The sequence below is a fragment of the Bacillus rossius genome, chromosome 3, assembly GCF_032445375.1.
Source record: "Bacillus rossius redtenbacheri isolate Brsri chromosome 3, Brsri_v3, whole genome shotgun sequence".
Lineage (NCBI taxonomy): Eukaryota > Metazoa > Arthropoda > Insecta > Phasmatodea > Bacillidae > Bacillus > Bacillus rossius.
The window spans coordinates 9624743-9696831 of record NC_086332.1 but is presented as its reverse complement, the minus strand read 5'-3'; the positions used below and the strand labels follow the sequence as shown (position 1 = coordinate 9696831).

At 41.1% G+C, this 72089-nt stretch overlaps 1 protein-coding gene and 1 long non-coding RNA gene across 4 annotated transcripts; one reads left to right on the top strand and one right to left on the bottom strand.

The window, feature by feature from the left end:
- The first annotated feature begins 19623 nt into the window (after nucleotides 1-19623).
- On the top strand, nucleotides 19624-26158 carry LOC134530191 (uncharacterized). Its single transcript, XR_010074789.1, has 4 exons — nucleotides 19624-19741; nucleotides 22232-22332; nucleotides 23441-23539; nucleotides 24966-26158. It is a non-coding gene; the product is annotated as an uncharacterized LOC134530191 (long non-coding RNA).
- A 1020-nt stretch (nucleotides 26159-27178) lies between these two features.
- On the bottom strand, nucleotides 27179-70318 carry LOC134530190 (ionotropic receptor 93a-like). Of its 3 annotated transcripts, XM_063364845.1 has the most exons (11): nucleotides 70155-70318; nucleotides 54468-54574; nucleotides 50135-50210; nucleotides 49219-49296; nucleotides 47756-47911; nucleotides 44976-45138; nucleotides 42393-42613; nucleotides 41282-41462; nucleotides 40409-40487; nucleotides 31079-31264; nucleotides 27462-27544 (listed from the first exon to the last, which is right to left on the bottom strand). In XM_063364845.1, exons 1-10 carry the CDS (start codon nucleotides 70224-70226, stop codon nucleotides 31096-31098), a joined length of 1302 nt encoding a protein of 433 aa, XP_063220915.1. In that variant the 5' UTR covers nucleotides 70227-70318; the 3' UTR covers nucleotides 27462-27544; nucleotides 31079-31095. The 3 variants fall into 3 exon arrangements, with proteins under 3 accessions (XP_063220916.1, XP_063220915.1, XP_063220917.1); XM_063364846.1 differs by lacking the exon at nucleotides 47756-47911 and having other exon boundaries at nucleotides 27179-27544; nucleotides 31104-31264; XM_063364847.1 differs by lacking the exons at nucleotides 27462-27544; nucleotides 40409-40487 and having other exon boundaries at nucleotides 31140-31264.
- Nucleotides 70319-72089: the final 1771 nt, after the last annotated feature.

The following is a 72089-nucleotide window of genomic DNA, read 5'->3' as shown; positions in this document are numbered from 1 at the left end:
AAAAAACATTTTTTTTCTCTTTTAAAAAAAGGGGGGGGGGGGGGGCGCATCATGACTTCTAGCAACGGGGCCCATAGAATGATGTGGGGGGTCTGCGATCCCGCATCGCTCGCGACCAGAGTGACAACACGTGTTTACTCTCCGCGTATCTACACACACAACAAACGCCCATATCAAACGCGCGACTCAAACGACGACTCTCAGACGTAGAAGACAAGAACGTCTGCCATCGGGGTAGGCTTGAACAAAGCAAGAACTACTGTGTTTGGCATATAAAGTATGTAATTAAGATATGCTAAGTATGACAAACTGAAACATTTGAGTAGTTGTCAACTCGGACACCGTTTAAAAAAAATGAAATGATTTACATAACTTTGTTTGCTGTTGACGTAACTGGGCGCTCACCACCCTGAATCGAAGTCAAAGATTTTTTAAGACTTCAATATCGTTCAGAATCGTACGAATGCATTAATCTGAACCTTTCCCACCACCGTCGTTTGTAGAAAGAGGTAAAATATTTGAGTGTTGAAATGCATAAATACGGGTGTTCTGACGTAGCATGCAACGGCTCGAAAACTTGTTTGCTATCGAAAGGTCTGAGTTCTTATAATCATGTAAGTTATGCATTTGTGACTCATTAAACTTTTTTTTCTCACTCTAGTATTTATTTAAACATGTTCATTTATTTTAACATGCCTACCATACATAGTTAATACTTGCGTAGTTCGGATTTTTTGTTGAAAAAAAAAAAATAAATGCATTCAACAAATAAATATTATGAAGCTAATATTGTAAGATTTTGGCACGTAGAAACTTTGCAGACATTTGGAGGTTATAATTTCATTCGTCCGCCCGTCCGTCAAAATTATGACGTTACCAAACTTTTGACAAACGGACGGATTACATTTCTTGAGCCCTCTTATTGGCTGCGGGTCACGTGATTGACGAATGGAGGCGACGGACTATCTTAATCCCGGCTTGTTACGATGGGAATTCTTATTACTCTCTCTGTGTTTAAACTGCTTTTATTTGGTCCTAACACCTGTTCGACAGGATGGCCACTAGAAACGGTAGCACAGGACAATTGATCAGTGGCGTAGCCAGGAATTGTGTATGGGGGGTGTTAAGAAGCATGCCCCCCCCCCCCCCAGGAAAATTTGGATTTTAAGGTGTAAAATAGTGCTATTTTAGCAGTTTTCGGTACTTAAATTTAAATATTGTAATGATAAAATTTTTATTAATTTTAATTTGAAATTTGTTTGAGTGATGAATAAGAAATTAATTAAAGATTTGGTGCTAAGGGGGGGGGGGTTGAACCCCTAAACCCCCCCCCCCCTGGCTACGCCCCTGCAATTGATAGGAAAGGCGACGACGGCGGCGACGGAGTAAGTCGACACCTCGCAACAGCCACGAGCGGCGTCAGCGACCCCAACAAGGGGCGGTGATGCGCGCGCCTCGGCACGAGATGTAGACGGATGCTGCTAGCAGCTGGGTTGTCCCACCTGCCGCACCATCGCAGTGTGGGTGGGACTGGGTGCAGGCAAGCTTCCTGAGCCTATTGGAAAGAGGGCTTTAATGCGAGGTGTAACAGCCTCGAGTTTGTAGGTAGGTACTGGCGAACTTTAATGTTGAGGTACGACTCCTGAACATGTTCTTGCGTGGGCCTTTTGTCTATCGTGGGCTTAGTGGAAAAAGTCGGCAAGTCCAATTTCTGGAAAAAAGACTGTTAGTTCACTTACCAAGTTTTGCTTGCCTAGAATAGCGTTATAATGGACTTGCCGAAATAAAGCTAGAAGAAAACGTCCACAATCATTCATTATTTGGACTTCCAAACGTTTTCTTGGCGAAAGATATTGCCCTTACAACTTCATCTGTGAAGTTAACTCATTTTCACAAAAAGTGGACTTACCAACTTTTTCCACTAAGCCCACGATATAGTTGTGTTAAGGTCTGAGGCTAGATTGTATGTAAATTTTTTTGTATTGATAAATGTTTTAAAATTTATTTTCTTTAAATACTTTCTACAAGGTATTTGTTAAAACCTACATTCTCGAAGAATAAAAGTTACGTGAAAGAATGAGTAAAATATATTCTCGGATAAGAGAAAAATGTAAATATATAGGTACACAAACATTAAACTTTCGGCTTCCATGCAAATTTTAAACACGCATGCGCAAACATGTTTCTGCTTAGAAGATATATTAATAAAATAATACTTGTGAGTGAGGACTCTGAACAATTTCTAGTTATTTTGTATAAGCTGCTGTAACATCAAGGTCGGTGGCATAAAATACATAAATTTGTTTGAAGAAAAGTTCTAAAGTTGCTAAATGTTAAAAAATTAAAAATATTATTATTTAAAAATAAATGTAAACATCGAATCCGCAACGATGGGGCCATTAATTTGATATAACATATCTCTGAGTATACATATATAAATATATATTATATATTTAAGAAAAAAGGAATGTCTTTAAGATAAAATGGAATTACTTTAAGACAAAAATGGCGGCCACAACCATTAACATAAACGAAATTGCTGAGGATTTTGAAAACTTTCATGATTTTTAAAATTTGTAGATATTTTTGGTCTCGTAAGGTAGGAAATAGAAAATAAACCTTACATGCACGAGGAAGATACTAATGTACTTTAGGAACCAACACCAGAAACAAAGATGGCGACATCCATCAAATGAAATCAAGATGGTGGTCTCCAGCAGATGAAAACAATATGGCTGCCGGCAGGAGGCGAAATCAATGTTGTGTGACACTAACGAAAAATGCAATGCATAGGAGTGGGTCGCTGATATCGCAGCGAAAATTGCAACATACAGGAGGGTGTTCGATGATGTCATCGTAACAAAAATTGTAACATACAGGAGTGGGGTGCTCGATGATGTCATAACGAAAATAAAATACAGGAGTAGTGCTCGATCATCATAACGAAAAGTGCAATGCACTGAAATATGCCGTTCGATTATGAAATTGGCAGGAAACTACAGAAAACAAAACGGACATGATGTCATAATTCAAATGGTGGAATCCAAGATGGCAGCTGGGGTCAAATTTCAGGGTCATCCAAGATGGCTTGAGGAAAAATTAATCCAAGATGGCCGCTGGAAAGTATGTAATCCAAAATGGCCACCAATCCCCAGCCAACTGCCATTGACCCAGGATATACTTTATCTACCTACTCATGTCGTATCGCCGTTTCGTTAAAGGTTCTATCGGAAATTATGATAATGGGCCTCGAGTTCGAGCATTATTCGGTTTTTCAAAAAAAACTATCAGACGACTTTGACTGCGCAAAATCTCACGTGCCAATTACGAACCATCGGACACTTCCAGGATAGGTTAATATTTTAAGAAAAATATTAATACTTTACATATTTAGTGGAAACAATCTAAACTAATATAATCTAAATATAATCTAATCAGTGTTACTCCTGTTATTATTATATACAGTAAATAAATTATAGTTTAACATTTCTAATTTTTCAGTTATTTAAAGGATTGTATATTTTACACATCAAATTACACATTTGTCACCATTATACATTTGTTATTCCACTAGTTGCTTCGTTAATTATTACATACATGAAAAATATGCGTGACTGCTTCCCGATTAGTTTTCAACCCTATCACAAATATGAGAAATCTATACTGCACTAAGTCCTGAAATTATGTAGTTTATCCTCAATCTGTATATTTATGCCCAGGTGTTTAATGATATTTTACTCTACCATGGATATTGGAATAGGCGTTAAGAACAAATGATCAAGTCATAATTATTGCAGTTCTTGAGAATTAAAAATACAAAAACAAATCTAGACAATATTTGGCTTGAAAAAAATCTTATAAAAATCATCCGTGAAGGAATTTAGATAAAATCCAACAATAATAATTATTTTAACACCCGATACCAATAGTGAATTTTTGTATGTATATATTTTGAAGACGTACATATAGTTTCTGTGAGCCTTGTGAATATACACGGACCACAAAGCAAGGCAGTACCGGTAACGGAAATTCTGCTGCATGGTGCAAGAGAACCAGTTTATTTGCTTGTTAACGCTAAAATTTTGTATGGATTTCAATTTTTCAAAATGCGATTGTTAAGAGGGTAAGTTTGGGTTTATAATAATAAAAAGAAATCCACTTCAGCACTTCTTACAGGAGTAGGTAGATTTAGAATCACCTATTTCTTCTGGAAATATTGTGGCAACTTCAATAAATTTCTAGAACATTTTAAGAACTTAATGTACATACAATATTTATGTTCTCCAATATTACAAAATGATCTTTTAAATATTTGCTCCTTTTCCATGCAGCGAAAATATTACGACTATTCTTAACTCAATGTATCCACCATTGAATAACTTAGAATGAATTTTGTAGGCCTATTATATGCCAAATAACCTTTAACCTTCAACCACTATTTGTCATCCCTTGCACTAATACTTTGGTCGTATAAAAATTTGCATTGCACCAAGGTTTAAGTTAAAATTAAGATGGTTTAAAATAAATTAGAATGAATTTTATACTAAGAAATATTGAATTTTTTTATTTCAAACCCTGTTTTTACGGTTTTAATTCATTTAATCAAAAATTGTTTCAGCCAAAGTTTTAGATGAAGTTTATGATGTATACAAGTATACACAAAATTATAACGGATTTTATGGTAAATCTATTTTTAAAAAAGTATTGTTAATTACACAGGCCTGCGATGAAAAAATTGTTTGGAATTTAAAGGGTGATTCTTAAGTATTTTAGTGTGCTCAATTCAGGAAAAATATTTTAAAAAGTCCATCACGTACAGTTTTTTTACAAAATATACTTACCGTACAATTGTTATATTACAATTTTCCCCTCAGGAGTAAATGCATACACTAATGTTTTCTGATTTTGTATATTTATAATTATAATTGCGGGGTCTAATTAGTTTTAATTGTTTTAAAGATTTCTGGTATAAAAGCATTAAAGTTCAAGAGCAGGTGATAAAGATGACTTTCGGTAGAGGAATGAGAGCAGCCAGGGTGAAGAGGTTCTTGGCCGCCAGACAGCCAAGAACATGTTCAATCAGGTTCTAACAGGATTTTTCATGTTCTGTCCTTCTCGTTCATAGCACTTCTTACTTTCCTTCTATCATTCTTCCCTTGGTGTGCCGACCTCCGTAGCGTAGTCGGATGCACACCGGCTTACGGTGCGAGGGGTTCTGGGTTCGAGTCCCGGGTAAGGCATGGGTGTTATTTACAAGCTACAAATTGATTGATTAGGGCATGATAATGATTCGAATATGGACGAATTGTACAGAGATTTTATTGATAAGATATGATAAAAGAAAAAAAAGCTTCGTATAAGGACACGCTCATTTCTGGCTGAACGGGTACCCCCCAAGGCCATAACTATCAAGGTAGAAGAAGAAGGTTCCCTTGGTGTTGATACAGTTAACGTGGTCATACAGTCGTATAAAATCTAATTTGCTCTTGGTTTTGTTTGTGTGTGTTTTTTGTTTTTTTTGACCACTGACTTATTTATTTATTTATAAAATGACCTCCAGAGGATGTCGTGTTTCTCCTGATAAGTTTTGTTATATTTGTGGAAGTTTTATTGTGAAAAAACAACAGAGAAATATTACTGATTTTGTGAAAACAGCGTATTTTGCCTATTTTGGTATGAAGCTAGGGGACCAAGACAAATCGTGGGCACCACATAAAGTGTGTTCTATTTGTGTAGAAGAACTTCGTCAGTGGACCCAAGGTAAGAAAAAATCTTTTCGATTTGGAATCCCCATGATCTGGAGAGAGCCTCGTAATCATTCAGATGATTGCTATTTTTGTTCTTGCGATATTCAAGGTTACAATTTGATTAATAAGAAACAGATTTTTTATCCAAATATTCAGAGTGCTATGCGTCCTGTTCCCCATGGTCCAGATATTCCAGTTCCCGTTGCTCCAAAGTCATTAGATGATATATCACTACCAAAAACATCTGAAGAAGAAATCACTGTTTCAGGTGATGAAGAATTCTATATACCTCAAAGTGAACCTCAACTGTTTTCCCAATGTGAATTGAACGATTTGATCAGGGATTTAAGTTTATCTAAAGAATCTGCTGAGTTGCTATCTTCTCGACTGAAAGAAAAAAATTTATTAGCTCCAGGTACTTCTTTCTACTGGTACAGAAACCGTGAAAAACATTTCACTCCATTCTTCACTCAGCATGAGGAACTGGTTTACTGCCATAATATAACAGCGTTAATGGGTATGTTTAATATTGAGTATAATAGCAATGAATGGCGTCTTTTCCTTGACTCGTCAAAGAGAAGTTTTAAAGGCGTACTTCTGCACAATGGTAATAAGTATGCATCAGTACCAGTAGCCCACTCTGTTTACTTGAAAGAGCGTTATGAAAATTTAGAAATGATATTGTCAAAGATTAATTATAATGAACATATGTGGACGATTTGTGGAGATTTAAAAGTGATCTCGATGTTACTGGGACAGCAGGGAGGGTACACAAAATTCCCATGCTTTATATGTGAATGGGACAGTAGAGACAAAAGTTCACATTGGATTAGAAAGGAGTGGCCAAGAAGAGAAGCATTAGTACCAGGAGTTAAAAACGTGTTAAGAGAAAATCTTGTCGAACCAGAGAAAGTTCTTCTGCCCCCACTCCACATTAAATTGGGTATTATGAAGCAATTCGTCAAAGCATTGCCAAAAGATGGCCCGTGTTTCAAATACTTGGGAGAAAAGTTTCCAGGATTGTCTGAGGCGAAATTGAAAGAGGGCATTTTTGTCGGCCCTGATATTCGTAAGTTGATGAAAGATGATGTGTTTGAGACGAAAATGAATATAACAGAAAAAGAGGCTTGGCTTTCTTTGAAAGAGGTAATAACCAAGTTTCTAGGAAATTATAAGGACCCTAACTACATGTTCATTGTAGAGAATATGCTGACTAAACTGAAAAATCTGGGTTGTTCGATGAGTTTAAAACTTCACTTCCTGAATTCCCATCTTGACTACTTCCCACAAAACCTAGGAGCTGTGAGTGAGGAACAGGGTGAAAGATTTCACCAAGACGTGAAAGAAATGGAAAGGAGGTATCAAGGTCGATGGAACATTACTATGATTGCTGACTACTGTTGGATGCTGAAGAGGGACTTACCGGACAAAGTCTACAAACGAGAAAGCCATAAAAGGAGCTTCAAAAAGAAGAGAATGAGGCATAATGAAGACGAATAAACATACAAATTGGTCATATCATACAGTAAATGGTGTTAAAAGCGCTCTAAGTGATTTATGAACAATAAATTTTATGATAAATAAAAATAAAGTGAAGTTTCTTGATCATTTATAAAATTGTATTATTTCTCCTAATTTTTATTTGCATTTTGTAGGAAAACCTTACGTGATGGAAAAAAACCATGGTCATATTTGGATTCAGCACACTTAAAAATATAAAGTTCAGCCACCAAATGTGAGACAATTTTCGAAAAATGCAGGCCTGTGTTATTTTATTACTTTCAAACCTTGTTATTTTCACCCACTGCAGTAATGGTTGGGTATACAAACATTCTTTTAAGAATAGTTTGAGTCAATATTTAGAAAGTTAAACAAAAATAAGAATGGATTCGGTAGTGTACATGATAGAGAAGTGTTATTTATTTTCTTATTTCAACCCCAGGTTTTTTCAACCCCTTGCAATAATGGTTTGTTTTATATAAAAAAAGTTACAGACAAAAGTTTTAGATAAAAATTATAAGATTTACAAACATATTGAACGGATTTGATAGTTTGCCTATAAGGGAGTTATGAATTTGTTGTCATTAAACTCCCGTTTATTCCATCCCTTGCAGTCATTGTAGGTCATATAAACATTATTTCAGACAAAAGTTGTAGATAATAATTAAAGGGTTTACAACAAGTTAGAACGATTTTGTTAGTGTACATGGTAAGGAAATTATGAATATTTTTAAAATTTTACCCTTCTTTTTCAACCCCTTGCAACATTGGCTCGTCTTATCAAAAACTGCTTCAGATAACATTTTTAGATAAAAATTGTAAGATTTACAAATAATTACGGGAGTTATGCATTTTTTTTTGTCGTCCAACCATTGTTTTTATCCACCCCTTGCAGTTGTGATTGGTTGTATAAAAATTGTTTCAGACAAAAGTTTTAGATTATATCCATATGGTTTGCAAACAATTAGAACGGATTTAATAGTGTGCATATTAAGGGAGTTATGATTCGACCTCTGTTATTTTCCACCCATTGCAGTAATGGTTGGTCATATAAAAAAAATATATTTTCGGACTAAAGATGTAGTAATATTTTTATGTTTTATAATAAAAAGAAATGGATTTAATAGTGTGGAAGATATACAGGTTATGAATGTTTTGTTATTTGAAACTTTTTTTTCAACCCCTTGCAGCAAAAATTGTTTCAGACAAAAGTTTTAGATAAACATTATAAAATTCACAAACACTTTGAACGAATTCAATGTTGTATTTATGAATAAAGTTATGATTTCTTTTTCCCTCCAACCCTTGTTTTTTCCACCCCTTGCAGCTATGGTTGTTCGTATCAAAAAGAATGTTTTTAGACAAAGGTTTTTGGTATTACTCCTACGAGTTATAATACGTTGAAACTGATGTGATATTGTCCGTATAATCGGAGTTACAGCAATTTTTATATTTTTCAAAAAACCTTTCCCATTTCTACCCCTTTGATCGGAAATTGCCCATTAACGAAATCGACTGAGATTTTCCTCAATTAGATTTTATGTATCAGTTTGGAAGAGATTTGTGAAATGTTTCTGCAGTTATTGTGTCCAAAAAATTGTAATATATAAATTAGTACATTAATTTGTGATTTTTTGGAATTGTTTTATTTTTTTTTACCTTTGACCTCGACCTTCAAAATTTGCTAAAAATAACTCCAAACTCCTCAAACATTTGTCCACAATTCGCCAAAATTCCCCATTTTTAAGGGGGAAAATCCACCAAAAAACCTCAAAAAATAATTTTAAAAAATACCCTATTTTTCAGGAAACAGTCTTATTTTGCGGAAAATATCCTGTTTCAGCCCTCAAAAATGTTAAAGGCTTGTCAATTCCCCAAAGTGGCTTAAAATCCCCATGAATAAGCCACACTAAGCCGCCGAGGTAATGACCTCAACCATTAGGATGTCATGGCAGCCATTTTAAGTTATACCGCCACTGTTGCACTTTTCGTTACGTCCGCCAGATATTCAGGAAAAACTTTAATTAAATAAAAAATAATTTAAATACAATTTAAATAAAATATTAATTTAAAAACGCACTTACGTAATCAAATCAACTTAGATTCCTAGTCTACCACCTTCCAGATTGACGGTTATGACATATTGGCCACCATATTGGAAATCCATAATATTTGACCCAGAAATTCAGGAAAAAAAATCCAAAAACAAAAAAAAATCATTAATGTACTAATTTAGTCGATCGATATCCTTCCTCGGTTCAATCCTAGGACAATGCAAAAAATACAAATTTTATTAAATATCATTTTTTATTTACCATAAAATAACAGGTTCAAAAATCAAAACAACAAAATTACAAACAAAAAAATTATTACATAAATCCTACACAACAACACGAACACATGCTAAAGTTAGCACTCTAATAAACATTTAGTTCTGCACTGACTTGAACAGACAAATTCTTAGCTCCAAGCGGTTTCCTGAAGAAAGAGACCAGCCAGGTCCTTTACCTACATAGTCTTTTTCTTCCCGACAGAGTTTCTTGATACTGTGTCTAACAGACTGCTTCACATCGTTGGAATTATAAATGGGAGTATTCACTGTCTTGAATGCACACTTATTCACTTTGTCCTCGAACGGATACGGTTTATCATGTACACAGTCCAACCACAAGATATATTTTAAAGATCTGTACGTTGCTACTTCATCTATAAGCTGATTGATTATGTTCCGCTTGATAATCATCAAGAAAAGTTAACATGTCTTTGGACTCACTGAATGTGTTTAGATAATAGTAGTCTTTCAATGTTCACGTAGAGCAGGAAAAAAAAAATTCAGGAGATGTCCGTCAAACCTTCGCCAAACGTTAGGCGCCAAAGTTTCGTGTCGTCTTCATTTGTGTACAGACCAAAATACAGGCTTCCTCCAGTAAGTGCAGTGCACCGGACACTGTTCCAGAAGATTGCGGGGAGAGTCCAGTGTGTTTGGGAGCGGACTGTCCTGCCTGCCCACAGCTGGAACAGCTCGACTCTCTCTGTGTTCCAGACTCGCTCGCTGGAAGTCAGCCACATGATCTGGTCAGGTCAGTTTGCCGCTTTCGGAACACGCATCTGCGGCTCGAAAGCTCCCTCGAGATGTCTACTTTACCCCAGAGTAACTCTGGAACAAAAGGGAACGTGACATCACATATAGGCCACGTGCGTTCGACATATAGCCTACATAGCGTATGGATCTAGACACTACGTCTGGAAATTGAGAATCCATTATGTTCACGGTTACATCTCCTACGAACTGGTTTCTAATAAACATGTTGAGCTAACACGGTTATTTTTAAACTTCTTGCTTGCACGGTTAGGTACGTGAGATCCAAACGTATGATACTCATTTTCGAGTACCTACTAACTTCTGGTAAAGCTGCTTAGTAAATTAACCTATTTGCTGCACCTGCTCACAATTACCGCCACAGTGTGTTTTAAATCACGCCATATTGTATTCGTAAGTTGAGAATTATCTTTTTGTGATTAAAAATAATCAAGCAATTTGGCTTAGATCGCGTGTATCCGCAAGAACGGACGTAAACATATTCTACTGAAGTGGTTCGTGTAGCTACATGTAGCCGTGGTCCGTAACATTGCTCGAATACCCATGGCAATTGCTACAACTATTCTATAATGTACTAAGATTTACTTTATGGAGACTTAAGCAAGACTTAATTCACACCTTATCGTGTAGCTACACACTATAACGATAATATGTTTGAATAAACGTTTGTTACTATGTGTTGTATTTTAAGAAGGTAGACGGGTTTTATATCCCGGAGTGTTCAACTCCGTGTGGGTCTACGATGTAAAATGTATCAATATGCATTTAAAACGTATAATTTAATAAACACTGAAAACACGCATGGCGTCACCGAGGAGAGTCACAAGTCAATGCTATAAATAGGGAATTTAAATCATTGTGGACACACGCCATTGTTAGTTTGCACCGTATGTCATAGATACAGACCTGCAAAATTCTCGGATTCATTCGGTGATAGGCTATAATTCAAACACATATACCTCTTAGATAATTTTGCTATTGGCTTACTGTTCATATGGACGAATCTCAACCAGTTATAGACCCTCAACCAAAGAAGGATAGAATCACAGACAAACCAGCTGAGACGACTTACAAGTCGGCAGCCAATGAACTTGCGTTATTTGCCCGAGTGTACAGGGGTATGTGCAGTCTATCCTGAAGGTCATCGAAACCGCGCATTTTGCAGGTCTCTAGTCATGGAGTAAACCCAAGAACAGAAAAATAAAGATGAATACACAAACGTACGGAAAACAAGACAAAATCAACCCATGTCAATTGTTAAATGTGTTGACATCCCACTACGTTCGTCTGTAATGTGATATTGTTCTGACTGATTCCTTTCACGGAATTCTCTGTTCTGTCCATACATTTATACATTTGACATAGGCTGATTTCGGCTTGTTTTCTGTGTGTGTTTGTGAATTCATCTTTTTTTTTTTTTTTTTTTTGGCCATTCTTCGGGTCGTCTCTGTGACATACAGGGTAAAACACCAATAGCGTATGTCCAAAACAATTATTCAAATCAATCTCACCCAGTGCAAGAAACGTTCGAAGAACGTGTGGTTGGGGAAGTCTCTCAGGCGGCAGGAATGACCACGCAGCACTGTGGGTAGTAATTAATTTCATGGACCCAAATAGTAGTGCACGTATTTGTGTGTATAGGGTGTGATTATTGACGTGCTTTATATCTCGGGATGTTAGACTCTGTGTTGGATCTACGATGTAGCATCAAGTCCCCATGCAGCTGCAAGGCAGCAAGTCCTTCCAATATCAGTTTCAACTTAAAGTTATTTTGTGATAATTTAAAGATGTTACCCCACCTCGAGGGCAATGAACCGAGGACTCATCTAAACTTTTTGATAGCTCCAGGGCGTACTGCGAGCTTAAGGATCGCGAGGAAGGGAGGGAGAATTTTTGAAATCCCCGCTAAGCCTATGTATGCGGCGACCCTTAGTCGCAGCTGTTAACTGATGTTATCCCTCCTGATAATACTTTCGTTCAGGTTAGAAAACTTATTTTGCAGGTTACATGTGTGGCACGCGCGTTCGAAACATGCAATCGAGATCCTGTGTTTCGTTTCCAGAGCCCTAATGAGTCCACCCTTCAGTTTATAAATTCTGTTGCCGCTTATGTCGATGTTCTGGAATTAAGCTTTCATGAGTCGGAGTTGGTTCAAGTCATTTTGAGTAATACATCTCCCTTTGTGCTGAAAAATAGCGCTATGTTAGCACTGCCTGTCAATTAGAAGCAACCCAGAAGTGGAGTGGGGACATCAAAAACTACCAACAGTTGGTTTAGAAATAGCACAAGGATTTCGTTAGGCCTGTAACTCGAAGCGCGATATGAATCCCCCAGGTAGGGACCCTCGACGTTTTAGTTCCAAGCAATGAATTTGTCGCTTCAAATGCAAACAGTTTGGTAGTTCAACCTCAGCAACGTGAGCCCGTCATAATCCGGCTGGCCACCAACATCATTTTCAATAATTTTGTCTACGTGTCTATATATACGGCCATTTATTTGCTGCCTTGGTTTATTCTGGTGCCACACGCTCGTTGATCGGTCAAGATGCTGTCTGAAAGATTGTGTAAGAAATGTCGTTTTGTGTCTCATCAGGAAGTGTCTGGCACGAACATAAATATTTGTGTGGCGAATGGAATCACATACTGACTAAGTTGACTGGATTCTCTTGGAATTGGCGCTTTAGTATAGTTCCGCGTCTCTCGCACGAACTTGTTTTGGGCCTGGATTATCTCGGTGCGTGGTCGACGTTGATAACCACGAAATTTGTTCTGGTTTCAGACCCACTGTAAAAATTAATCTGACTCACTAGTTAGTATCCCCCATTGTAATATTAAATATAGGTGGGATTAGGAAGTCCTTTAAATCAGTGTTTAGTTAACCACGAAACTATGTTTGTGAGCGTTTAGAACTAAGGTAACATTACGTACGAATTTATTTTCCAAGGTTCATCCACAAGATCACAAACACAAAACAATGATTACGTATTTAAAAGTTATAATCTTAACAAAACAATTTTTTAAAATTTTTTCAATTGGTAGTTTATTCTTAATATATATATATATATAGTGGGATACGTATATACCTATTTGTATATATACACAAACATACACATATATACTTGCCAGGACCCTTGGCATGTATGTATGCAGAGCCCTACCACCTTCAAGATCTCTGTTGATTCTCAAACCTGAAGATGGCTGCTGCAATTCAGAGCGAAACGTTGGGAAAATCCATCACTGCGGCTCCACCTCGAAAGCCAAGATAATTTACTCGACAATAGCTGCGAAACCCTGCATTATAACAACAACAACAACGACGACGACGGCGGCGGCTATGCAGGGTAAACCTAAGGGCGGGGTGTCATCCACGTGACGATGTTCCTTAACAAGGGCCCGTCCACCGTCCCAGACCCTAGAGGATGTCCGGAAGGACCAGGTGGAATTAAAAAAAAAAAGACCATTACTCAGTCAAATAATATACCATGAGACGTCTGTGAAGCACTAACATACAAGACGAACTTCCTTCTCCTTGGTGTCTAGCGGAGCCACCCTTTTTTGCGATCGTTAGTGAGCATCCCGCATCCCACATAAAAAGAACTAAATAAATTATGACTCAACACAACACGTGGCGAACATCTCGTGCTAATAATCGGGACTACTTGTAACGAGTTCTTTTGTATGAGGTAACTTCATTCTCGCTGATGAAATATGAAAAAAAAAATTCTATTTACGTAATGGATCTAATTTAAAACACTCAGTTTTGCATCTGGCATTAGTCTGAGTAACTAATATGAATCCAGCAGTGGAAAGGGGCTGGAGGAATGGCATTTCTCCGAGGAAACCCACCGGCCACCAACACGCGTCACGTTTCCCACAAGGCGAAGCGGGAGTGAAACGAGTTGTCTGACCAGTACTGTGCAGACCAGGTGTCCCCGAAAAACGTGCACACAACTGTAAATGTCAACAAACGAATTCATGAACAAATAAGTGACTTATCCATTTTTTGAATTCGAAAGACTGTGGGTAGTGAATAGTAAACTTTAAAACACATATCGGGGGGATTACTGGTGAAAAGTTAGTAGGTCTAGTAACTTGAAATCTGGTGTTCTGAAACATCCAAGGTAAAGAAAATTGTTTCGGTAGGTACCTGGAAGAACTAAGGAAAGCAGAGCTTATTCCTTATGAATATTTTAGACACTAAACAATTTGAAAAGTACAGTTTTGTATCGTTGCTGACTGCAAAATATTTGTAGCCTTCTTAGTTATGTTTGTCATTTAATCACTGATGCAATCCTTGAGTCAGGTATAGCGCATTTGCAAAGTGACATACCGCCGCTGGCGCACAAGCAGGGCTGCAGCGACAGGGGAACCACACATAACTTAGAAAGTCACAACTTAGAACTTTCATAACTTAGAAAACTTGGAAAAATCCACGTAACTTAGAAACACACAACTTAGAAAGATCATAACTTAAAAACACACAACGCAGAACCACACAACTTAAAAACTTCATAACGTAGAAATTCACAACTTAGAACTATACCAAGTTAGAAACACAACTTAGAACTGTTATAACTTATAAACACGTAACTTAGAAACACGCAACGCAGAACCACACAACTTAGAAACGTCATAACGTAGAAAGTCACAACTTAGAACTATCACAACTTAGAAACACACAACTTAGAACTGCCATAACTTAGAAACACGTAACTTAGAAACATGCAACGCAGAAACACACAACTTATAAACGGCGTACCGTAGAAAGTCATAACTTAGAACTGTCATAATTTAGAACTATCATAATTTAGAACTGTCATAACTTAGAAAATTCTAAGTTGTGTGTTTCTAAGTTATGACAGCACCCCCAGCGACACTACGGCCCGTTGCACACACAGCGGATTTATCCGAGCGGACACCCCACCATCGCTTATGGTCGGATGTTTTACCGTCGCTAATGGTCGGATATTTCACCGCCGGCAATGGACGGAAAAATTTACGTCGGTACCAGCAGTTGTAGTGCTGGCATAGGCGTGCCTACAAAGGGGGAGGGGGGGGGGCAGGTGGGCCATGGCCCCTAATGTAATCACTCAAATCGGCATTTTCTCAAATTCGTTCGTTAATATTCGTATATTCCTGGCACTGTGACACTCAAACTGTTTTTCAGTGTTGCAGCATGCTAATTAACAATAGTTTTAAACATTTTAACGTTCTGGAAATACAGCCGCCTTAGTTTATTTTAAACATGAGGTCCCTTAAAATGGCCAAGCAAAAAAAAAATATATATTTTAAGAGGTTAGTTAAAGTTCTGTTGTCTGAATTGCTGTGTTTGCATTCACTAAAAAGAAGTTCATTTGAAGGTAGATCTGCACCAAGCTATTAGAAATTTGAGGGGGGAAAATGTGTAAGTACCCTTTAAACATTGTCTATGGAAAAAAACAACATATTTTCAAGATTGTTAAAATTATACGGATATAAATATTAACTAGTATCTCGTTGATACTGGACAAAAATATAAACAAGTCAATGAGTGAATGTATTTAGGCTATTTAACATTCTAAATTCAGCTTCTGATTTAAAAATTCAGCAGGGCCCCCCCTAATGGAAATGTCTGGGCACACATATGAGTGCTGGAACCAATTTCAGTTCAGTTGTGTAGTCTTAAATGAACCAAGAGCAGCTCCTAGCATTGTGGTTATTCCGTCGTCGAACGAGAAGATGAAGAAAGTGCGTGCAGGAGAGTTCAAATCATAACTGCCCAAAACAAGAGCGGTAAAATTCGCTGTGTGTGCAACGGGCCCAACAGTTGATCGTTCTGGCACCGTGTAAGCGAGATCCGTCATTTTAAACTAAATAAACTAAAAACTTATAACCTGTTGTGAGCAGAAAGACACATGAAATCCCGGCAATATTGCGTCTGGAACAGCACCTACTTAATACCAATTGAAAATTTGGCGCATAAACGGCAGTAATTTACAGTCTGTTAGGATGTAAAGACACAATAAGTGCCACATCAAAAGGCTTCAGGAATAAACTCCATGAGGATCGGGAACAGCGTGAAACGCATGCAACTTCTTGTACACATGCGCACTGACTGTTTACAATACCGGAGCTGCGGTTCCAATTTTCATTACAAAATCAAAATATAATCCGTTAACGACGGTTGCAACAGATAATATCAATACTTGCATATCAATACTTACACTCTGTTCAAGATACATGGAGACTTTGTTGATACATGATTATCTACTGTTGTGCTATACGTAGAGACCTGCAAAATTCGCGGATTCATTCGGTGATAGGCTAGAATTAAAACACATATACCTCTTAGATAATTTTGCTATTGGCTTACTGTTCATCTGTACGAATCTCAACCAGTTATAAACCCTTAACCAAAGAAGGATCGAATCACAGACAAACCAGCTGAGACGACTTACAAGTCGGCAGCCAATGAACTTGCGTTATTTATACAGGGGTATGTGCAATCTATCCTGAAGGCCATCGAAACCGCGAATTTTGCAGGTCTCTAGCTATACGAATATTTTTTTTTATTGCGTCACACTCTGTATTCAGCTGTCAAAGTCTAAATGATCTTTGAAGTTAAAAACAAAATTCTCAACTTATCTTGAACAGAGTGTACGTGCGCCTTTACACCCACATTCACATACATAAGATGATCCACCGATACTTCAAACTAATGCCACATGATTCTATTGGCATGTGTAAGTCGGATAGTTATCTTAATATGTATATGTAAATCCAGTGTCCTGTTGTTTGTTTCCAGTGAACTCTTTACCAAGTCAACCGATTTCGATGAAATTTGGCATTTATGTGTAATTTTTTCCAACTTGAGAGATAGGATAGTTTTTATTTCGATTAATGGTCTTAATCTGATAATTTTAGAGTTTTCTTATGTTATGTATGTATGAATTGGCAGAAAATCACCATGGTAACGGCTGTAGCATTGTTGATGCTTCATTCGTCTCCATGGCAACGACTATTTCATTGTTAGTGTAGTGCTTGCAGACTGCCGAAGCGAAGTACGGGTACACCAGTTGTACGTTGCGTGCTCGAGAGTCAGGAAACCATCTCTGCTACTCGTTTTCTCTCCGATACATTAAAAAACGTAATAAATTAATTGCAATTATATTTAATTTATTATTACTGTAAATGGGATATTTGGTCTTCTTTTCCCTTTAGTATAGCCGTGCGAAGCCGGGTCGGTCAGCTAGTGAACTATGTGTGTCAAACGTAATTCTAGTATGGTTTCCATTTAACATTTTTATACAACTATGAGCAAAAAACGACATTTATATTATTCTCGTCCATTTATTCCTTTTAAGCCGTTAAACGAAGGTTGCAACCACCCTTTGTCTGGGTATTATGAGTGGGCGTGTCCCGGAAACGCAAACTGACCAGAATGCTGCCACCGCTGTCACCGACGACGTTTCCAAGATGGCGCAGTATTAACGGTCATTAGTGTTTAAAAAGAGTTTCAATTCTGCAATTGAGGCCATAACGTTGGAGTGAACGCGCCGCAACTGAATCACGATTTCCTAACAAGCTAACATTTGACAGATAGAAAAATAACTGTTTGTTTGATCTGGACCGACGTCATTTTAAAAACCAAACATATTGTCTACCTAGTAGTACAAAATAAGAAATTCGTTTTGATTTTGACTGATCACAATTCAACTATAGAACATTCCATCTTGTCCGAACTAACTTAGTCCAGACTTTTTATTAACAATCATGCGTTCACATAGCTGTAGTGTAGTAAATTCATCTTACACATAGGTAGCCTGGCTTACGCATATTCTTGTTGACGATGTACTGGAACACGTAATTTCGTATGTAAACGTCGTATTGACTGAGCCCTAAACTAAACATCCTCAGTTACACCTCCGAAAAATCCGCGTTAGTTCAGCTTCGGAATATTAGTTCCGGGGGTGGATAAAAATTATGTTGCGGTACCAATGTGGCTTATCGAAACCTACCAATCCTTCAATTTAGTTAGGCCTATAAGCATCTGCAGTTGCGGCGCTAGATTTTTCGGAGCCCTGGGTCGTTTCATTTGCTTTATTGCTTTTTAGAGGCCATAATATTAGGAGATGTGGCTTATAGAGGGGTTGGGGGGGGGGGGGGGGTTGGAATAGTTCCCTAAACAAAATAAACTCTATAAAACAACATTTTTAAGCCAATCAGTAAGTTAAATATCGACTATGGTTTTGAATATTGATTGAGATGTTAAAAATACAACTCATAAATAATGAGAAAAATATGATTTTTAGCGTTATTAAAATTCGGATGAATGACGTGTATGTTATACAACTCTTTGTTTTGTGTTGACTGTAACTGCTTGCAGGTGGTGCCTTGTAGGTGGTGCCTTGTAGGTGGTGCCCACCTTTTTGCAATGCTGTCTCACTTGCGGTGACTATATCTCTTGTGTATTTGTACATTAGTTTTTAATTCTTGTCTTTTGTTTTGAATTTTTTTTCGTGCCCACCATAACTGTGGGCATGTCAAAAATCTTAATAAATAAAAAATTAATATATTCTGCAATTGAATAACTAACACTTGAGCTCCAGTGGTGTCTGCAGGTCTGCCACCCTTGGCAAAAGTCACATTTGCCGCCCCTACCATAACTAAGGTGACCACCTTTGCGAAGTCAAATCACCGGACGCTGTAGATAAGAAGGGGGGAAAAAAAGTCACTCTCTCTCATACAAATTCATACCCTCATTTTTCGAACTGAGCACTTGGACGTGACAAAAAAATATATCCGAAATAACCAAATTTGAGCGTGTAACCTGGGTGTTGAGTGCTGCAGCCGGGTCGTTACCACAACGCCGAAATACCACAACGCCGAACGTACAATAACGCCGAATACCATAACGCCGAATACCAAATTGACCGCAACGCCGACAGCTAGAAAACTGCTGTGTACCACAACGCCGAATTACAGTAATGCCGAAAAATGTTGCTGCGGGAAGGGGGGGGGGGGGGGCCACAGGAGCAAAATGAAAAACAACTGAATGAATTTGTGTACCTAACCTAACCTAGGCTAGCCTAACCTAGCCGGACCTAACCTAACCTTACCTAACCTAACCTTTGTGGCAGTCCTGCAATGACATTATTCGGCGTTAATGTATTTCGGCGTTGTGGTGCGTCGCCGCTGCAGCCGCTGCAGAGTCCCCGGCCCGGGCCCCTCGGCACACGTGACCTGGCGGCCCCCCCTCCACCAGGCGCGGGGGCGCTGCTATATACCGCGGGCACCTGGCCTCGCCTCGCTAGTCCGTCTCCAGCCCCGCCGCCCAGCGTCCAGCTCCAGCCCGCGACCCTCGTCCATGTGTTAATGTGTCCGCCTTGCCGAGCCAAGAGTCTGCCGGCCGTCAGGTAACTACTCTCCTCCTCCTCCTCCTCCTCTTCTTCTACTTCTTCTTCACAGACGTGCGGCTGCTCGGCGAACCCACACTTCCACAAACTGACTTGATGTAAGCTTTTGCACACACGCCATTGCTGAGCACTTTTTCTGTACAAGAAAACTAAAAAATACCCAAAAGACAAAAAAAAAACAACACAAATTAAGCAAGTCAACAGTCAATTTTTTTGCTTAATTTGTGTTTTTTTTGTCTTTTGGGTATTTTTTTTAGTTTTCTTCTACAGAAAAAAAAGTGCTCAGCAATGGCGTGTGTCCAAAAGCTTACATCAAGTCATGCACTCCCATTGCAAAAATCTTTCAAAGATAACACTACACAAAGTGTTTTCGGCACACACCCGAATGTACGTTCATGTAACTTGGGGTTTTCATTTGATGCGTCCCTACTGTGCTTTGCAAACAGCTTGCTACAGTAATGACCTTGAAAATCAGATAATGTGACGGCTTTTCCCCCTCTCTCTCTCTGTTTACCTAAATTTAAAACATCAAGGTTTCAATTTTAAATTCCATTTATCAAATAGGTATATATTTTACTTGGTTGGATGTTTTATGTTGAATAAGTAATTGTGAAGGGGGAAAAAAAACTTTTCAAAAATAAAATATTCAAAAATGTTAGTATGTTACCATTTTATGGTTACGTGTAAATATTAAACTTATGTGATATCGTGAGACTAAAAGTCTTTGTGAGTAGTAGGCTTCCCCTGATGCACACCATACCACTAACAGCCAACCTTGTGACTAACAATGTACTTAAATATTAGTTCAATTTAAAAATAATAATAATCTAAGATTATTTTCTTGAAAAGGGGTAGTTGCGGGAGATGAATAATGTGGGTATTTTTCCTTCCAGGATTGAAATATTTCCAATGTCAATTTTGTTCATCATAACAATAAGTAAATATGTTGTATAAGTTATATCCATAACATAAATTGATACAAATTCAATAGTGATTATATAATTTCAGACATTTAGTTCCCACAAGTAAAAATTCGTTAATATTATTTACTAAAAGTCTCTCCCAGGGTATAACAAGGATGATGGGGAGGGAGATGAGGGGAGAATTGGAATGCAGATGGTACAGTTGTAACACAGGTTAAATAATTTACACATGTTGACGAGAAAGACTGTTAAAAGTCAATTCCAAAATGTTCAGATAAGCTGTGTCATGAATTGTCGTTAAGAACCAACTATTTGGCGAGGTCCCGTTGTGTCGTCATAAAGCATTTCCATCACTGAGACAACCACATTACATTTATTAGGTGACTGTTAAAGCAGGTAGCACTATCCCATCATTCGAAATTAGAATAAACAACCTTAATACGTAATAGTGATATTCAATGCATGCTTATATTACTAGTAATGTATTCTAACGTTGGCTTTTCAATACTTATGCTCTACAAATAAAGAGTTTTTAAATGTGAGTTTGTTCTCTCCGAACCTCAAAAGTCGCGCCATCCAATGATTTCCGCTGATTAATGCGGTAAAATCGTGGCTTTAAACTTGGTGGTTGTGCATGGTCTGTGCCTGTATAATTAGGCATCAAGTTATGTTGCCATCGCAAGTGCGTTAAATGTATTGAAGAGAGTTAATATTAGACCTTTGAATGAGTTATCGCAATGGTAATGGTTGTGTTTAGATACACACCATTTACCCTAGCCTCATTGTTGTGTAAAGCTACCAAGGGCACTTCATATGAATTTTACGCCTCTTGATAATTGAATGATTAGATTTTGTGAACAATAAAATGCAGCCAAAACTAGGTCTATACACCACAAGGTGCAATAAGGTCTTCAGAGACGTACATACACACATAATCTCCAATCGGGGATATTGGGAAAGCTATTGGCCACTGTGCATTGAAGGCTATCATAGAAAAACCATGGAAAATCAAAATCTGGATTGCCGGACTGGAATTCTAACCCCGACCCTCAGGAATTCGAGTCCAACCTTGCTCAGTTCTTATGAGAAAGATTTATTACAGTTTCCCTTGTACAGTATTCACAGTTTGTGAACTTGGTGTGTGACTGCATTTTTAGTTCTTAGGCCATCCTCGGTCATTGCAAGCCCAGCTTAATAATTCTAGGCTAGCAGGAAAAAAAAAGAGCATAACAGCATAAGTCAGGTTTTGACGTTGATTACTACTTTTCCCAATGGGGGTTGAAAAATTATGATATATCGTACAAACGGTTTACTGCTGCTGTGTGCTACTGAGATCATACGAGCAAACTCTTCATGTTAGCAAATGGTTGACGTAATACCATTCGGTCAATTTTGTGACTATACTCCTTTTACCCAACAGCCTAGAATTATGAGCTGGATTCCTCAACTGAGAGAAAACACTTTTAGCTTCAAGTAGTTTTCGATAACGTTGTTCTAGTGGAATCAGGTACAGAGCTTTGTTCAGTCACGGCTTCGAACTGACACGGAGGTGTGACTATTGTTGCAGGCTATACAGGAACCTGTGCACCAGCAAAGGAAGCAGGTTGGGTAACTCTGGCAATCCGCTAGAACTGCAGGTGCTCACCCAGCTCCATCACGTGCCATAGAGTAAGTAGTCACGTTCTCTTCCCTGCTCTGAGTATCAAAGATATTTGATAATACTGCTAACAAAGCTGCAATTGCCATGTAAAGTCCAGCAAAATCCTATTGTTTGTGCTACTATGTATATCACAAACTTCTAACCCGTATAATGGGATGACGGAAAAAAGTGGAAATTTTAACAGATTTAATGAATGGCTGGTTTATTTACTTATACATGAAACTGGAAAATAATATTTCAATAAAATCGTACATTTCAAGGCGTCCGTAGTGCCACAATTCAAAGGGTTATGCACATTTCTGGTAAGATTATGGTGTGACCTCAAACCAATAAATTACTGACTTACGTGGTCACAAATTTGAGTCATGATGGTAATTTGGAATCAAACATGTCACCCACCCACATTTAAATCTTTGAGTGTTTATTGTAAATTAAAGTCTCCATAAACATTTTAAGAACAAAAAATTGCTTATGTATTATTTAATTTTAAATAAAAATAATAAAAACAGAACCAATGTATCCGAGCATTGTTTCACATGTGAAGTCTCATCGCTGGCCTAGTACACTTCGCGATGGTCCAGTACCCACTCTTAAAGTACCAACATCGATGGCAAAAACAAAAGAACATGAATGGAGCAATAATCCTCACAATCAAAATTTTTTCTCTAGCGTTAAGCATATGAGAGAACAATTTTAATGACAAGGTAAATTAAACGTGCTAATACAATTTTCCGACAGGCACTACTTAAAGTATGTTTATGTATTTTGCAACCACAGTTAACCAATTACGGGGCAATCTCTGATTCAGTTATAAGCCTCAAACTGTAAAGGAATTTGGTTGATTCTTTGCTTCTTGTTTTTGAAGCATCGCTTGGTTCAAGGCTGCGAGCTCTGTCAAGTGGACGCACGACTCAATATGCTTGCCACAAAATGTTTCAACATCAAGTTACAATGAAAAGCTTAGCATGATTAACTTTATTAACTTCCAGTGTGAATGTGAAGGAGATAACAGCTGAACCCATTAGCAGAAGGTTGATTGAATGTTGATGGAACAGAAAAATAGAATAAAATACTGTTAACTTGTTATTTTTATTTTGTACTTATTTTTGTTTTCAGGTGGTGTTAGGGCCATAACGAGATTGACCTCTTGTGTACCATGGTTCAAGGAGAGAAGAGTTGTGTAGGCTCGACCATCATGCCGCCAGAGAACATCAGGTACTTGTCGCAAATTCTGTCTTTATTTGATGCTCAAAGTAAAGTTTAATGTAACAAAACCCAGAGAGGGTTAGTTGCATGGGTGAAACGAACCATCTAAAATTTTGTACAAGGTTCAGTCTTAAAAGAAAATGTTTTTTGTAAATAGCATATCAGACTAAATGAACATACATTAATGATATTTTAGCAAATAATTTAATTTCATCTTTATTGATTTTTATTATCTGAAATTTGCAATATGAATGTTTTATTGAGCTGCTTCCTGCGTTCTTTGAAAACACCTTTATAGTACAGTGTTTCCTGTATCCTTGCCAGTTACATTACACATTTTTCAGGTACATTCTCATAATGAATTTCACAGAAAACCAACGCTCATCTGTATTGTTCTATGTATAGAACAGGTTATTTGAACTTGTTTGGATACCGATTTCCTGTATATTGAAAGAACTTTCACTTTACGTATTAGGTTTTTATTTCCGATGCGATAAGCTTCAAGGACTCAGACAGAATTGTAATGAAAACTGAAATAAACGAAAGGAAGCAAAACAATAATGTAAAGACCCTCCCCCCTTTTTTTTAGTTTTGGCTCTCATGGTTAAATATAAGTTTGCTAGTATTTTAGGATACTTTCGATTATTTAACAGTGCTATCAAATACATAAAATGTTGAAGGAAAGTAATTTCACTTTTCATAATGTTCGTGTGTTGGTAGCTCGTTAAAATGTAGGCAAATATCGTAGTAGGACAATATTGGAAAGTCATTGAAAACCCGTGAGACAAGTGATGACAGCGTTCCTGGCGGCATGAGCTGTACTTAGCGTTGTAAACTGTTTTTAGTACGAAATTTTAGAGGTTTTATTTCAATTTCATTGCTATCTAATGCGTAAATGAGTTGTAAACAAATAATTCGTTCTTTTTGGCTTCTACTACAATATTTGGTGAAGTGTAGGCTTCCCGAATTCCAACTGACAATCCATAGAGGCCGCACTGGGTAGAAGCATATGTTAAACAAATTTAAATTTGGCACGCATGCTTACAGCTCACGCCACTAGGATCTCTGTAATAATGTCTCTCGTGCCTCGCCCATGTTAATGGGCCTGAATATCCTATATTGTCTCCTACAATATTTGACGTAAGTGACCATGAAATTTGCTGTTCCATCTTTTGCGCTTTGTGGTAACACTTATTCAAATGAAGAATAAAATATAAAGATCATTTATTACGAACTAAAGTGAACTTACTTTGAAAATGGCTCACATAAAATTTAAAATAGTAGTCATTTAATTTCAAAGTCTGATAATATTTGAGAAATTTTGATTTCAAAGTCTGAAAATATTTGAGAAATTTTGATTTCATTGTGTTGACTGTCATTCGTGTAAATAGCCTAAGTGGCCCTACTAAGAAGGTTGCATTTCCCGTTGTCGCAGGAAAGCCAGTTACGAGGTCACCGTGAAGAAGACAATGGGAACATCGGAGCCCAAAACGGAGCAGAACAAGAAGTACGGGGCGTGGGGGCCCGTGTACCAGAGCAGGCAGAAGTTCCTGGAAATGCACATCTGCTAGCCACATCTCTGTGCGTGTGGTGATGATACGAACATTCCAGCGTGGCAACACTCAACCACCATCACATGCCGATGAGAACATTCCATTTGGCGAAATGAACTTCTGCAGTTGCGAAGCAGTACAAATTAATTTTTCCTAGTTCCATGAAAGCATATATATCTTTAGATGCCCCATATGATTAAATCGTACAGTGCGTGTGCGTTGCTGTCAAATGTCAGCATGGATAAATTAACATCAACGTGAATGAATGTACTCTATGCAAGGTCATAAAGTGACGTGTCAAATGTAATAATTGTTGCATTTTCCACACTTCCTAACCCAATATTTCTGATTTCTTCTTCTTGCTTAGTGCTAGAAATAATAACCTCAACGGATATCTTAGTAATATGTCCTTTGGACATATTTAGTTATTCTGCGTCTAAAATGGCACATTAAAAAAATTAGCCAACTGAAGGATTTTCTAACAGCAAACAGTAACAATTTACAAGTCTAAAATGGTACATCTGCTTCATGACCATGCCCTTTGAAGTCCACAAATCCCAGGCTTCAGACCGGAGTCGATGGGTAGGACTTTAAGGTATGTAAATTCTCGAAGGAAATTTTTTCACGATTGTACCTTAAGAACCGACCAACTCCAGGAGGATATACGAAAGTATTCTCAGATGCATACCTTATCAGCCGTAACCTGTAGGTCTACTTGTGTGTGATATTTTTAACACACGCTAAACTGTTATTTCTGTACTGAGCAAGTGCTGAACTCCATTTTAAAATAGAAAATACATAATCTGCAAAAACACTTGTGGCATCATGCAAAAACCACTCTTTGTGTGTGGTGTATCACCGTGCAGATATTTTTATTATCGTAAGGCACTTCTATGTGAATCTAACTTCCAAGTACCCCAAACAAAAAAAAATGTTATCAGTTGGCACCAACATTATGTACACGTGAAACACGTCTTCTTTGAGTTAGTTATTCAAAATTTTATTCTGAGAAGACACTCTGTTTGACATCGCCAAAGAGGGCGACTAGACCAAGAATTCATGCTTTAATTTTAGTTCTACACAAATATATATATATATATATATATATATATATATATATATATATATATATATATATATATATATATATATATATAGAAACTTTCTATGGAAAACATGAAACGTTAACAATTACAATAAAAAAAATGGAACCAAAAACTATCTCTCCTGTGCCTAGTTATTGTGAATTAGCAAGTATTAAGCCACGGCTTCAGTACAGATTATATATATATATATATTTATTTGGATTGAAATAGCATAGGATCTAGCTTGGGTACTAATTTATAATAATGGCAGGTTTTTGTTGTAGTCACGAAGATATCCGCTATTTTCTCTAGGGGTTTCAGTATATAATCTTATTGGTAAAAATCAGGACTATAATGAGGTATAATTACATGGGAATGTATAATTTATGCTACATTATACCAGATATAATGATAAAACGTTAAAGATTGAACTGATAGCCAAATAATCCCCTTTGAAATAAAAGTACAGCATGTCAATAAAACAATGTCCCAGTTGTAAAATTTAATAACATCAACTGCAAGCATTGTAGTGTGTTGGTTCAAGGTCAATCAAAAAGTAAAACAGTTTTAGATGAGCGCATGCGCGAGTGCTGCTTTGTTAGTTTCTCGCGTGCAGCGCGGGGGGAATGGCTCTTCCTCCAATTAGTAGAGGATTAGCTTGCAAACTTTATTTGGCAACAGGATGGAGACCCTCCCCATTGGAATCTCTTTGTATCGGAGTGGTTGAACGCCGAAGTTTCCGACCGCTGGATTGGGCCTAATGGTAGAGACGACAGATCGTTCACCTGACATAACGCCATACATTTTTTTTTTCCCCCACTTTTGGGCTTTATTAAAGATTGTGTCTACGTTCCGCTGCTACCTAATGATTTGCCAGAGTTGAGACACAGAATTTAAGATGCTGTTGCTTCCATTAATCCGAACGTGTTAACCAAAGTGTGGGAAGAATTGGAATTTAGGTTGGACGTGTGCCATATTGAACATTTGTGAAGAAAAAAAAATTAGGTTAGTTTACCTTCAGTTTGATATATGATTTATTGTGAAAAGTCTAAATTAAAGTGTTGTAATATTCCGTGGAAAATGGGACGTTTTGATTGAAAGGAACTACGTTCGTGAACTTATTACGTGATCATTGTACGTCCGTGTTGAACGATTCCGTCTGCTGGTTGTGGACGGGACTTGTGGCGGAGGCGTGGCGTGGCGTGGTGCCTGGCTGGGTGCGAGCAGAGCAGGCGAGGTGAGCAGGTGTGGTGCTCAGGTGCTCAGGTGCTCAGGTGCTCAGGGGACGTAGGGCCTGACGAGCCTCCTCTCCGCGGCCAGCCTCCTGCGGTGCATCGCCAGCTCCCCCGCCACGACCACCAGAGACCCGCACACGCCTGCAAGCAGAGACCCCGTCACCACGCGGCGGCCGTGTTCCTCCGCAGACGTCACAGCTCAGCTCATTTCCTTCATGCCGATCACACAGAGATCTCACAAACATACAAATTCAACTCGGATGCACCTTAAAATTTGACTTGGTGTAAGCTTTTGGACGTACGCCATCGCTGAGCACATGTGTGTCTGTAGAAGAAAACTACAAAAAAACCCCAAAAGACAACAGCAGTTTTTTTTGCTTAGTTTGTGTTTTTGTCTTTTGGGTTTTTTGTAGTTTTCTTCTACAGACACACATGTGCTCAGCGATGGCGTATGACCAAAAGCTTACATCAAGTCAATTTTTAAGGTTCATCCTAGATACACATGTGTGTCTGTAGAAGAAAACTACAAAAAAAAAAAAAAACCAAAAGACATAAACACAAATCAAGCAAAAAAAAACTGCTGCTGTCTTTTGGTTTTTTTTTTTTCAGTTTTCTTCTACAGAAAAACATGTCCTTAGCAATGGCGTATGTCCAAAAGCTTACATCAAGTCATGCACTCCCATTGCACAAATCTTTCAAAGATAATACCTTAAAATTTATTGAAAATTTGAGGAATTACCACAAATTTGCCCTGCATTTTTTTTTCGTTAGTTGTGTCTTGTTTACATAAAAAAAAAATCAATTTCTCAGCAAAATGTAATAAAGTACACAACCAACACGAGCGAAAAGATCATACGTGAATTCACACACGCTTAGATTTATGCATAACATGTACATGCATGCGTATGCATCATTCATACACACACCAGAATGATGTGATGAGTTGTGAACAGTCTTAATTAGGGCATGCTTTATTACATTTACAATGCCTTGAGAAACCATCATTACTCGGAAGAGGCTTTAATTAAGGCTGGTTGATGCCACCTTGTAGTACCTATAGCAGGGTCACGATTAAACTAATAATTTTGAGTGGCCTAGGCCATGTCGCAAAATAAACAACGCTTTCTCTCGAGAGTGCTGTTTTGCATCACTTAGAGAGATAGCTAATTTGTGCCCTTTCTCACACCCTCTCCTAATATCTCTTTTTCAATTTAGGTTAATTCGCTCTCTCGTCGGTGAAAAAAAGTCATGAGGATGGTGCAGATAAAACTTTAACAAGGCCTTCGCGCTCACATACGTGGAAAACTAAAATAACTACACAGATGCTCAAAATATTATTTTAAAATTCTTAAGCACCACTTTTTAGGTCAAAAATTCTTTACTTGATCCATCTTCTAAACTATATATACATAATCTTTGTTAAAATTAAACCAAAAATTGCATTTCTATTGAAATATTATTACTATCTTGGCACATTTCACCGTCTCATGCATTCACATTCAATATCTAACCTTGTAACGAAAAATGGCTGCTATCGGACAGTGTCAGAGGTTTCGTTCTCTCACTCTCTCTCTGACAGATTTAGACAACAACTGTGACGTATTTCTGACATGATTGTGAGCATGACATGGCCTTAAAATCCACTTTCAGCTTCTTGCCGGCAGATGGCTTCTTGCCGGCGGATGACTTCTTACCGGCAGATGCCTAAAAAGTATTTTCAGGAGTCTCGTGACATGTAGGCATTCATTGTACATTGCAAAACAGTTTCACTGTTGGAAGTTAAAAAAAATCTTTATCATGCGTTCAAACATAGAACTTGATTTAAGATGTTAATTCGAGGATAACATTTTCTCAATATGCATCCAACTTTAAGTGTGTTTACATCAGAGAGTGATTATTAGCCAGTTTAAAGCTCACATTAACACACCGCGTCGAGTTATTTTATATTAAAGTAATTATTTACTATCTAGGTTTTTTATATGATCCACAACATAATTTAATTTGGGGGCTCTGTAGCAATTTTTTTCGCTAGACATATGTCACTTGTTATCTGCCATTTGTAAAAAGTCGAGCATATAAACATAATCTAAATTATTGCCTGACTACGTTTCTGTGTTCACGCATTAGGAGTTCGTTCTATAGGTTTTCACAATACGATAAAGCATACAAGATTGCTTCTGTAATCTAATTTTCGGAACAATTCTTCATAAAAATCAGCAAGTAGCAAAAGGGTTAATAACATGATGTATTTATGACTTGTTTGAACAAAATCATCAAAACTATTGACTCGCCAACAAAGTTTTGAAAACAAATAAAAACCAAAATACCAAAGATTCAAAATGTTCGCAGGCTTTCACGGCCATTGTCCGAAGTATCTTGGTTTCTGGGTTGTAGCCGTGTCCTTGGCAAATAATTCACCGACGTTTCAGTCGACATTGCAGTCGCCATCATCAGGGAGCAGTTACCTACCGAGGGTAACCTACTCAGTAGGTAACTGCTCCCTGATGATGGCGACTGCAATGTAGACCGAAACGTCGGTGAATTATTTGCCAAGGAAACGGCTACAACCCTAGAAGCAAAGCTACTTCATAAAAAAAATCAGTTTTCTTTTCTCAAGCAAAATGTTTACTTAAATTCCTACGTGTAGACGTTGAAGTTATAAATGTTCACAATTCGTTGATATTTTAGAGTGTGGTAATGTATTTTCTTTTTAAATTCTTCTATGAAGAAAACTAACTGATAAGTAGGGGCATGCAGATTTCGCGAAAAGATTTCGAGACTAGATGAAAGTTAAAAACACTATAGCATCGTCTGTGTTTCGTGATTGGGTGAGTTTCTCCCAGGTACATATCGATTGTAACAACACCGATCACAGTGATTCAGTGAGGAAGCAAACGCGTCCTGAGTGGCTCGGTCAGATAAGGCAACGACTTCTCTCGCAGACGGCCGCCAATCTCAAGGAAGAAACCACAGGTGCGGGTATAACTTGTTGCAGTCTAATAAGTGTTCGGATCTTTTCGCGAAAAATACCTGCCCCTACTGATAAGTACAGTGACAAAATTTTCGCGAATTCATTTAGTCGCAAGCTAGAATGCAAACCTTTACACTCTCGCTCTGTGTTCATGATTGGACCGCAGTTGTTTGGACACGCCTCTATACGACCGTCAGCCAACGACGCCTAGCTAGGAGAGAAGTGAGCGAATCAGGTAGTGCCAAATAACAAGGATAAATATGTTCTCGCTAGTAAATCAACCAATGGGAAAGTAAACATGGGTCGAGCACACCCATAACTTTGAATTCTATCCTGAGGCCAGAAGAATCCGCGAAATTTCCGGGACTCTACTGATAGGTAGGGACCGGAAAAATTCGCGGGTTCAATGACCTCTAGGATGAACTTTATAGTTCTACGTACACTCGGTCAAATGTCACCCTCTTATTGGCTGCTGTCTTGCGAAGGTGTCCCAATGTAGTAGGAGCCTGTGATTCGACACAGCTTCGGTTGAGTGTTTCTCACTGGCCCGGAGTCATCCAGGTGAGTTGCGAGCCAATAGCAGAGGCAGCACTGAGGTATAACTGTATGAATTCTAGGCTGTCGTGAAATGAATCCGCGAATTTTTCCGGTCTCTACTGATAGGTAAACGACGATGGTTGTCCCACAGAGTCTGGCCACACGACCTGGGAACGTGCACGGGCTACGAACCCAGCGCGAGCAGGAAGAAGGAGCCCTGCAGGTCGTCCAGGTTGACGACGTGCGTGACGACCTCTGCGGTCTGCTTCGTGACGGCGGAGCAGCGGTCCTTGGCGGGCAGGTACTGCCGCAGCCACTTGCTGATCAGCCCCACCTTGTGCATCCTCTGGATCCTGCGGGATCGCACCGACCCCTCTCGCGACAACTCACTTCCAGCAAGACGCCGCCAGCCACCTGGGAAGCCCACGATTCACGCCTAGTATTCGACATGCCCGAACATTACCGAGTACCTGCCTTCGGGTGACTTCGGAATTATTTTGTTTAGATGGAAAAACGCATTGTTATTTTATTTTGCCGCGTGTTCTTGAATGCCTAATTAATTAAAATGGTCGATTAGGTCAGGTCACTTACATTATAAATACTTTCAAACTAAGCGGACATTAAAAATAATATGAATTATTTTTAATGGTGGTTTAGTTTTAAAGTTATTTATAATTTAACTGGCCTGACCTAACAAACCAGGACAAAGGATGAACAGTAGGAACTCACGTAATTTTTTTTACTTAATACTTGCGCAACAATATCCAAACAACAAATAAATCTTAAGTTAATTACATCGCATTTTAATTTGATGACATTGCAAGACGAATGTAAAAGATAAGAATGTTCGTATATTTACTCAAATATTAGTCTTGGTTTTATTGGCTTAGTTTGTATTATTGTTATGAAACTTCCTACCTTTATATGTTTATGTCCGGGATTTAAAAACAGACGTTTTTTCACCTAAACAAAAGAATTCCGAAGACACCCGAAGGCAAGTATTCGGTAATGTTCGGGCATGTCGAATACTCGGCGTGAATCGTAGGCTTCCCGCCAGTACCTACGGAACTCTGTTCACCATCCCCTTCCATTGTCCATGAGTATTTCCACTCGTAAAGCCGAGTGATTCACAATCCTCACGTTTGCATCATACTATTTTTCTACTTGGACGCTGCCAACCACTACAAAGCCTTACATATTTCCGAGAAAATTTCACTCGCCAAGGTTTACCAGTTAGACGATCATGTTGGCTAAGCTTTTATAAATGATTAAACAAACTCTAAAATATATATTTTAATGTGTTTTTTTTTAGTTAACGTTCATTATTAGTTACTTTTGTGTAACAGACAATTATTGTTTCAAATATCAAAACTCAAAACGTGTTCATAGGCAAGTTAATGGCATAATACGGAAGCAGCTCAACGAATAAATAAACTAAAAAAAGATCCGTCCGTCCGTAAGAAGTTAAAGCTTGGCAAGGATTTTTACGGACGGATGTAAATTTTTTTTGGGCCGTCTCATTGGCTGAATGTCACGTGATCGACGCACGGGTGGATGAGACGGGTCACTGTTGAGTCCAGCTCATGGCGACGAGACCCGCAAGATTATAATAAATGAGCTCATGACCACTCGGGTCTCGAACTGATGCTCATGAATATGAGTCATGTCGGTGTTGGGATCGAACCCACGACCCTCTCCACATGAGCGTGACGCATTACTGATCACGTCCTCTGAGCTGATTTTAGTCTAAGATACTGTATCTTTATTTAAATCATTATTTTGGACATACGCCATTGCTAGTTTGCACTGCATGTCACACAGTAAAACCTGTTAAATTTCATCGCTTGGTTTCGCCTATGCGTCGCGGTATTGTAGAAGTGTTGTCCAGATCATATGTTTAGTGACATCGCTGGGTGCCTCTGCATATCGCTGAATTGCCAACAGTTTTTGTTTGTCTGCATTTACTGTTTTTGTTACATCTGTCTCGTCGTTGTCAGTCCACTATGTTAGTTTGTGCTGTGATATTGTTCTAATTCTTTCCACGGAATTGTTTGTGCTCATTTGGGCTGGTTTTCTGTGTCCGTTATTCTGTTTTACTCTATGGCATACCGTTCAAACTAGCAATGGCGTATATACAAAATAATGATTTAAATAAAGCTGCCCCATTGCATGAATCATTAAAAAATACTACATTTTAAAGGGAAACAAGGGCCACAATTTTAATCAGACATCATTACGGGTAAGGATATTGTATATTGCGATTTACATACTGATCTTGTTTTTGACGTGATAACGTCTTATAAATCGATGAACGCCGACTGCACTCACGAAAAAGCATGACTCATTGTCACGTTCCACCTGAGCCGAGCGTGCAAGAACCAGCCAACCACCGTGCGCGAAAATGTTCCATAATATTGTCACGTGCACCTAGCCGGTGCCACCGCCATTTCTGTCACGATCCACTTTCAGAGGGGGGAGAGAATCGTAGCTCTTTACATAGAAACAACTCGCTTGGCATCAACTAGTCTTAACTTCATAAAATACTTTACTGTACCTAGGATCATAGGTTCGTCATCCCGTACAGGATGTCTGGTGAGAGCTGAACTAAGGAGATTTTGCAAAATAACATAATACTTAATTAAAATTATTTTATTCTTAAAGTCAAATACTCAACATCATTTTAAAGAACATTTAAATAGCGGGATTACAATTTAAAACAATAATCTCTTTACTTCCTTAACGATTGAACGACCTTACAAGAGAGAGAATGAGAGAACTTCACTAAACACTTCCCTAGTCCTTCCGAATACCTCAAATCATAATTAATACTTAAAATTAAAACAAAGATAAGTCCATACTCACATTTTCCGAAAAGCCTTTCTTGATCGATTACTTTAAAAAAATAACGTAGGGGCCTCTCCTGCCCTTGAAATCCCGAACGAACATTACATTTTAAAAACTATGACGCGTGACCCCTGACGAGGGCCATAGCCTCCGCCCGAAAGCTTGACGACTACATTATGACCTAACTTAAATTAAACGACTCGTGGCCTCTGGCGTCGACCATAGCTTCCGCCCGAAAGCTTGAATTCCTACATCACGAACGAACTAACAACTCGTGACCACAGGTGAGACGCATAGCCTCCGCCTGAGTGAGCCCCGAGTCACCAATCACTTGCGCTTAAATTCGCGCGCCCTGCCGCGCCTACCATAACAAAAGCTCGTTATTGAAGTCAAATTTACTAAACAACTAACTAGAACATCTGGGAAGACTACCCCCCCTCTACCCCAATGTGCAGGCCACACCGCGCGGCTTGTTACGACAGCGCGCCCCAGTAACTGCGGCCCGTGGCTGCGCCAGCGCGCGGCCAAACAAACAAACAAAATTCTGCAAGCCCGCAGCGCGCCGCGCCGGCCCCGTGCCCCAATTACATGGTCACGCCACTTGCGCTGACGAGTGAACAGAGCAGCCAGCCCAGAGTCCCGTCAGTAAAGTCCCTAAATTTGATTTCAACAACCCTGCAAAATTTCAACCCGCGACATAACCCTCCCCTCACAGAGCTCGAGCCCCATCGAGCTACCTCAAAATTACAAATTGTCTTTTTCCATTAAACCATAACTATAAATTCCTCATTTCACAAAAATAATAATTTTCTTAGTTCCTTGCTGTCTGAACATACATCTAGATTCTGCATAAGATTTATTTTAAAACAACAAGTATTCATAAAATTAAATGTAAAACTTTTATCTGGTTTGTTCTCACAGGAACCTTCAGAGGCTCGAGTTCTCAATTCTAAAAAAATTGTTCTGTTAGTGAAGCTCTCTTTACAAATTAAATTACTGTTCTTAGTTTCTCAGTATTCGTTAAACAATGTGCAAATTCTTGATAATTATTATTATTATTTTTTTTTCGGTTTCCGTTTATTACCATACTTCTTTCGTTCTTCAAAAAAAATTAAGTGTCCTTACAGTGTTTCAATTAATTAAACTCTTATCTCGTGAAGGTTGGTGCAACTCCTCGAAGTCAGTGTTGTCGAGAAGAGTAGCTCCCTGGGCTGGCCATCAGCAAACACCACTCAACTCCAACAGCTACTGGACTGGCTTCCAGGGCAGCTCACAACTTCTCCCCACATCTGCTTCGGAGTTGTGCCATCCTCATCACGAACAGATTACAATTCTGAAACATCATCAACAGGCATTACCATCACGCCTGACAAATACAAAACTAACTACTAAACTGCAATCGATGGGCAAGGATGCAAACACACAAAAAAATAAAATTAATTAATACAACTGCTAACATAAAGTATCCCACCCTTAGCATAATCTAATCAGGCAAATAATTTGATAGGAAAAACTTAAGGAAGGGAAACATGACCTCCAATGATTTTCCCTAACTCTTGAGTCTTGATCTTCTCTATACAGCAAATAGTCCCCACGAAGTAACTGGGTTGAAGGTCAGTTCACATGACCCACCCATAACCTCTTCTACTCTTCTTTTCTTCTGGGGGCAACCACAATGCCCACCAATCTCTCTCCATGGTGCCGAACCAGCTATCCCATGAGAGTAAACAACGTAGTCAATAGAAGCGCAGAGGGGAAACACCAATCTCTGGCTTGTCGAGTCATAAAACTGCTTTATCTTCTTCTTCTTCTGAGTAAAAATATCTGACTAACCTTGCTTCTATTCTTCCAAACAGTAAAAGTTCATCAGGTATCTTCATGAAAGAAACATTCTAACTAATAATTCTTCATTTTTCTTCTTCTTTATTTCTGTTAGTTGTAATAGAAGGCCATGTTAGGGAGGTTATAGGGAAAAAGAGTGGCCAATTCCCACCCCATCACCCACCTAGATCATGACTAATTAACTTTTAAACTTTCTATTTCAAACAAATAAAAAAAAAAACATTTTTTTTTTATTCAAACTTTTAAACTATAATTACTTTTACTTCATAACCTCAAAAGCTAATCAATAATTCTAAATGAAATTGTGATTTACTGCATCCTTGTTCCATCCGATCTGTTTGTTTATAACCTTTCTTGTAAAGTATAAAATTTTCAAACATTACTAATTCAAAAAAAAATTAAATTCTGGTGTCCTTTGAGTTACAATTAACTTTACTATTTCTTAGCTTGAAATAATTTAAGTTTTCAGAACTATTTCATTGTCTAATTCACAACACTTAAAAATCAACTCAAAACAACAAATCATCAAAATCAATAAGATCATCTGACCTACCTATCAGTACTGTGAACTTGAACTGTTCGTACACATTTATAATAAGCTATTGTATTTAAATTCCAACCTAAATAAGGTTTTAAAAAAACTACTAATCCCTCTGTAAATTAAGAAAATTAACTTTAAAAATTAAACTTAAGGTATTAGTTCTTTTTGACAGCTACCACAACTCACTAGTTCCATTACATTACTATAACCTAAAAAGTTCTGTAAATAATGTTTATAACAAAAAAAAACTCCAGTTACTGTCTTCCATAAAAAAAAATAAAACTTTACATGACCTTATTAATCTCCACTTGTAAGTCCATGGCTGCCAGCTTTCTCTTCTCTTGAATCTTCAGTCTTGGCTCTTGTTTCAGTGATCTTGTATCTTGTCTCTCGAACTCTTGTCATCTTGTAAACTGGACTGCTGCTCAGCTCATCTTAAGGAATCTGTAACAGTTTCAAAAATACATGTTAATTTAAATTACATAATTCCTGTTCTTTGGTCCTAAAAAAAAATTGTATTATTAGTACACATTACCCTGAAACAACATTATTATTCATTGTTTATTACTTAAAAAAAATGCTTTACCATAAAATACTTTTTTGTTCTTTTCATTAGGCCTATTTATTTTCCTTCTTCTTAATTAAATTCTGCTTCAAATGTTAATCTTAACTTAAGACCTACCATATATTTATTATTCATTACCTACATTATTTATGTTACCCTAAAATTCCCATAAGTTTCTAATACTTCCTATCAAAGACATTCTCTCTAAAAAAAAATTTACTTGTGACTCTTAACTTAACAAACTTAAAAAAAACTTTTACACTAGACTTAACTTATTATTCATTCTTAGTTACTAAATTTCTATATGTAAACTTTAGTACTTACAAACAAAAACTGCCTATTTCTCTCTACCTCTTAATCTCTTTCAATTATTACAATAATAATGTTACCTTGCATCTTTAAACTTTCTTCTAAATTAATTTAGTAAAATTCAATTTCACATTAGGCAAGTACACTAACTCTCTACAGCAATGTTTCTCATTTCCCTCCTTCCTAACTGAATCCAATCTTACTTAACCTCCAGGGAATTTACCTCACAAAATAACCAAAAATTTCACTGTAGTGCCTATCTGCTATAGGCCCACTACACAGGGGGCTCTCACCCCACCAACAAACTTCATTGAAATGGTACCCTATCCCATACAGGATAGCCACTTCGGTACTACCATGGGGAACTCCTGCCCCAAACTACTCACAACTCTCAGGATTCTCCTAACCCTTAATTCACGTAGCCAGCCCATCTCCTATGGTCTGCGCTACAATTCCCTTTCTTCCCAGGGACACAACGCCTCACCTTAGGGTCCCTCGCCCTAATGAAAACATTAATTTTGTCTCTCTGTTCCCTTGGAGTAAATTCCCTCTACACACAAAAACTATCCTTCCCACTTTTCTCAATGCTTATCGATTTTATAGTGTACCTCCTTAATAATGTTTACAAATCCCAAAAAAATATTTTTAAAACCGAGGTAGAATTTAACTAACAAAAACATAAACAACTTACAACGAAACACTTCTAGCCTATACATCATACACTTCTTAAAATAAATTACTTACATACTGAAAGTTCCTCTTCTCCTAAAACACACTTAAATTTAAATTTATTTAACCAATAGTCTATTTTCTTATCGCTAAGTTACCGTACAGCTGATCAAAACAAGGTCACGGCCTGTCCACGTCTCCGTATGAGCCCGTGACGTCACCGAATTCCATCAGGTGCGCCAACCCTCGCTTGCGGTTCCTCCGTTCTCCGCTAGGTCTCAGCACCTCCCCGTCACGTGTTCACTCTGCCACGTCCACTGACGTGTCGTTCTGAAACAACTCTCAACATTTTTCTAATTAAAACAAAACATCACTATAAATTCTATAACTCTCTTTTACATAAACTCTCGTTTTCTCTTTAATTCCTTTCTAACGTTTATCCTTCCCTCGACTGATTTAATTCGTACGTCTCGTCTCCTACGCGCACGAAAACAAAACAAACTTCTCTTGAAAATAATTCCTATTTACGACAAAAAACTTTATTTTAAATTATAATTCTCTTAACCTACAATCTTAAAATGAACTTCAATTAAATTAAACCACTTGCATTATCTCTAATAAGCATTTAACTTATAACGTATTCTCCTCACGTAATAATCCCCGATATAAATCTACAATAAATTCAACGACTTAAAACAACTTATCACTATAAACTTTATCCTTACAAGTATCCTCAAATAAACATCTGTTACGTCAAAAAAAAAAATCTCAAAGACTTCCTCCACTATAGACTAAAATTCCGTAATCCTCTCCTCAAGTAAACTCTTAATAACCTGCTATCAGAAGCTGAAACTAACTTAATAATAAACATAAAAATCTACCTCTCTCTCTCTCCAGAAATAGAACCTATCCGGCGAACTCTACCATTTCTGTCACGTGCACCTAGCCGGTGCCACCGCCATTTCTGTCACGATCCACTTTCAGAGGGGGGAGAGAATCGTAGCTCTTTACATAGAAACAACTCGCTTGGCATCAACTAGTCTTAACTTCATAAAATACTTTACTGTACCTAGGATCATAGGTTCGTCATCCCGTACAGGATGTCTGGTGAGAGCTGAACTAAGGAGATTTTGCAAAATAACATAATACTTAATTAAAATTATTTTATTCTTAAAGTCAAATACTCAACATCATTTTAAAGAACATTTAAATAGCGGGATTACAATTTAAAACAATAATCTCTTTACTTCCTTAACGATTGAACGACCTTACAAGAGAGAGAATGAGAGAACTTCACTAAACACTTCCCTAGTCCTTCCGAATACCTCAAATCATAATTAATACTTAAAATTAAAACAAAGATAAGTCCATACTCACATTTTCCGAAAAGCCTTTCTTGATCGATTACTTTAAAAAAATAACGTAGGGGCCTCTCCTGCCCTTGAAATCCCGAACGAACATTACATTTTAAAAACTATGACGCGTGACCCCTGACGAGGGCCATAGCCTCCGCCCGAAAGCTTGACGACTACATTATGACCTAACTTAAATTAAACGACTCGTGGCCTCTGGCGTCGACCATAGCTTCCGCCCGAAAGTTTGAATTCCTACATCACGAACGAACTAACAACTCGTGACCACAGGTGAGACGCATAGCCTCCGCCTGAGTGAGCCCCGAGTCACCACTCACTTGCGCTTAAATTCGCGCGCCCTGCCGCGCCTACCATAACAAAAGCTCGTTATTGAAGTCAAATTTACTAAACAACTAACTAGAACATCTGGGAAGACTACCCCCCCTCTACCCCAATGTGCAGGCCACACCGCGCGGCTTGTTACGACAGCGCGCCCCAGTAACTGCGGCCCGTGGCTGCGCCAGCGCGCGGCCAAACAAACAAACAAAATTCTGCAAGCCCGCAGCGCGCCGTGCCGGCCCCGTGCCCCAATTACATGGTCACGCCACTTGCGCTGACGAGTGAACAGAGCAGCCAGCCCAGAGTCCCGTCAGTAAAGTCCCTAAATTTGATTTCAACAACCCTGCAAAATTTCAACCCGCGACAATATCAAACAGGTTAAGGCGGGCTTTTTAACTAATTGTTCGTGATTATATTTAAACAAATTATTTAAATTAAATTTGGAAAAACTGTAAATAATACTTGAAAATTAAAAAGTATGCAATTTTTCATCAATGTTTTCTTATGACGTTATCACATAAAATTATCGTCCGTAAACCGACTTTACAGACAACCCCAAATTTTTTTGTTGTAAAAATTGGCTTCAAGCATTTGAAATTTTATTCAGTTGTTCTAGCTGGCGTGTAACTTGTATTTGGAGTAGAGTAAGACTACAGAATATCACAGTTTATTTATTAACTCTTTTAGTATTTTTGGGATCACTTTCTGAAGATCATCGGTTTGATCCTGGTAGCCTACATTAGGGGTGTTTTTTCTCTCACAGTCATTTTCCATCTCCACTCCAGGCTAATGCTGGTGTAGTCATTTTTACCGTCTCCCACACTTCACGGTATTGACCAACCATTGGTGTCAAATATTTTGGCTAGCACATAAAGCACAAAGATAAAAATTGTGACCGTAATTTCTCCTAGTAAGTTTTAAATGGGTGGTACCTCGAGTCATAGCGATTCAGATGAGTGCCCTGTCACTCCTGTGAAGTATTTTTAAGTCATTCCTGAGTGAAAATTAAGCGTATTTCCACGAGTGCGATTCTTACTGTTCATTGATTATTGGCAGGTACGGATTGTTAGCTGATATAGCCATAGCCAGTTTCTCTTCCCAGAAATCTTCTTTAGCTGGAACAAATCACGAATAATAAAAATATATTATAATTTGAAACCAAGCCCTGTTGGTAATTTTAAAGGTGTTTTAAACTACGAAATGAAGAGTATAATTTTATGATGCAGAGTATTTTGAGTGCTTCCCTTTTAGCAGAAATACTGAGTTAATAGTAAAAAATAAGATTGGCTACGTGTATAGGCTAAGTTAAAATCAGCTCCAAAGTGTTATGGAACTTCTGCACCTTATAAGTTATAAGTAGGGACAAGATTGTATGGTGAATTGCGATAACACTGAAATATCACCGAAAAAGTATGTCAGTAACACTGAAATACAGGTGAATACACCATATAAACACCGAAATGTAACTAAAATCATATAATTAATTGGCATTTTAAATCAAAAATCTACCTAAATCACAAAAAAATGTAATGATTCAATATAGTAAATTCAAAGTAATGTAATTTATTTGGCAGGAAATTTTTTTTTACCAAAACTGAACTCATTTTTTAAATTACGGCGCACTGGTACTTTTTTTCAAACACACGAACACTTGACAATTTGTTGCTATTGTTCCGAGTATATATATATACGTACTTATTACAATTTATTATATTGTTAAAGTGCATCATATAGAGTCAAAATAAAAATGTTTTGGTGAAGAAAGCATACTAAAACATCAAAGTGTCATGTCATAACATGCTATATGTATGAATAAACAGAAATAAAAACAGCGACACTTAGTCGCAACTAGCCTGCCAATGAAACCGCGACAGGTGGTGAAGGCGAGAGAGAGAGAGCGGCCGCTCACCCAGCACGAAGTCGCAGGAGTTGGTGGAGACGTACTGCCTCTTCATGAGGTACACGAGGTTGATCTTCCACTCGAGGTACACGTGCCTGGACAGCCTCACCGCCCGGATCAGGCGCTCGCCCTGGTCGCGGTGCTTCTCGGCGCCGGCGAACAGCGCCTGCATGCGGGGGTCGTCCGAGCTCTGCGACACGGCGAGGGCGGCACTTGGCACTTGGGGAACCACACACACCTTAGAAACACACAACTTAGAATAGTCACTATTTAGAAACCTCGAAATAAATCCACGTAACTTATAACTGTCATAAGTTTAAACTGTCATAACTTAGAAATCAGGTAAATTAGAAACCCGCAACGCAGAACCACACAACTTAGAACAGTCATTCCTTAGATACCTCGAAATAAATCCACGTAACTTATAGCTGTCATAAGTTAAAAACTGCTATAACTTAGAAACACGTAACTTAGACACCCGCAACGTAGAACCACACAACTTAGAAACGTCACAACGTAGAAAGTCATAACTTAGAACTATCACAACGTAGAACTGACATAACTTAGAAATCTCGAAAAAATCCACGTAACTTATAACTGTCATAAGTTAAAAACTGTCATAACTTAGAAATCAGGTAAATTAGAAACCCGCAACGCAGAACTACACAACTTAGAAACGTCGTCACATAGAAAGCCATAACTTAGAACTATCACAACTTAGATCTGTCATAACTTAGAAACACGTAACTTAGAAACACACAAAGCAGAACACAACCTTAGAACTATCATAACTTAGAAACACGCAACTTAGAACGGACATAAATTGGAAAATTCTATTTTGTGTGTTTCTAAGTCATGTGTTTCTAAGTTGCGACAGCACCCCTGGGCCTTAGAGCATCGCTCAAGTGGTCCAGTGGCGCGACGCACGCTTTTGGACGTGAACACGTCTTTGAAATTGCTTCCATGGTGGGAGGCAATTAAAAACGAATGATAACCAAATCGGGGGATACAGTTTGGTGTTGCAGCTACATGTCTATCAACTCCATCCAGAATGTAATCACACCACTGGACAGCTACAGGATCAAAGGATTCGTGACGCTGGGTCTCGGAGCGGGCGCACCTCGAGTCTGTCGGCGAGGTCGGAGCCGCCCAGCACGCCCCAGCTGACTCCAGCGGGCCGCTCCAGCAGCTCGTCCAGCGAGGCGACGGCGCGCTCGTACTGGGGGAACGTGAGGAAGGCCACCAGGTTGCCGCAGTACGTGGTCACCACGACCAGCACCACGAGCCACCACGTGCCCACGAGGATGCGGCCGCTGTCCGCCTCGGGCAGGTGCCTCCCTCCTGCGACACAGTCCTTCTCCTCCTCCTCCTCCTCCTCCTCCTCCTCCTCCTCCCCTCGTCGTCACGTCCCTCGACGGGAAGCCTGAGATGTACATCAAGCTCTGTCCCTGCCCGAACACGCCCGAATATTCACCTTCGGCCAACCTCGGGTTTATTTATATATATATATATAAATATATAAATATTTATTTATATTTCTCTGTTTATTTTAATGTAGCCATACTAACCTAACTAACCGTCCATAGTGTTTTAAAGTGTTTTAATGTAGCTAACCTAACCGACCACTTTTAATAGTTGAATTCATTTCACCTGCGCAAAAATTAAACAAATCCCGAGGTTGGCCGAAGGTGAATATTCGGGAGTTTTAGGGCAGGGACAGAACTTGATGTACATCTTAGGCTTCTCGTCGCTCGACAGGCTTGGACGGCGAGACCGATCATCTGGCCTTGGCCCGCGGTCGGGACCAGCCAGGGATCCACCCGGGCTGACCTCGGGACTACGGGGCACGGAGTTCAGGTTCAGGTTCAGGTTCTTTGGAGTTCGACTCCATAAAAAACACTCCAGTCTTCATTATATCATTCACGTCATTATTACAGCTCTCATAAATAACATCAATAAACACCTGTTAAAAACAAATAAATGAGAGAGATATCATAATAAATTTACAGGCAAATGCTGGGATGGTTATTGTCACCGACCATAGCAGATTGCTTCAATATCCCCATTCTGTTTCACTGTGTATGAGACGTTTAAGCCAAATAAAACAATGCATGGAATATATTTTCTGGTAATTTATGCCAAAAATGTATAATAGCATTATGTCTGATTCTGAAAGACAGGAAATAAGTTAAGAGACGGAAATGGCGGTGGGGGAGGCAGGAAGGGGGTAAAAAGTGGTGGCCTACTGTGTACTGCAGCAACACCATGTATTTACTGCTGACCTTTGGCACTTGAAAGCAATGTGATGAATATATGATTTGATGACACAGTGTTTAAATTTACTTAGGATGAATATAAATCACGACTGTAAATCAAATCAAGCATAACATTATACTAGTGCGTGAGATAACAGAACGTTGAAATAAAGTAGCTTTACTTCTCACACAGTTAATACTCCATCCCTCATCATCATCACCAACTACTTCCAGCCTGCGACCGGATCAGCAAAGTAAAATGCTTCCATCTTCCTCTGTTCATCCTCCTTCACTCTGTTACATTATTCTCCTCTCTCCTGCACTTTTATTACAATCTGCGCTTCACACATTTCTCTTGGTCTTCCTTGGAGCCTTCTTTTCTTTTCAACTCTATAATTCTACTCTTTAACTCTATAATTTTCAACTCTATAATTTTCCTAGGCAGCTCTTTTTGCCCATTCTCTAGACGTGGCCATAACATCTCATTCTTGCTTTTTCCATGACACATTCAAGTAGGTACTGTATTCCTGCTCAATATCTGCATGATTACTGTCATTCTGTGTATCGGAAAACAGAGTGGACAGCCTTGCACGCTGGTACAAGAGGTGCCAACAATTTGGGGGAGGACATGAAATTCTAAAGACAAGCTCTTGCTGGCAACTGGATAGTAGTTACGCACAAAGTACATATGAACCTTGAACATATATCTTTGGAGAGTATATTTAGATATTTATGTTCAGTACAGGCAGAGTTTATAATACCAAACAGCCATTTTTTCTTTCAATTCTACTAAATCAAACAATGTTTAACTCTAAAATCTAGATTTTTTTCTAATGATTTTGCTATTATATGCAATCATTAAGGTTCAACAATTTTGAATAAGTCTTGGAAGTAATTGTCCACATACAACAGCTTCATGTTTATTTATGAACATTTTTAAGACCTCTTTTGACCTTCATTCATACATAAATGTGTATCCATCCACTCCTTGTAATATTTTCAAATATACATACACCTAATTAATATAACACTTTTGAGATATCTAAAAAATAAATATCTCATTATTGCTCACATTCTTTAATTTAATATAGGTATAAAACAAACAAAAATAGTACATTTTAGTGAATACTGACATGAAACACACGTTGTGTCCTTCAGTGCAGGCGGATACTCGTGCACTTTAATTTAATTTTTTTTTGGAAATGTTCGTTAACATGCCATGGAAACTTTTAACGTATAAGGAAAATTTTCAATACAAACTTGATCAGTTTTCCATGAACCTTTTTCCTAAACAATTAAAGGAAAAGTACTATGGATACATGGACAATATATTTAGTCTTTTGCCATTAATGATCTCTTAATAAGTACACTCGTACATTATTGTAGTGAATTTCCAAAAAAATACTTAGTGTGTCTCAGGGAAGAAAATAAAAATGTATAATGCATACCTTGCTGCAGCAGTGCTCCGTACATGTACCACACACACGTGTGTAATGAATTCAAACCTCCTTCACCACGCTTGCCATGGTAGTCATAGTATGGGCTTCTAAGATGAAAAAACATCAGCAAAGGGCCCATGGTCACCACACAAACTATAATGCACAGCCAAACCTAAAAAAAAAAAAAATGCATAAAATATTTCAGAGGAGATAAAAGCTTACAAATCGAAGAAATCAGATTAAGAAATAACTGTGGTCTTAAGACTGTAAAAACTTTTCACAAGTCATGGATGCCAGGAGGTTATGGTTTGATATCCATCACCAGTGCCTTCCAGTGTCACCATGATCAGAAACTAAGAAGAATATTCAAGCCCAGTTTCACATTAAACTGTCTTCTTCACCCTGTTCACGACCTGCTCACAGCCGTTTGTGTTATATGTACATCCAATAGCCTAGCAAATTGCCAACCTTTTGAATTCGCTTTGACAGCATACATGGCATCCTGATAGTGTATAATATCCTCTTTGCTGGCTAAATCTAGTCGAAAAGTTCTTCCGGAGAAACATTAAATTAAATTACAAGGTTTACAATCCAAGAAACAAGCTGTAAATATTTCTGTATTATGTGCACAATGGTGCGACATAAAACCAAGTAACTCCATGGTTAAACAAAAAACAAATGGTTATTATGCTCGCGTCTGCTCGGAGCAGTAAGAAACTGTAAACATTTTTTATTATATATATATTTATATTTTCAAAACAGGCTTTGTCTTTTGAAGCGAATGGAAAATACAAAATTAGTCGAGTCTTTAAATGTTTTAACATTAAAGCTTTTTGTGAATTTCATTAAATGTTTTTAATTATCAGACAAGTTAAAGCTAAGCAAAAATAATTTCGATACACAGTCAGAGGTGAGACTGGATGATAAGAGCGACGCTCGCTGGTGCTTCTAGGGCGGCACAGCCTTTAAGAACAAGGCTCTGAACTGGCGCACAGTTTTTTTTCCGTCGTGCATACGATATGAAATTTTTAGTGGTAACCATAACATTATAAGGTAGAAAAATGATGATAGACGCCCCAGGAGTGCTTTCAAAAATCTGTACCGGGCGTTTAATGTCAAAAAAATTGAAGTATTGCACACCGTTCTTTAAATGATTCGTGCAACGGGGATTTTCGATTTCATATAATAATCAGTCTGTTTGTGCCTGATGACGGAAACAGATGCCAGTTCCCGAAACGTCGCAAATGTTTTTTTTTTTGAATAGGAAAGCTGCTGTGTTCATCGGTGTTGTCGTCGTTCTGTTGTCCATAATATCTGCTTAATCGTCGTGTTCGTATTTTTGCTGCGTTGTCCCGGTTTTGTTTTCTGAATGCATTTACTGTTATTTAAGAAACTGTCTCGTAATTTTTTGACCCACTTTGTTCATCTGCTCTGTTATTATTTTTTTCATGACTTGATTCCTATCTGATATTTAAGTCAGAACGTGTTCGTCTGTGCTATCATCGTTGTATTTATTGTCCATAATACCTGTTTAGGTTCATCGTTGGATCCATCTGTTTGACATCAACTGATTTAGACTTGTTATGCATGACTTAATTTTTTTTAAAATTTTCTTATTCTGTATTCACGATTTTTTCCAGTGTCAAACAGTACAAATCCGCAATGTCGTATGTCCAAGAAATAAATTGTATAAAATGTTACACACCGTATGCGTTCCAAGGCAGGGCTACCTGAGCACCACAGAGTGTGCAGAGAGCTTCAGGGAAGGAAAAAAAAAAAGGGGGGGGGGGGTGATCTGTAAAGTCGGTTTACGGACGATAATTTTACGCGATAACCTCATAAGAAAACATTGATGAAAAATTGCATACGTTTTAATTTTCAAATATTATTTACAGATTTTTCCAAATTTAATTTAAATAATTTGTTTAAATATAATCACGAACAATTAGTTAAAAAAACCCGCCTTAACCTGTTTGATATTGTAGAATATTTTCTCGCACGGTGGTTGGCCGGTTCTTGCACGCTCGGCTCAGGTGGAACGTGACAATTTTTCGTGCGTGCAGACGTTATCAAGTAAAAAAAAAAAACGTGATTTGAAAACTACTTAGGAGCCTGTTTGTGAAAAGAATTTAAGAATTCGGCTGAGGGCAGATAATTATTTTGGTTTTTTGGATTAAGTGTTTAAATTGTGTAGAGTTAAAATGGTTAAAAAGGCGTGTTTTCAGAGTAATTCTTGGGCATGGAACAACCGGCACAGATTCTTGAAAGCACTTGAGGGACTTGCATAACGCCTTTATCCTCATTCCGCCGCCACGCGATGTCGCGGTCTCCGCTCAGATCCCACCGTCGTCGCACGCGCAACGAGGGGTCGTTACCACAACGCCGAACGTACAACAACGCCGAATACCATAACGCCGAATGCCAAATTGACCGCAACGCCGACAGCTAGAAAACTGCTGTGTACCACAACGTCGAAATACAGTAACGCCGAAAAATGAACCACAACCTAACCTAACTTAGGCTAGCCTAACCTAGCCTAGCCTAACCTAACCTAACCTAACCTAACCTAACCTTTGTGGCAGTCCTGCAATGACATTTTTCGGCGTTAATGTATTTCGGCGTTGTGGTAATTCGGCGTTGTGGTACACAGCAGTTTTCTAGCTGTCGGCGTTGTAGTCAATTTGGCATTCGGCGTTATGGTTTTCGGCGTTGTGGTGCGTCCCCCGCGACGAGAAGACCGCGCGCCTGACGCGGCAGGGCGCGGAGAGGGGGGTCGCAGCGCCACGCACCTCGGCGGCGAAGGGGCGCACGAAGAGGAAGGCCCGGCCGCGCTCGCGGGGCCGCGAGGTGAGCAGCGAGTAGGGCTGGATGCCCACGTGCGCGGTGAAGTTGAGCAGCGCCCTCCTGCGGTCCGTCGTGGCGAGCGCCGCGGCGCCCAGGAACGCCTGGGACAGCCGCCGCGCCGTCACTCAGCTCCCCACTCGGACCTCGAGTCCCAGTGCCCGCCCCCAGCACGGTGGAGACCATCCTCTGTCTCCTGCACTTCCCTGCACTTGCATCCCGCATGGCAGTGCCCAGGGTCTATGCAGGGCCCAACTTAACCAGTAGTTTACACTAGAGATAAGAGTGAGGGGAGTCAGTCATGGCAACAATCGCTGCCATGGCTGGCCAATCCCCTCCTAGCACATGATGCATGGCTAATCCCCAGCATGACTAGGCGTATAGGCTTCGGCCTGAGACGCACTTAGGTCCCTCCCTAACCCGGACCCCTCCCAAATACACTTAGTTTTCAGTTAGGTTAGGAAAAAAAATACCACCTTCCCACCAGGCGGAACACAAGCATTCGCAGACGTTTGTACATTCGTGCTTTCACTCCAAAACTACCGTGTCACTGCGACATAGCGTTCGCAGTGATGCTGGTTTCGGATTATCGCCCGGCCATTTTCAACCCAGTGCCTCCAAACCGTCCCCTGAATATCTTCCCAGTATTAAATGCCTACGTTAATAAGCATAACAAAACAAAATAAAGTACAATTGTTGAATATTATATCATCTTTTCCATGGTTTAAATTTTTTTTTGCTTGAATGAAACATACATTATAAGTATAATATTATGCGTATATTTTCGTAGTATTACCTCGTAAAACGTATTTCATGCATTGTACGAATAAATTCGTAATAATATCTTTATTGTAGCATAACAAACTATTTTTCGGCAACTAGTTTCTAAAGAAATCTTTTGTAAAAGTTCAGAACAATTTTTATGACGCTGCCACTTATGCGACGCAGGGATTTTCCCGCCATGTCTGATTATTTTTGTTAGTTCTAGATCTTAAAGAAGAAATATTTAGAAAATTATACAAACTGAAGTGAAGTTGTAGAAAGCCTTACCGGTGGAAGGGCCAGCAATTTCTTTCCTCCAATAAAGTAAAACGTGAACAGACATTTTCACGAGCCAGTAGTTTTTATCGGGGTACTCTTGTTTTCTCTACCAATACATTTTTTTCCTGCTGCCCCATTCGACCGTTCAACACATTAAACATCACTGATGTTTCCGATGTTAATGTTATTTAATTTGTGCCTCAGGAGTGGCACAATGCGCATATTTTACCAGTCGCGTATGTCAGTGGTCTGAAATTTTCACGGTCAGCTGTTTCATTTTGAACATCCTTCAAAATAACGTAAAAATCCAAGTGTCAGGCGTGAAGGTTTACTGTTCCCGGTGCACTCGCCATCCGTGGTCGTAACTTACCTTCTTCTGTTCGATACTCTGCGCTATGCTAGCCCAAGGGATGGAAATGGCCGAGATGTCTGCAAACTCTTCGCCCAGCTGTGAAAAAAGACTAGCATCAGAAAAAAACCAATAAACCATTTTTCAGTTAAAATTACGTATTATCAAAATTTTACTTAATACGCACAAGTTAGGGTGGTATTGTATTGGACATCGTCTCAGTAGAGTAAACGTAGAATTAATATCACTAGGAAATTAAAACAAAAAATTATACTCCAAATCAGTGTAACTTTATTCAGCACTAGTGAAACTTCTCTACTGAAGTATCATTAAATAAACAAATTGGGCACAATGGCTAAGGTGAAAATAGGGATTGATCTTTAATCTCTGCCACCCTTGAAACTTTTTTTCTAAAATTGTGTTGCACACGATTCCTCAAAATAACATAAATTCTTTTCCTAGGATTACAATTTTCAGTAGTTGAAAAGGTATATGCCTATTTTTTCCTCGACCGGCCACTTGGAGTGTGAAACATTGAGTGAAATATGACACCACAATTAGATACAGTATTAAGTAAAATATAGAGGTTTTTTAATCGAAGGCCCTTAGGGCAGTACATGAGATATTATTGTCTATCACATATGGCCTGTTTGAAAAATGTTTACGTCAGCCTGTTACTAAACGACCAGTGTCAATATTATAGTCATGCCAATTTGCTTACAGATATATCATGGATACGTAACTGCCACCACACGCCCAATATGAATATTATACACACATTACGGTATGAACACTTACCGCTTAAACAATAACTTTTTTAAAAATGAAATCAAAATTCATAAATTTCCAATTTATTCATCATAATTCACTATTAAATTGAGCAGTGTGTGCCTTCGTGTTGCAAAATTTTGAGTTTTGTAATTAGCTGTTCACTTACCTCAGCTGCATGCTTCTTATTTACGTCTGCACCTTGTCCTTTAAGGGAAGAGCTGGAGGCTATTGTAACATTGTAGCTGGAAATGAAATTTAAAAAAAGAATATTGAAACAATATGTTATCAGACAAATTACACAGGCCTGCGATGAAAAAATTGTTTGGAATTTAAAGGGTGATTCTTAAGTATTTTAGTGTGCTCAATTCAGGAAAAATATTTTAAAAAGTCCATCACGTACAGTTTTTTTACAAAATATACTTACCGTACAATTGTTATATTACAATTTTCCCCTCAGGAGTAAATGCATACACTAATGTTTTCTGATTTTGTATATTTATAATTATAATTGCGGGGTCTAATTAGTTTTAATTGTTTTAAAGATTTCTGGTATAAAAGCATTAAAGTTCAAGAGCAGGTGATAAAGATGACTTTCGGTAGAGGAATGAGAGCAGCCAGGGTGAAGAGGTTCTTGGCCGCCAGACAGCCAAGAACATGTTCAATCAGGTTCTAACAGGATTTTTCATGTTCTGTCCTTCTCGTTCATAGCACTTCTTACTTTCCTTCTATCATTCTTCCCTTAGTGTGCCGACCTCCGTAGTGTAGTCGGATGCACACCGGCTTACGGTGCGAGGGGTTCTGGGTTCGAGTCCCGGGTAAGGCATGGGTGTTATTTACAAGCTACAAATTGATTGATTAGGGCATGATAATGATTCGAATATGGACGAATTGTACAGAGATTTTATTGATAAGATATGATAAAAGAAAAAAAAGCTTCGTATAAGTACACGCTCATTTCTGGCTGAACGGGTACCCCCCAAGGCCATAACTATCAAGGTAGAAGAAGAAGGTTCCCTTGGTGTTGATACAGTTAACGTGGTCTTACAGTCGTATAAAATCTAATTTGCTCTTGGTTTTGTTTGTGTGTGTTTTTTGTTTTTTTTGACCACTGACTTATTTATTTATTTATAAAATGACCTCCAGAGGATGTCGTGTTTCTCCTGATAAGTTTTGTTATATTTGTGGAAGTTTTATTGTGAAAAAACAACAGAGAAATATTACTGATTTTGTGAAAACAGCGTATTTTGCCTATTTTGGTATGAAGCTAGGGGACCAAGACAAATCGTGGGCACCACATAAAGTGTGTTCTATTTGTGTAGAAGAACTTCGTCAGTGGACCCAAGGTAAGAAAAAATCTTTTCGATTTGGAATCCCCATGATCTGGAGAGAGCCTCGTAATCATTCAGATGATTGCTATTTTTGTTCTTGCGATATTCAAGGTTACAATTTGATTAATAAGAAACAGATTTTTTATCCAAATATTCAGAGTGCTATGCGTCCTGTTCCCCATGGTCCAGATATTCCAGTACCCGTTGCTCCAAAGTCATTAGATGATATATCACTACCAAAAACATCTGAAGAAGAAATCACTGTTTCAGGTGATGAAGAATTCTATATACCTCAAAGTGAACCTCAACTGTTTTCCCAATGTGAATTGAACGATTTGATCAGGGATTTAAGTTTATCTAAAGAATCTGCTGAGTTGCTATCTTCTCGACTGAAAGAAAAAAATTTATTAGCTCCAGGTACTTCTTTCTACTGGTACAGAAACCGTGAAAAACATTTCACTCCATTCTTCACTCAGCATGAGGAACTGGTTTACTGCCATAATATAACAGCGTTAATGGGTATGTTTAATATTGAGTATAATAGCAATGAATGGCGTCTTTTCCTTGACTCGTCAAAGAGAAGTTTTAAAGGCGTACTTCTGCACAATGGTAATAAGTATGCATCAGTACCAGTAGCCCACTCTGTTTACTTGAAAGAGCGTTATGAAAATTTAGAAATGATATTGTCAAAGATTAATTATAATGAACATATGTGGACGATTTGTGGAGATTTAAAAGTGATCTCGATGTTACTGGGACAGCAGGGAGGGTACACAAAATTCCCATGCTTTATATGTGAATGGGACAGTAGAGACAAAAGTTCACATTGGATTAGAAAGGAGTGGCCAAGAAGAGAAGCATTAGTACCAGGAGTTAAAAACGTGTTAAGAGAAAATCTTGTCGAACCAGAGAAAGTTCTTCTGCCCCCACTCCACATTAAATTGGGTATTATGAAGCAATTCGTCAAAGCATTGCCAAAAGATGGCCCGTGTTTCAAATACTTGGGAGAAAAGTTTCCAGGATTGTCTGAGGCGAAATTGAAAGAGGGCATTTTTGTCGGCCCTGATATTCGTAAGTTGATGAAAGATGATGTGTTTGAGACGAAAATGAATATAACAGAAAAAGAGGCTTGGCTTTCTTTGAAAGAGGTAATAACCAAGTTTCTAGGAAATTATAAGGACCCTAACTACATGTTCATTGTAGAGAATATGCTGACTAAACTGAAAAATCTGGGTTGTTCGATGAGTTTAAAACTTCACTTCCTGAATTCCCATCTTAACTACTTCCCACAAAACCTAGGAGCTGTGAGTGAGGAACAGGGTGAAAGATTTCACCAAGACGTGAAAGAAATGGAAAGGAGGTATCAAGGTCGATGGAACATTACTATGATTGCTGACTACTGTTGGATGCTGAAGAGGGACTTACCGGACAAAGTCTACAAACGAGAAAGCCATAAAAGGAGCTTCAAAAAGAAGAGAATGAGGCATAATGAAGACGAATAAACATACAAATTGGTCATATCATACAGTAAATGGTGTTAAAAGCGCTCTAAGTGATTTATGAACAATAAATTTTATGATAAATAAAAATAAAGTGAAGTTTCTTGATCATTTATAAAATTGTATTATTTCTCCTAATTTTTATTTGCATTTTGTAGGAAAACCTTACGTGATGGAAAAAAACCATGGTCATATTTGGATTCAGCACACTTAAAAATATAAAGTTCAGCCACCAAATGTGAGACAATTTTCAAAAATTCGAAAAATGCAGGCCTGTGTTATTAGAGCATTTAAGTACAGACCTTATCCCATACTTCTGTGCTTTTTTGCTTATGACACTTGGACATATGTGACAATCGGAAGCGTATTTGGAAACATCACGAAGTTTTTAAGTCTTATATTAAATATTTACTTTGATGTACGAAATTATGGTTAGAATGTCACATCTCAAGACGCTCTAGAGCATCTGAGCAAGACTGATAACAATAATAAAATTAACGAACAGTTTCCCGTGCTGATAATTTGTTCTGTGTTTGTAACAATAGGTATTCAAATGAATATGCGTAGTGCAAATCTTTTAAAGAATAAATGAAAGTTTTGGATTGTTATTCTGTGACCAGTAAGGATACATAGAAAATACCTATAGCTGCCAAACAAAGTGTTTCCGGACAAACATTCTCAACTAACAGCTGCTCACAGTGATTGTGTCTTAAATTCCTTGAACTTTGTAAAAAAAAAAAAAAAAAAGGTAACTAAGTCAATCTGTATGATGATTCAAATTATAAATACATTAATTTTAATATACTAATCATAAAAATGAAACAAACTTAGGTGACTGCTAGATTTTGCATTATATATTTTAAATAATGTTCAGACATGTCATTTTTTAATCCATTACCAAATTGACAAGCAGTATAATTGGTAGCTTAATATTCAAGCCAAAATTATTATTTCTTCTATGTGTGCATTTACCCTATTTATAGAGAGAAAAAAATTCTGACATCGAAATATGGCATAGTTTCTAAGAAGATCCAGCTATCTGAAATTATGAAGAAGAATACCTCGTTGAAAATAACGTAAATTTCATGGAGGTATATAGACTATGGAGTGGTTGTCTGTTCTAAAGTGGAAGTCAATTGTTGAGAAATTGAATAGCAAAACAGACTGTAGCTGTATGAAGGCTGATATTCTATAAATTTGTTTAAGATGCCATTAGGTAGTGAATATTACTAAACAAATATAATACCAACTCATCTGCAAGAAATTAGCGTCGTACTTCATTATAATCGAAAATTGTTTTGCCATGTAATTATGAAAGGAGAGTGTGTTGGGGGGGATGTTCTCATTATAACCGAAGTATTCACCTCCACGGTGTTGGTCTTTATGTTTTATAGTGTAATTGCATCATGCATTTCATTTTATCCTCTTGTGTTTCTTCGTAACCAATTTCGCAGGAAGAGACTTTGAAGTTTTGGAATTGCGACTCTTGTGTAACCAGGTTTGTGTGTATTATTATTATTATTATTATTATTATTATTATTATTATTATTATTGTATGTATTTGGTCTCGTTGTCACTGTACTCACTCACTCAATGAATAAACAGAATTTTTGAAAACCAAAACCACTGTAGTGTCTGACGGCGTGTATTCTGTGCTCGGTGTGCCACTCGCCTGAAGTTGAGGTTCCTGCCGAGCGCCGACATGATCTCGAACACGACTCCGCTGAAGGACACGTTTCCGCGCGGCTTGCAGCGCCTCGCGATCTGCCACGGCGGGAACTGCGCAGGAAACGTGCGGCAGCTTATACACAGTAGCATGCGTGTTCCGCGAAACAATCTGAGAGCTCGTTGGACTGCGTTAAAGTATCCATCACCACCTTCTACCAGGCCAATCAGGACGAGTTTGCTTCCGCATAAAATTGTTGTGATTCTTAGAGCCAACAGTTGACATATACCAGAAAGAAACCCAGACGATTTTCAGTGTTTTAACACACGGCTGGTGTCCAAATAGTTTCACGTAAAATACATGTCCCTACTCATACACAACTTATACAATGACAATGACGCATCTATAATGTGTTTTTCGCAAAACGATTTTCAGACCAGCTATGTGTTAAAACTTTACAGCATTGTCTGTGTTTCGTGGTCGGCTGTTATTCTTTCAGGTACATGTCTAATTTCAGCAAACCATCATCACAGCCATTTAGTGCGGAAGCAAACACGTCCTGACTGGCCCAGCCAAACAAGGCAATGTCTTTTTTTGCAGACGACCGCCAATTATAAGGGAACAATCGCTAGCTTTGGCGTACTTTGTTGCAGTCTAATGAGTGATCACATAGTTTCGCGAAAAATACATGCACATGCTAATAATGGATAAAGACCGCGGGTGCAAGCTGTGGGGGGATATATTTTTTTCCCAACATTGAACTGCTAATTTGCCGAAACAAAATATAAAGAACTTGTGTTTTGGCAGATACAGCTGGTACGTTTTTGAGGTTATGAATTCTCAAGCACTCTCTGTATATGCATTATGTGCTTGATATTTCGTTATTAGTGCAATTTATTATGTACTGTATAAGATTAATACTCTACACTTAATAATATTAACAAAAAATGTGTGTTGAAGTAACAAATATAAATATTTGCATATGACTTTGCTAACATAAACTGATTTTGACAGTCCTTTAATTTCGTGTTGGCGGAGGGAAGGGGTATATCACCACTTTGCTCGCTGTTTGCTTTCAAATTATTTCCATTAGTTAGCGGGAATTGTACTTATTTTTATTTCGTGTGGGGGAGGGAGTTGAGTGATATATCACTCCATCTCCCCTTCTGTAGGCAAATATTACGTCGATGATGGTCTCGTATACACAAGACTTAAGTGGGTCTATATGCATCTTTGGTCGGCGGTGCACACTGAATTACTGACGGTCACGTCAGAGAGATTATTACAGTCGCTAGACTAATGGTTGACGTTTTTTAGACTGCAACGCTAAATAAAATATTTTTCCGGCTCGGTCAGCCAAAATGACCATAAACGTAAATTTGGGTAAAGTTAAATTCACATTTTAAAAATTAAATAGCGGCAATAAAATATTTTTTTTTCTTTGGGCCCAGTAAGTTATGTCCACCCAACCTATGGACGAGGCAGCGATCCTCAGGACTGTCAATGCGACTCCACTTTGGACCTGCAACCCTGAGTTTGGACCTGCGACCCTGAGTTTGGAACTGTAACCCTGGGTTTGGACTTGTGACCCTGAGTTTGGACCTGTGACCCTGTTTGAAACTGCGACCCTGGGTTTGGACCTATGATCCTGAGTTTGGACTTATGATCCCGAGTTTGAACACTACTCAACGCACACTATGACGGCAATTTATGATTCTTAAAAAAATAGTGTTTATGGGGAACAGTAAATGAACACACGAGAGATGAATCAGAAGGGCATTGGTAACTATTTGAGGGGCGTGAAAAACTACATGGAAAATGACACAATATTACCAAGAATTAAGAATGGTCATAGATTGTACAATGACCCCCACCATCCTGATTTATGACGAAAATTTTAGAATATAGTCATTACGAAAATGAGCTTAATAACAATAATTAACTTAAAATTAGTAATAGAGTGCTTGATTTAATTTTACTTAAATTTTCTATCGCCATTTTTAGGATGCAGTCATTACGAGAATGACTATATTAACGTAATAACAATAATGAACTTAAAATTAATAATGGGGTGCTGGGAACCATATGTCTTAGAATTTCTATCAAATTAGAAATTTTTTTAGGCTTAAGTAGTAGGGGGAGCGAGAGACTACTGTTACACAGTAAACAATCAAACTGGTGGGTGTGGCACTCCAACAGGTGGGCGTGGCACCACGTGTAAGGGTGGGCATGGCAGCAGGTGGGTGTGGCACCACGTGGCCGGGTGGGGCGTGGCCGGGAGCCACATGGAGGGAATCCTCAGGTGGTTGTTGACGTCATGTGTAGCGTAGTCTGCTCGGGCGACGGCATCTTGGTTCTAATTTAGGAAGCTAGGGAGCGCTAGTGTCGCGTGCCGCATTTATTTTTACAAGTACAAAAATGGAAGGTATCGCGGTGGCAGGGATTCGATCTGTCAACCTTTGGATTGGTAGTTAGCAATGCTAACTACACGGCTGGTGTCGACTGCCTCCCCTTCTGTGATTGGGGAGACATGTCTGGTTTAAAAGTTTTTAAAACTCGTTGACTGTTGTAACACATAGGATGTTACTTTTGTCTGAAAACACATGTAATATTTAATCTAATTGTAGCAATGCACTACTCGTAAGAGATATTAAAACTGATGTGAAAAATATACATACCTACATTATTTTTTTAAAAAAGAAATGTTACTTAAACAAGACTATTGCAAAAGAAGAAAATATTATTACAAGTTACTTTTGCCTGGTAATAATCAAATGTCAGGTACAGGTAACTCTGTTAATAACACACACACACACACAACTTCCTGCCACTTAACTGGAGTAAAAAAAAATTTGATACATATATTTCATTTTTAAATTGAATTACATTTTATCATTAACTGAATTAATGCATATACATGTAATATTTAAATTGGGGGGGGGGGGGGCAAATATTTTAACTTGGGAGAAATTACATTTGTATACAGGTACATGTAATATTTTAAAAGTGGAAAAAGTATTTTAACTTGAGGTAAATATAAATAATATTAATTGAAGGCTTTTCTAACGGGCTCCGAGTGCTGCTGGCTGGCGGTCCCTACGCGGGAGGCCATCTGGGTTGTTATTAAAACAGGAGGGGGCCGCCGTCACCACGTGTCTGCAAGGCTCGCGACACAGCGAGAGCTCTCTTGGATAACCTACACAGCATTGGCTATATAAAAATTTAATATAATGACTATAAGAGAGAATACTCTATATATATGCACAAGACATTCCTTTAAAAAAATTCTTTAAGTTATGAATAATGACAACTGTGTATGATGTAATAAGAATACTTATAATAAAATGGGTGATATATTATAAATAATATTACTTTTTTTAGTAATTGTCACTGTATATTTAATTACTGGAAAAACAATAGAAATATATCACTACAAGAGTTCAATGTCTTTAACACATAAAAAAACGGTGTTTGAATTCGCCGACTAGTATTACATATACCTTAAGTATTTTATTAAGACATAAATATTGCTATGAACATAGGTAATGTCTATAGCTTTTTCATTATAGTGGTATCAAAGATGGCAGACATGCTTCATAACAAATTAAGCATAATATGACTATACTGGTCTAGTACTATAAAAATAAACATGGCTACCCTCTAGAGTGTGTTTTGAATTTGGTGCCAACTATAGTCATAGAGTAGTGGCTGCCAAAATAATTTTTTTATATTCAAACTTGAAAACCAATGACTATACTGGGAAAAAATATGGCGGCCTGGTATGCTCTGCTACAAGATGGTGGCCTGGTATGCTGTGCTACAAGATAGCGGCTTACAGCAATCGATTGTCATATATAAAATTAATTTGTTAGTTGGCTGTTCTGGATACTTCCTAGCAGCCGAAATTATTTTTTTTTCCAATATTGATGGAAAAAAAATATGCCGGCCGCCTAGCAGCCGACAATATATATTCAATTTCCCGCCTAGTACTTTAAAAAAAATTAACATGGTGGCCTACTAGCAGCCGATGTGGCTTGTTTAAATTTCCCACCTAGTACTATAAAAAACATGGTGGTCGCCTAGCAGCCGACACTATATTTTAAATTTCCCACCTAGTAATATAAAAAAATTAACACAGTGGACTACATACGGTTTTTAAAACTTCCACAACACAAAACAAATTTATAACCATATATACATCTTAAATTATTATTCCCAACTGGCCTTATGGCCGTGTGGTTAGCATTGCTGACTACCAATCCAAAGTTTGATGGATCGAATCCCCGCCACCACGATACCTTCCATTTTTATACTTGTAAAAATAAATGCGGACAGCGACACTAGCGCTCCCTAGCTTCCTAAATTAGAACCAAGATGCCGTCGCCCGAGAAATCGACGCTCCACGTGACGTCAACAACCACCTGAGGATTCCCTCCACGTGGCTTCCGGCCACGCCCCACCCGGCCACGTGGTGCCACGCCCACCCGGACACATGGTGCCACGCCCACCTGTTTGAGTGCCACACCCACCTGTTTGATTGTTTACTGTGTAACAGTAGTCCTTTGCTCTCCCTACTTATAGTCATTACGAAAATGAAAGAAGAGAGCACCCCACACTTTTAGTTATACAGGGTGTTGGTGCATTATTTGGCTATTGGACATAATCTTAAATAATATGTATATTTTTTAAATTTTTAGTTCATTCAACGATAAAAGTTTTTTTTTTTTTTTTTAGTTTTTTGAAACTATAAGTTATACTTCTTTGGCATTTCTAAAATATTAACCTGAAACATGTTAACACATTATAATACTAAGTATACATATGTATATGTGTTTTAGCTTAAACGACTGAAACAACGACTACAAACAAACCCTAACCTTATTTAGCTGATTCTAAATTTATAATTGAATAGTAAAAATTTCATTTATATTTTTATTTTTATTTTTCATGGCGTTGAATATATTAAGGCTAATAATTTGTTGTGTCTCCACAGTTTGATGACCGCTGCGCTATCTCTACATTTCAATATTAACTAAGGGTTGTCAAAATTTCAATGCAAGAATTAATACGTATTTTTTAATTTGTCATAATTTAGTTTTATGATTATGAATTATACCATAAAGTATTAAAGGATAGTTGTACTATTATAAAGTTTTATTTTTTTGTATATCTGCACGGTGTAAAATCTGCGACGTTTACAAAAGAAATACATACGGATGAATCAAGCGGGTCCGCCATCTTTTCGAGATTTCTGTGCCGCCCGCCGCAGATGGCAGCACCGTGGTGACACATTTTTGCTAAACGAGAATTCCGTTCCATTCACGAAATTGTTCCAACCAAATGCCGTAAACCGAGAGCTTAAGATTGACGTCGTCCCAAGTGCTCCTCCGGCTCGCTGAGGCCATTATTGCCCGTCGCTGCTTCAGGCTTGCGTGTGCGCCGGCGCCCGTGCGCAAAAGTGTAACAGGTTTTGTTTATGTAATTATGTAAGGGTGTGGATATCTATTTGTCTTGTTGTGTTGATATTGTGTTGAGTTCAAAACGGATAAAATGTGTTTCCCGGGCGACTGAGTCGCGTCTCCCCGCCTGTGACCATGTGGCTCCACGCACTCGCACACGAAGGAAAGAGGGGAGATTCATGTGCACGCGGCAAGGGGGGAGGCCGCTGAGACGTCGCGGAGCGTGGGTGGAGTCAGTCGCCGAAGTGGCATGAGAGAGCGCGGTCGCGAAGGTCACGTCACCGTCAGTCGTTCGCGTCGTCAGTTACGTCACCGTCAATCACGTCACCGGGAGTCACGTCACCGTCGTTCGCGTCGGCAGTTACGTCAGTCTTTCATGTCATCGTCAATCGCGTCACTGCCAGTCACGTCACCGTCATCCACGCCACTGTCAGTCGCGTCACTGTCGTGTCACCGCCAGTCAGGTCACTGGTAGTGTCGTGTCGCGCTCAAGGTGCGTGGAGCCGGGCCTCGCCCTGATGGACTGTCACAGAGGGGAGCCGTGACAGCCCATGTACAGTGTGACGTGTGCATTAAACACACCTTAACGTCAAAACTCTTTTATTCCACCTAAGTTAGGGTAGTTCCCTTGCCACGTGGCACGTACCCTCTCTACCGGAGCAGCTGGGCAGCGACTCCGAACCACGGGAACGGCCCTAACGTCGTCAAAATGGCGCCCAACTAGTGTGGCTGACCATGAGCTTTTACATAGAAACGGACATGAAAAGTGCGGATTTTCAAAACTTTCGGGAGCCGCGAGAATGCTGCAGGGAGTCGAGCGTGGACAAGAGCGGCGCGGGAGCGGAAGCCGACGCGCCAAAATGGTGTGAGATTGCGCCGTCAAGCGATAAGAGCGCGTCACACAGGTATCGGGTTTCATTCGGCCGCGCGAGTGAGTTCGCTCTTCCCCCTTTTCCCCTTCAAGGGATCGCGCCGGATGAGCGCAGGCGAATTGCGCCCTTCGGGTCGAGCGGGAGCCGAGTCCAGCCGAGCGACGACGAGTACAGCCGAGTCGGACCATTCAAGATCACCGCGCCGCCGGGTCAACTTCCGCGGGACGAAGAGCGTGCGGAAACGGGACCTCCGTCAGTGGAGGGGGGGAGGCGGGCCATGCCTGTCTGTTCCCCGCCACCTGACGTCCCGGTCCGCCGCACGGGCCGGTCAGCCGCGCATGTCGCGGAATGCTACACACCTGTGCGCGTGAATATGGACGGGGTCTGCCAGGTGTGTCATAAGCCACACGGAGAGGGCAGCTTGCGAGGGGAGGGCGCTACACTATGGTGCTCATGTACCCCTAAGGAAAAGACTGTAAAAAAGGAAATATATAACCATGGCACAGAGCGGGCCGTGATAAGGGAGCGCGTGACGTGCGCGATGGTAGGCTGTCCCGGGCGACCAGGCGAGACGGCGCAGTGCTATGTGTGCGGCACTGTCAGACACCGGATTTGCACGACTGCACGCGAATTCGCTAATTTCAGGGACGGACTATTTCTATGCGCAGCCTGTAACGACGGTGTGCGGCGCCATGGGGAGGCACAACCGGAACCGGTACCGCGAAATGCAAGCGTGGCGGTGTCACTACCTGTATTCACGGGGCGAGCACATGAAGATCCGCATGCATTTCTGCAAGCATGCTGGGACAGACTATCAAGACACGCGGTGCCCGAGGACGAGTTCACGGACAGAGTTAGTGGACAGCTCCGGGACAGTGCCCAAGCCTGGTGGGCGATGGCAGGCGAATACCGGATGTCTTGGACCGAATTCGTTACCCGGTTCGAATCCCGTTTTGATGACGCGCGTTCCCGTGCCAGCTGTCGGTACCAGCTGTACTGTCAAACACAGCGGGCCGGGGAAAGCGTGGAAGGCTTTATTTATCAAAAGCTACGCCTCCACCGACGTCTGACGACAAGCGGCTCAGTCGCCGAGATACTGCCAGTGATTGTGGAGCTACTGTCACCGGAATTAAGACCTTTCATGCGTAACGCCGCGGGAAGAAGCGTGGACGATTTCCTAGCCATGGCGAGAGAAACAGAGAGAGACATCCAGGCCATACAGAGTGCAACGGAGACCATGATGCCGTGGAGGCCCAACCCCACCCCGGCGGTGCTGTCACCAGAAGATGCTGGAGCGATGGTGCGGTACACTGGCCCGCCAGCACCGCCGGACAGATCCGCCCAGTCGCCGGGGTCGCGGGGACGCAACCTTGAGCCACAGGGCCAGTCGAGGCTGACCTGGCGGCAGGCCGACCGAGGGGAGCGACGCGGAGGCCCGACAGCCCGCGAAGAGCGGCCTCCCCGCTGCAGGTACTGTCCAACAGAAATGTACCACTGGCACCGTGAATGCCCCGTCAAGGCCGCCGGAGAAGGGGGAAACGGAGGTGACACAACACCATCGGGAAACGCCTAGGTGAGGGCGATGAGACAGCTGGGCCCCGCTCTCCGAAACTCCAACCAGCCACACCGCCCCGCCCACCTGACGTCGGCGGGGGCGGTCCGCGCCGGCCCGACGGGCCGTGCCCCGAGTCTTCGGCGAGCTATGCCGCTCGCCCCACATCGTCGGCGTCCCCGCCAGCAGCTGCGGGCGCCAGTGAGCTACCGCCCCGCCCACCTGACGTCGGCGGGGGCGGTCCGCGCCGGCCCGACGGGCCGTGCCACGAGTCTTCGGCGAGCTATGCCGCTCGCCCCACATCGTCGGCGTCCCCGCCAGCAGCTGCGGGCGCCAGTGAGCTACCGCCCCGCCCACCTGACGTCGGCGGGGGCGGTCCGCGCCGGCCCGACGGGCCGTGCCCCGAGTCATCGGCGAGCTATGCCGCTCGCCCCATGTCGTCGGCGTCCCCGCCAGCAGCTGCGGGCGCCAGTGAGCTACCGCCCCGCCCACCTGACGTCGGCGGGGGGCGGTCCGCGCCGGCCCGACGGGCCGTGCCCCGAGTCTTCGGCGAGCTATGCCGCTCGCCCCACATCGTCGGCGTCCCCGCCAGCAGCTGCGGGCGCCAGTGAGCTACCGCCCCGCCCACCTGACGTCGGCGGGGGCGGTCCGCGCCGGCCCGACGGGCCGTGCCCCGAGTCATCGGCGAGCTATGCCGCTCGCCCCATGTTGTCGGCGTCCCCGCCAGCAGCTGCGGGCGCCAGTGAGCTACCGCCCCGCCCACCTGACGTCGGCGGGGGCGGTCCGCGCCGGCCCGACGGGCCGTGCCCCGAGTCTTCGGCGAGCTATGCCGCTCGCCCCACATCGTCGGCGTCCCCGCCAGCAGCTACGGGCGCCAGTGAGCTACCGCCCCGCCCACCTGACGTCGGCGGGGGCGGTCCGCGCCGGCCCGACGGGCCGTGCCCCGAGTCTTCGGTGAGCTCTGCCGCTCGCCCTACATCGCTGGGGGCCTCGACAGTAGATGCGGGGCTAGAGGATACGCTGTCCCGGCTCGGGCGCATGGGTCCCGAGGAAGGCAGTCTACTGCGCATACCTGTCCGGGTGGACGGCCGGGAACTGGAGGCGCTGGTGGACACCGCCGCCAGCCACAGCTATATTGCCGCTCACCTCGTCGCCGGTGCTGACGTGACAGCTGAGGCTGGGACAGTCCTGCTGGCCACCAGGGGAGCTTGCGCGCCCACGTCTGGGCGCGCCCAGGTAAAAATTCACATAAGGGACCATGTTAGCCAAACGGACGCCATAGTGTTGCATGAGCTACGAGAGGAGATTATCCTGGGAGCCCCCTGGCTTGCACAGGTCGATGCCACAATCGAAGTCCGTGCCGGGCGCTTGCACCTTGGTACCCGCGGCCGTTGGACTGTCTACGGTATCCACCGGCCTATTCCATCCCTACCTCTCACAGTTGTAGGTTTGGATGAGCTGACCCACGGAGTTCCAGCCGAGCACCACGCCGACATCGATGAGGTGATAAGGGCTCATTCGCAAGTGTTTGCAGCTGCGGACCAGTTACAGAGGACTACAATTACAGAGCATAGCATACCCCTGGTGCCCCATACCCCTCCATTCCAGAAAGTGTTCGGGTTCGGACCCCGTGAACAGGATGCCATACAGGCGCAAATCGAGGAGATGCTGGCGAGTGGCGTCATAGAACCTAGTAATTCACCTTATAATAGTCGTATCGTAATGGCCACCAAGAAAGATGGAACGCTGAGATTTTGCGTAAATTTCAAAGCAATAAATCACCTCACCATTCCGGCACCACCACCATTAATCAACATCACGGATGCCCTCGCTGGCTTGGGGAAAGCCACCATCTTTTCAAAGCTTGACCTCAAGTCGGGGTACTGGCAAGTGCCAGTATGCCCCGCCGACCGCCCCAAAACAGCCTTTACCGCCCCAGACGGCAGGCGCTTCCAGTTCTGTGCGATGCCGTTCGGCCTGATGGATGCTCCTGCGACCTCCCAGACCATGATGGTCCGTGTCCTGGATGGCTACATCGGCAAGTTTGCCCAAGCCTACCTGGACGATGTGATCATCTGGTCATGTTCGTGGGAGGAACACGCACACCATCTGGCCTTGGTGTTTGAGCGGCTCGCCAGGCACGGGCTGACGTGCGCCCCGAGGAAGTGCCACATTGGGGCGGAGGAGATCGAGTTTCTGGGCCATATTGTGGACGCAGAGGGATGCCGCCCGCTGCCCAAACAGCTGTCCATTATTGAGGGCAAGCAGGCACCCAAGACACGGAAGCAGCTCCAGAAACTCATGGGGCTGTTGAATTGGTTGAGGTCATTTGTTCCCCACTTCGCCTCGATTACCGCGCCAATGACCGACCTGCTTTCACCTAAGCACAAATTCCGGTGGACCCAGGCCGCCGACCAGGCCCTGGGCGAGGTAAAACAACAGCTCCGCAACTGCCACACCCTGTCGCGGCTGGTGCCGGACGAACCACTGTTCGTGCAGACCGATGCCAGCCAGGAAGGCATGGGGGTGGTGCTGTACCAGCTGGACGGCCAAGGCCAGAGACGTATCGTCGAGTACGCGAGTGCCAAGTTTGGCCCAGCGGAAAGACGATACCATGTCAATGAGCAAGAGTGCCTCGCTGTGGTGTGGGCACTAAAAAGATACCGACACTACCTCGAGGGGCGCCCCTTCATTCTCCGCACGGACAGCCAGTGCCTCAAATGGCTGGATTCCGTGCAGGAGGGCAAGTCAAAGTTTACCCGGTGGGCCCTTCTCCTCCAAAGCTTCCACTTCACGGTGGAACATGTACCCGGCCGGGAAAATGAGCTCGCTGACGAGCTTTCCCGGCACCCGGACCCCAGAACCATAGTCTACGATGACCAGGGGTGGGACAACCTCCTACCCCCGGTTCCGATTACCAACTATTCGGACCCGGCCCCCAACGATGCCTTACTGTACATGCTGCCTGGGCCCAGCACACCAGAGCCGGCCATCCAATTCGCCACCATGGCAGAGCTGGTGACTCACGTGCGTGACGCCCAGCAGGACGACCCACAAACACGAGCCCGACTGGCCGAGTGTGGCGACCAAGCATTTCCCTATCAGCGTAGTCTCGATGGCATGCTTCAGACCCGTGGTGCTCGCAGAGGAAGCCGCTGGAGTATTCATGCACCCCCTGCTGCACGGCCAGCCATCCTACTGTTCTTCCACAGTCATGAGCTGGCGGGGCACCCTGGGGCTGAACAGACCCTGCGAGAAATCCGCAGGACGTTCCACTGGCCGGAGGTCACGGCCGACGTTAAGCAGTTCGTGCGTGAGTGCCAACGCTGCCAACAGTGTAAGGCGCGTCGACCTGATGGCGTGGAGCAACAGGTTCCCCGACGCCCTGACCACCCATTCCACGAGGTGGCTCTTGACATTATGGGCCCCTACCCACGCACCTCCCGGGGAAAGCGGTTCATCATTGTAGTCACTGATGTGTTTACGCGATGGACCGAGGCGTTTGCTGTCGCCAATGTCAAGGCGGGAACAATCATCGCCCTACTGGACCGAGAGGTGTTCCCACGGTATGGGTATCCGAGAGTGCTGCTCACGGATAATGGAGTCCAATTTACGGGTCACAGCTGGCGGAAGGCATGTGGGCGGTGGGGGGTCCATCATCACACCACCCCTACCTATCATCCCAGATCAAATCCCACTGAACGCCGCAACCAAGACATTAAGACCCAGCTCCGTATCCGCCTTGATGAGGACCACACTAAGTGGGACATTCACCTCCCCACCCTCTTGTACTGCCTCCGCCGGCGCACGAACGAGGTAACGGGATATTCTCCAGCTGAGCTGCTCCATGGTCACAACTTAGCATTGCCAGCCGAACTGGGCGTCATTCACACAGAAGAACCTTTCCCGGTAGAGGACCTACGGGCTGGGGCACGCAGGCATCAGGCCCAGTTTTTGGATCATCGAACACCCCAGTCCCTAAATCCACCCCCGCAGATCATTCCAGGACAGTTTGTGCATGTAAGGCTCCAGCATCTGTCAGCCAAGGGCCGTGGGTTTTGCGCGGGCCTCGCGCCCAAGTGGTCCGAGCCCAGGGAGGTGGTGGCTCGCTTGGGGATGACCACTTACCTGGTGCGGCAGCCGAATGGCCGAATGGCCAAAATACACCGTGATGCCTTGCGGCTAGCCACGGTCCCGATGCCGCAGCAGCCATCAACCGTAGGAGCCGCAGATAGTTTTACAGACCAGGACTGCCCCAGGGACCAACCAGAGACACCACGAGGAGGCCATTGTGCCAATTCTGACCCGATGCCCCTAGACACCGACCCTGGAAGAAACCACTGCAGTAGGGAAGGAAGGAGATCGGACTCACCTTTGGTGCCGACGAACTTCGGTGACGAAATGGTCACTGGCAATACCAACCAAGCAGGTTGCGAGAATTCTTTAAATCCCAAAGCTCCAGTATTTTCCCGAGAAGCTACGCCCACCCAACAAGCATATGGGTATGAGCCCAACGGTTTCACCATGGACCACCTGGATGAGCTTGCTGACAGGCTGGACTCCAGGGATGCCCAAAACTCCGTCTTTAACACATCCCTTACCCCAATCCCTGATGAAGAGGACCCTGAGTTACCAACCATTGACACCATCCCTAAAATAGTATTCCCCGAGGAAGTAATGGAAGGGTTAAACGGGGATGAGTACCACCACCACATAGGTTATCCACCTGAAGGGCCCTGTGGTCCCGAGGAAGGGGTCATCATTGAACTCCTTGATGAGGTGAAGGAAGGGGACAGATCCCCACCTATGCACCCAGACACTGCACCGAATCCCCAGGTTCCGGAAATAGCCCGCCATTCCACTCGTCAGCGCAGGCCTCCCTCCTACCTGCTAGACTATTGGCCATGGGTACTCACCCAGCAGGTTACTCCTACTTCCGCCCATGGGATGCCAATATGAACGCCCGAGTGCCGAGTGTTAATGGTGAAGTGCGTGTGATCGTAGCATCAGCGGGCAAAATGACCTCGGGGAGGGGGGAGCATTTGACGTCGTCCCAAGTGCTCCTCCGGCTCGCTGAGGCCATTATTGCCCGTCGCTGCTTCAGGCTTGCGTGTGCGCCGGCGCCCGTGCGCAAAAGTGTAACAGGTTTTGTTTATGTAATTATGTAAGGGTGTGGATATCTATTTGTCTTGTTGTGTTGATATTGTGTTGAGTTCAAAACGGATAAAATGTGTTTCCCGGGCGACTGAGTCGCGTCTCCCCGCCTGTGACCATGTGGCTCCACGCACTCGCACACGAAGGAAAGAGGGGAGATTCATGTGCACGCGGCAAGGGGGGAGGCCGCTGAGACGTCGCGGAGCGTGGGTGGAGTCAGTCGCCGAAGTGGCATGAGAGAGCGCGGTCGCGAAGGTCACGTACCGTCAGTCGTTCGCGTCGTCAGTTACGTCACCGTCAATCACGTCACCGGGAGTCACGTCACCGTCGTTCGCGTCGGCAGTTACGTCAGTCTTTCATGTCATCGTCAATCGCGTCACTGCCAGTCACGTCACCGTCATCCACGCCACTGTCAGTCGCGTCACTGTCGTGTCACCGCCAGTCAGGTCACTGGTAGTGTCGTGTCGCGCTCAAGGTGCGTGGAGCAGGGCCTCGCCCTGATGGACTGTCACAGAGGGGAGCCGTGACAGCCCATGTACAGTGTGACGTGTGCATTAAACACACCTTAACGTCAAAACTCTTTTATTCCACCTAAGTTAGGGTAGTTCCCTTGCCACGTGGCACGTACCCTCTCTACCGGAGCAGCTGGGCAGCGACTCCGAACCACGGGAACGGCCCTAACGTCGTCAAGATGTTACACATAGTTAAAAAGTATTTTTAAGAAAAAAAAACCCAAACTCAAAAAAGGCCGGACAGCAACTCACGTGGAAGGACACGAGTGGCAGCGTGCTGTTACATTTATGACTGCTTCACGCACAGAATGTAAACAAACTATTTATTTACTAACATTTTATTATATTTATCGTCGTTTGTTTATATATTTCCGTTTGAACGATTTATTTTGTGCAATTGAACGTCTCTACGTGTGTCGGAATCCTTGACATAATTCCAGCTGACAATTAAGCATCAATTGACTAGACCCCTCTAGGGCCTTATTGGTTTTAACGGTGATTTCAGCTTTTGACACTGATTTTATATAAAAGAGTGTTTATTGCTGAAAAATAACATTTTAAATTTGTGACGTTTTGACACTTTAAGACGTTTTGGGAGAAGTCGGATTTTATTATAAAGTGTTAAATTACGTTAACGGTGATTTTGTTCCGGCCAATCAGAGGCCGAGTTGCAATAATGAAGAGTTTGGAACTAAAATTAAGAATGAGAGTTATAAAATCGTGGCGTCACAGTCAAAATCGCCGGGGTTTGGATCCCTTAATATTATGAAATTCGACGAAGCTATTTAGGTCATCCAAGAAAAAGGATGTTTCTAAACGACGTCTACAGTAATTATATGTAATTATTATAGGGCGCATCAGAACTGATGCGATCTTAGGAGTGAAAATACGTGAGTAATATCTGACTCGATTTCCTCCATCGCAAATGACCGTGCCTACGAAACAAAATAGTCATATCTGTTTCCCTACAAACGTAAAACATTTAATTAATACGTGAAATTACGTCAACACACTAAAGACAGACGTGTTTTAATTAATTTTACTCTGAATACACAATCCAATTCCTATACCCAGAGGTTAAGCGGGATAGGATCTCACGGTGTTTTGCCGACACATATAATGAACTACGCCGAGGTACAATTTTAATTGAAGTGAACTTTGAAAATATATATGATAATTTATTCATTTTTCGCCGCACCTAAATTGAAAACAATGAACTTTACAAAAGGGATAAAACGGACTTTTGTATATGTATTCATGTGTGCAACCTAATTCCTGAGTATGGTAAAACACATATTTAGTTGCCATATGTCCAGTTACTAGTTTGAATATCTATTGTTTATTAAATACGACCTAGAAATTACGTTTGTAATTTATTGTCTGTTTTATGTATGGTAAAATATCCCAATTCTCCTTGTTTCAACTGTCTAAATATTTGTCCTGAAACTTTCACAAATTTTCTCTTATGTGTATAATCCTATTTATTCTTTATAAACACCTGACATTATATACATAAGAGTGGCGCCCATAATTAAAAATAATACAGACGTTGCAGTGGAGCGACCGATCAGCTGATCGATATAGAGCTAGGTGCAGAGCTATGCGATTGGCATAGAGCTAGCTGCAGCCATACCAAAAAAACAACATAACACAAAATGTCATATTTTATATTTATGTATGTTTCTTCGTCTGTTTTTACACAACTGTGTTAGATTGAGACACTACATATACTTTCTGTATTTACAGAAAGTGACAACCCAAGTGGAGATTAAGTAAAGACCACCACACACACATAGTACATAAAATGGCGCCCAACGTGGGGCCGATTGCTCAGATCTAATTTGTTAAATTTAGGGAGATCTAAGCAAGTTTTACAGAATTGTGATTGTGTATAGAGTAATTTGTGTGTAAGTAACCATATTAGTGTAAGATGGCTCAGCAACCGTACTTTCTCAGAGGCCGAGCTGATAGTGTAGAGGAGTGTCCCACTGCATGCAGTTCTGACAGTGGCACCCTCACGGCCAGGGAGGACTGTGACTCACCTGACAGGGTAGAAACGATGCCACACACACATAGTACAATAGTTAAAAAGTATTTTTAAGAAAAAAAAACCCAAACTCAAAAAAGGCCGGACAGCAACTCACGTGGAAGGACACGAGTGGCAGCGCCTGGCCCCGAAAGCCGTGGTGCACGTGGGGGAACAGGTGGTCGCGCATGCGCGGTCCCGCCGCCGAGCTCCAGTCGCCCACCACCTCCAGCCGGGGGCCGCGGGGGCGGTAGTCGCTGCCCCACGTGTCCGCCGCCTCCAGCCGCCACCACGAGCAGTTGCACGCGCTGGCCCTTCCCTCCCCCGCCTGCGCACGAGCAACCACATTCCATTATTTTACTAACTACCAACTTTACCAAATATAATTCCCGTTGATTACAAAGGTGCAGCAAATTCAAATTAACAAAAAAAAACTTAACAAGATCAAAAATTATACTAAAATCAATAAAAGGTTATTTTTCTTTTAAAGTATTTTAAAGTCTTGTTATAGAGATCCGGAGCAGCGCGCGCTGTTGAGAAGTTACAACATCCCGATGACAGCGATATTATTGCCCGTAGACGAAGAAACACAACTAAATACTGGCAAAATGAAATGAAATGAAACATAACTGTAAGTTGTCACAGTGGTAAGGCAATGCATTCATATCCCAGAGTACACCGGGTTCAAAACCTGTTTCGGCCATCCCGATATCATTTTACCAAAGATTTCGTAAAATCACGCCAGGAATATACTGGGATGGTTTCTTTCCATAGGTGGTGATACCTGTATGTGTTGTACGTTGATCGCCTCTAACGAAGTTTTTTTGATGAAAAGTTAAGCTCAAATAAAAAAATTAACTGAGGAAATAATCTGCCTCATATAATACCATAATTTGCTGCAAGAAACCAAGGAAACTCCAAATCGGGATGGTCGGAACGACACTCGTACCAGGATACTCCCCAGTGTAATAGCTCGAGCGCGCCACTGCACCTTCATCGCCCTGAGCACGGCGCGCCGGCGGTGGGCCGGGCCGGGGCGCGCCGCCTCCCACTCCTCCACGGACAGCTGCTGGAACAGCTTGGCCTCGTCCTGCAGCACGGCATCCAGGCCACTGACGAAGGCGCGCAGCAGCTCGTCCAGACTGCACAGCGGTCGCTCCTGCCGCACACAGGATGGAGCTTCAGTACGTAGACTAATGGCGAGGTAGACCGCTCTAACAAACCTATTTTCCCCATCACTGAACGTCTAATAATTTTCCAATATTTTATTTTTGAAGTGAAAATGATTTACAGTAAATAGGGTAAGCCTAGGCGATGACTGATCAGAGCATAGCGGAAAGTGCAACGCTCTTAGAAGTAGGGTATTAGATATTTGAGAGAGGGAGGGGTATTAATGAAAATCCCTTTTCTTACTCTGAGGCAAGCGTTAGTGAAGATCCTCTACAGAGCTGTATTTTTAGTTATTGCGAAAACGACAAGAGTTTTCTCTTAATTCTATGAGTTAAGTTGACATCGTACCTCCATGGCCAGTAAAGCCCGGTCCCCACCCCGCCAGCACAAGCCCCCGCTGGCGGAACGCACCCTCACACCCCTCCTCCGTACAGTCACCATCGCTAGCCAGTCTTCACCTGCGCGCGACCCAGGACGGACGTGTGACCCTGTGAGACCCCGGGAGACGTGAGACCGTGAGACGTGAGACGTGAGTAGTGATTATGTGAGTGTTTTCCGGACGCGAACTCCGCACCGCCGGCGAGCCTAGTGAGCTGCACAGGGGCTGACGACCTACACCCACCATTGCCTAGCTGCAAGCTAGCCTGGCGCCCATTCGGACCGAACAGTACACCAGCCGACTTCCCTACTAGGCTCACCCGCTAACGCAGCGTCCGTTACCGGGACGACGGCATTTGGCGCCCCTGCATGTGGCAAAAATCAAGAAAATTTCAGTGTTCTACAGCAACTTTTCAACATCCAAGCAGAGCGGTATGCGGGAAACGGCCATTTCGTGCGCAGACGTGATTAGGGTCAGACAGGCCGGCGCGACCAGCGCAGCGAA

Coding starts and splice junctions, on each gene's coding strand:
- LOC134530190 (XM_063364845.1), bottom strand. CDS start 70,226: ATGCGCGACCACCTGTTCCCCCACGTGCACCACGGCTTTCGGGGCCAG. Junction 47,912..49,218: donor AGAGTATCGAACAGAAGAAG/GTAAGTTACGAC, acceptor CGGCTGTCCCAG/GCGTTCCTGGGCGCCGCGGC. Junction 40,488..41,281: donor CTCCTGCGACTTCGTGCTGG/GTGAGCGGCCGC, acceptor GATTTGTTCCAG/CTAAAGAAGATTTCTGGGAA.